Source organism: Phyllostomus discolor, chromosome 6 (assembly GCF_004126475.2).
Source record: "Phyllostomus discolor isolate MPI-MPIP mPhyDis1 chromosome 6, mPhyDis1.pri.v3, whole genome shotgun sequence".
NCBI lineage: Eukaryota > Metazoa > Chordata > Mammalia > Chiroptera > Phyllostomidae > Phyllostomus > Phyllostomus discolor.
Window position 1 is genome coordinate 130,539,877 of NC_040908.2, and position 71,093 is coordinate 130,610,969.

Sequence of the window (71,093 nt, forward strand, 5' to 3'; positions counted from 1 at the left end):
ATGTGCCCTGACTGGGAATCGAACCAGTGACCCTTTGCTTAGCAGGCCAGAGCTCAGTCCACTGAGTCATACCAGCCAGAGCTGATTTTTAACATTGAAGAGAGAACAACTCTATATTTGATATTCAAATTATCACTTGATCCTGAGCATACTATACTTCACACTGCTTTGATTTGACTTCCAGCTCTACCACTTAATCTGTCTGAGCCTCCATTTCTTCATTTATTAAATGGAAATACTCATGAAGTCAATAAAGATTAAATGAGTTAAAATAGATAGACTGCCTGCTACCCAGTTGACCTTAATATATAGTAGCTTTATTATTACAGTCCCTGGAAACCCTACCCTGTTAATGGGACAGAACAGTGCTGGATTAAAGAATCCTCCCAAGAAAAAAGTTATATACACTCCATTTACTCTTTCAGAAGACAGCGAAATGTTGACACTCTTAAGACTGATTCCTGTCCAAAAATGGTTAACATTTCTAAAATATTTTCATGCTAAGAGAGGTGTGTTTTAGTTGTCTGAAAAATTTAGTTACATGGAACAGTTTTCTCTTTTTATGATACAGGTCACTTCTATTTTATTTTTTCTGGCTGAAAGTGTTTTAATATTTACTCGAAGTCAAAGGGAAAAAAAAGAAGTCCAAGAACTACAAAAGAGGAGTTAAAGTGATTTATACTTCATTTCTAAATGCAACATATATGTTTATATATAACTTAAAACTCGAAGAAAGCATGCTTATACAATCATGTGCAAATGTAAAATTTAATAACTCTGGATGCATACACGATGGAAACAGTCCATGACACCTGAAAACATCATTTGTGGAACAGCATACAGTTCAGTGCTCTCAGTGTGGATATTACAACCATATATCACAGAGCCTGGCGTGGTCTGAGCTTCTCCACGTGGTTGATAATGGTCTGCAGTTCCTGGTAAGTGATTTTGCAAATTCATTTATAATCCTAGCCCTACAGTTACCTAAGTACTGTTTCTGGCAAGTTAACTTAAATAGTATGCTCCAATCTCATACCTTCCAAGTTACTAATGTAACTAACTGCCATGGGGGACCGTGTCAATACCACTTGTCACCACTAGGGTGATGGCCACCCCCGACACTGGGGAGAATGCTACTTCTAGGAGAAGTTTGTTCTTAACAGAGATGTGTGAACTGGTTTGACCTTAATGCCAGATGTGCCTCAGAAAAAGAAAAACCCCATTCTTTCTCTTTTTAGGGGGTACTCCTGGTGGCACTGAGGCTGGTGGGGAGCAGTGGGCAAGCCCAACGCGGAGTCACACCTGGGCGAAACACTGCTTGGGTCTTTCCTAGCTGTGTGCCTTGGGCGAGCAACGTGATGTCTCCGAGCCCCTGCGATGCTGACAGTTGGGGAGAACAACGCCCCTTCCCCGGGCTGTGGCAACAGCATGACTTGATCGTGGATGTGAAACTGCGCACCTGTCACAGAGGCAGGAGCTGAGGGACTGCTGAAAAGCTGGACGAATGAACAGCATGATTCACCTGCAGCAGCAGAAGGCACAGCTTACCTGTGCCCATGCGAAGAACTGGGAGAAAAATTCGTTTGTTGCATTTTTGCCAGGTTGATGTTTGCAAACAGGGCACACTACTCCACATATATAAGCAACATTTCCCCAAAACCCGTCACAAGGAAGTTCTGCATCCTCTCCCATCCCCTCCTGGGGGGGATGTAGAACAGAACGTGCCATCTGCCAACCTGCAAAGCGGCCAATAATTTGCACCAGTTTCACATCCCTGCTCTGCCTTCACCCCCACACCGGAAGCGGTGCCTCCCCCAGGCACCAGAACGGCAGTGGTGCGTGGTGTGCCGTCTGGGGGGGCTGGACAAGTGCGCAGCGCCTCGCTGTGTTTCGGGCCAGAGGGAACATGTTCTGGGACGAGGCCATGGGAAAAAGTCTGGTGAGTCAACACCTAACAGACACAGCTGGGGAAATAAATTAGCTACTTCTATTGCACGTCTACCCGGAGAACAAGCCCGGAACTAAATCTCTTCTCCCTCTAGCAGCTCAGAGGTGGCATCAGGCTCCCTGAGAGCCATTTCCATCAACAGGCTCCTCTCCAGGTTCTCCAGCTCCTGGCGCACCTCGTCCATGAAGCCGCCATCTCCATCGGGAACCTCTCTGAGTACCAGGCCCTCGCCGCCCTGGCCGCCCTCCCCATCCTCGCCGTCCTCGCCGTCCTTGCCATGGCTCTCGACGAAGGTCGGCTTGCACACGTACACCAGGCTGTGGCTGGGGAGAGAAGGGGCTGTGGCTCAGCCTCAGGCCCTGTCTCCCCATGGGGGCAAACCTGGGCTCTCAACACGGGAAGCCAGGTGTAAGACTGGGGCTCTACCTGGGGTGGCAGTGGGTGTGTCTCCGGGTCTCACCTTCACAACCCCTCCTCTAACATCTCTCCAACAGTCTTGACCTCCTGTCAACATCTTGCCTTAGCAAGGGTTGCTGAGGGTGGTTCACTTTTGGAGAAGGTAGTTGAGGAGCAGCTCCCCCCACCTCTAGGGGCAGGTCTGTCTTCCTGTGACCGACCCTCTCAGGCTCAGCATCCCCAGGGCTGGCCCCAAGGGCACGGGGTCTGAGAACGACAGCCTGCTGCCCATCGGGCCTCCAGGCAGGAGCAGCCCCAGACAGTAGGACAGGACCTCATTGCCTCATTGCTTGTGCCTATGGGGTGCCTGGGGCCTGTGGGGCAGGGACAGGTACCATCAACCCAGCCGCCCTGGATTCTGCTGGGAGAGAAGGCTGAGGAGTCGCAAAGGGACTGGGAGATGGCCACACAGCCCTGGTGCTTCTTGGTCTCTCGGCAGCTTCCAACCATCACTGGTGCCCTCCAGTGATGGGGGGCCGACATTCCTGGTTTCCCTCCTACCTCTCTGACTGAGCCTTCTCAGCCACCTCTGCCGGCTCCTTCTCCACTTGTCCTTTGTCATAATAGGCTCCCCTCAGCCCTCACCGCTTCTCCCTCCACACCCTCTTCCCAGACGACCCACTCAGGAGGTTTCAACCACCATCTAGACGAGCCTCGCTCTGTGCCCCCGGCCCCACCTTCTCCTCAGCCCACCTTACCAGTCTGACTGCTACTGAACCCCTGCGTCTGGAAAACCCAAGGAAACTTCGAATCAAACTTATCCTAAACTGAATCCACATTTTCCCCCTGCTCCTGCCCCTGAGTCCCCTCTGAGTGGCATCTCATCCCCACTTGGCCCCTGACAAGGATAACAGGTGGGGCCTCACCTATGAGGCTGGCAGAGGAGGCCACTGGCACACGGGCATCGGTCCCAAGCTCCGTCCGGCTCCAGCTCCCAGGTGATGAGGTCCAGGAGCCGGCTGGCAGGGTCATGGCAGCGGTCCCCCTCCACGGGCAGGGGTGTGCACACAGGGAACAACAAGCCTAGAACCGGCCAAAGTCATGCCCGTGCCCCAGCACCAAGGCAGGCACCGGGAGGGGGGAGCAGAGAAACAGGCTGCAGCCTCCCACTTTCCACCCTCAACCCCAATGTGGATGTTCGGATTGAAAAAGTGGAATGAGAGGAAACGAGAATGGCCATGTGGGCTCAAGAAAGAATGAGCTGGGAAGACTGGAGTAGTTAAGGAGGACTGCCTGGAAGAGGCAGGCATGTGCTGGATTTTGAGGCCAAAGGTCTGGAAAAATTAAGAATGGGAGAAAGGTGTTCAAGGCTGGGGCACAGCACCAACAACAGACTGCGGTTGGGCTCAGGCTGGGGCAGTGAGGACCCCAAACAGGCTGAGGAGGAGTGAAGACAGAAGGAGGGCAGGGCAGCTGGAGCTGGCCAAGGCTTGGAAGGTGGACTGGAGAGTCTAACCCAAGTGACAGATCAGGAGTGGCTACAGCCCCCAGAGGAGTGATAGCCAGAAAGCCATCCTTGAGGAAAACTGCAGGAGCAGCAGGTACCAGGTGGACTGGAGTGGGGGAGGTCGGCTAAGGGAGAGGTTTTCAGAAACACTTGTGGGAGGGGAGAGTGCCTGGGCTGACCTCTCCCCGGAGGGGCAGTGAGCATGGGAGATGGGGAGACACAGGGGCCAGCCAGTTCACGGGGAGCAGGACAGGAGCCAGGCTCTACCTCAGGCCTGGGGAGTGAGGTAGAGTGGGAGGGTGGAGCTTGGGACAGGGTTTATGCTGTACCCAAAAGGGAACCACCCACCTCTCTGGAAGGCACAGCACAGCCCAGGGTGGCAGTCCCTCTGGTTGTCACAGATGGTCCCGTTGCTACCTCTGGTGGCTGTTCTGGTGCAGTGACCCCAGACACAGAGCTGGTCTCCACAGCATTCACTGTCCCGGGTGCAGAGCTGGAGGTGAGAAGACACAACAGCCTGTGACTCACAGGCCTGGGAGGGCCTGAAGACACTACGGGTGAGCTAACCCACATCATCCACTGCACAGAGGAGGAAACCGAGGTCCTGGGTCAGGGTGGGGGAGTGGGGGTTGTTGAAGCCATTGGAGCAGGGCTGGTAAGGCAGACATGAAGGGTCAGAACACCAGGAAAATGGCACAGGGTAGAGGGGGTTACATGCATCTGAGTCTTCCTACACAGCTTAAGATTTTGCCTTTAAAAGATGTAGCCTATCTTTGTGGTGCGCCCACAGACTTGTGCCCTGCCCCCTTCATATTGGGTCCCCAGGTGAGGAAGGAAGGTGGCTCAGGGCCCCCAGATGCAGGCAGCAATGTGATTCTTGTAAGCTGATTGCACGAGCCCGGGAAGGCCACGGGAACAGTCAGGCACGTGGGAGTCACATGTGGGGAGTGGCAATTAGAGAGCAAAGAGGGCTCCCCATGGCCGTGCTCAGTGAAGGCCCCCAGCGGGACAGGCTGGGCGGGACAACTGCGGCTCCAAACCATGCACGGGCTGGGTTGGGTAGTAGTAAGAAGCCCTCTATTTTCCAAACATGTGACTGTCTTGATGAAAAAGGCCAAGAAAAGTCTGAGGCCATACGGCTGTTTCCAAACAGCTGCTGTGTGGAGGGAGAGTCTCTGCTCCTCTGGTTCCTGCTTCTCTGAAAGTCCCCGTCACGGAAGTGTCCTGGCTTCTTCCCGGCTCCCCTGCCCTCTCCGATAGGGCAGGTGGGAGGAAGATCTGGCCAGTGGGCTGCCCTCTCCCTGCCCAGGGGCTGCTGTGGTGTCGCTGGCTGTTTCCATGGGATGGGCCTTCCCAGGGGAAGGTGTGGAGCCTCCCCACTGCCAGCCCTGTGGCAGCAGGCTCTGCAGACGGCCTCCTGGTCACTGCAGGAGACAGCCCCATGGGCGGTGGTCACAGACAGTTTCTTCCGAGAGAGTAGGACGAGGTGGGGCTCCATGGGAGGCCTCCAGGAGGCCCGGCTGAGAACGTGGGGCAGGCTGCTGGCCTTCTCCCCCAGGGCTCTTTGCTAGGGCCCCCTGGCCCTGGGGCTGAGCCCCGAGGCCTCTGGACACACTCACCGTCTGCTGGTCCCGGCATGGCTGGCAGGTGTACTGGAAGCTGGCAAACTGGCAGTACCTGCTGGGCCCGCAGTCCTCGTCAATGATGCACTCCTGGGAGCAGGGGAGGGGGCAGCTTCGTCAGGAAAGGCAGGTCAGCAGCCCACCATGCCCCGCAAAAGGGCAGAGCCCCATTTATCCCCCGCCTCCACATCCCCAGGCTCAGGGCTCAGAAAGAGACGCCCTCCCCGCAGCCCTGACTGGTTGGCTCCCCTCACTCCCCAGCATCCACTCCCCCAGGCGGGCAGGGCCTCACCCACACGGTGTGTCTGGGCTTCTGCCCTCTGGGATGCCGCACCCAGTTCACACAATCGCCTCTGTGTGCAGCCTCCCCTCACACGCAGGGTGGAAAGCATGGAGACCCAGGGCCAGTCTCCAGCACAGAGCAGATGGATTTAATAAAAAGAGCTAATGAGTTCCAGACCCTGAGTGGCTACACGGGAGGGGCTGCAGTTCAGTGGGGCCTTGCTGACTGAGAAGGAAAAGGGTGGCCACAGGGAGCGCACCTCAGGGTACTGAGTCTGAGTGACACCCAAAGGCAGCTGCCAGCTTCCAAAAGGGTGGTGGGTGTGGCTGGCATTCCACCAGCCCAGGTGCTTTCTTCTGGATGCTGGCCCCACTTGGCTGGAGAAATGGGAGAGGGAAGGAAGGAAGGGAATCTGTCTACCACCCAAGTCCAGAGAGAGAGGTCACTGAAGGGTCACCGGCAGGAGCAGGGCTACATCAGCTCAGACCTAGGAACTGGCAGCTGCCAGGAAAGAAGGGCAGGAGAGGCGGAGAGGCCGTGACAAGGACCACAGTCCTGATGCCCGGTGACTCTTCCAGCAGGCAGCTGCCGGACTGATTGTTCTCATGCTGCACACCGAAAACGGAGGCTCAGAGAGGCCAACAGGCCCCCCACCCCAGGATAGTGCAGTTAGTTCAGTGTAGGGGGGCTCTTTTCACCGCTGGCCCCTGGGAGAAGGGGCCCAGGGCTCCAGATGCAGCTGTCAGGCTTGCGGATGAGAAAGACTCTCCTGAGGTGGGATTCCAGGGCCCTAGCAAACCTTACAGAAGGTTCTAGAGGGAGGGAGGGACCCACCTCCCGGCTCTGACCAGGGCATGCTCCATCCTGAAAGCAGGTGTGGGGCTGGACCTGGGAAGACCTGCACAGGCAGGCCCTGGCCTGTGGTCCAGACTAGTCCCCACTCTGCTCTGTGAACTGGGGCAGCTGTGCACATGGGGGCAGACAGGGAGACTTCCAACGGAGCCTGCTGGGGCCCCTGGGGGCCAGCACATGTGGGCAGGCTGGGGGTCAGCAGGGAGGCCCTGGCCAGGCAGCTTAGGAGCTCATGAGCTCAGTCATTGGGAAGTGCTAGTGTCCCCGGTCCAGGTCTGGGTATGCTCTGGCCAGCACTACAGGCCTGAGAGGGCAGGCATGTGATCTGGGGTGGCTGCAGGCTTGGCTTCTGTAACACCAGTCCTGGTACCAACCCCCAGCTGGGCACACCTCAGACAAAGGGTCCCACTCTGCTCACCAAGTGTCTGTCCCACTGGACACCAGCTTCCCACAGTCCCCTCTGAAGGATAATGAGAAGAGGCCAGCTTGGAGACAGCGGTACAACCCACCACTCTGCACCAGGGGCTCCAGGAAAAACCGGTGCTGACCCCCAGCATCACTGAAAAGCAATTTAAATCTTTCCTGGAAGTTCTTTTAAAATGTCAAAGGACAGCACGTTGCCTGATGCTCTACAAAACGACCAAAATTGCTTTTCTCTGTGTCTCCCCAGAGTCTGACTCTTATCAGCCCACTGATCACCGTGGCAAGCAGGGTCCTCTCTCTGGAAGGAGTGGTGCTTGTCCCGGTCCCCATGCCAACAGCCCTAAAATGTCCAAATGCCACCATCACTGCTTTCACGTGGGAGAAAACCAAGGCTCAGTGTTGGGGGGCAGGGGTTGGTGCGAGGGCTGGCCGAGTCAGAGGCTGAGCCGGGGGCGGGCCGTGGGGGCCCATGTGGCCTGAATGCGCTGGGCTGTAAGCGAACCACAAGATGAGCTTTGTCTCAGCCGCCACGCTGTCCTAGGCACAGACTCGACTCTGCCAGTTCAGCTGGAAGCGCCCTGGCCTTTCTTCCCAAGCAGAATAGCACCAGAATGGGGTGAGGGGGAGGGAGGGAGGGCCCGGGCCCACAGGCCTCGAGTCTCTTCTCTGAACCCAGTCACGGTCTGAAGCACTGGGACAAAGATGAGAAAGTCCTTGCCCTCAAGGAATTTATAATTTTTTTTAAAGACAACTCAGTAGAAAAGCAGACAGAGGGTATAAACAGACAACTCCCAGGAACAGAAATTGCTTTTCTTCTCCACACAGAAAAAGATGTTTGACCTCACCAATAACCAAGAAAATGCAACTTAAAAGAGCAGCAGCATACTATGTTTTCACTTAAATGAAAACAGTTCGAAAGGTTGGCAATATCTGTGGTAGGCAGAATGCCGCCCCCCGCCCACCCCGCAAATGTCCACTCCTACTCCCTAGAGCCTGCGGACAGGCCGTGCCACACGGCAAACAGACAGAAAGCCACAGATAGACGGAGACTGCTGATCAGCTGACCTGACGATAAGGAGAGGATCCTGGCTTATCCAGGTGTGCCCCATGTAGTCGTAAGGGGCTGTGAAGATAGAACAGGGGCAGAAACAGAGGTGGGGCGACGCCACACGGGAAAGACGCCGCCAGTCACCCAGACTGCACTGGCGGTGCAGTGGAGAGCCACGGCCGGCCGGGGACAGAATCCCCTCCCCTGGAGCCTCCGGAAGGAGCGCAGCTGGGCCGGCACTTTGATTTCCGTCCGGTGAGATTCCCACCGGACTTCTGACTAACAGAGCCGTAAGTTAGTAAGTTTGTGCTATTTTTAAACCGCCAAATGTATGGTAAACTGTCACAGTAGCAATAGGAAGCTAATGTAATGTCCAGTGTTGGTAAGGATTTGAGGAAATGGGCAGAACCAGACACTTTAGGGGCATTAAAAAGGAGCTGGATGTTTTTTGCAGGCGATTCATCAGAATCGACCAAAATGTGAATGCATGTGCACTGTGACCCAGTTTCCCTTCCAGGTGACCATCCTCAGACACGCTTGTCCACATGTACAAATATCTGAGTACAGGGGTGCTTGAGGCTGCATTGTCACATTCCTTCTAATCCAGAAGGAATGGAAATGCCCAGCGAGGGGGGCCGATTAAATTGCTGCACAGTCGTGTCCCGGGGAAATGCCACCAGGAAGACAAGAACAAGAAGGGGGCTGTTCTTCGCATTGTGACGTTCACATTGGTAAATAAAAGCAAGTGGAAAAACCATGAAATCTTGAGTTTGTAAAGCAGAGCAACAGCATGTATGATGCGTGCTGGTGCCCGGCACAGAGCCTGGCACACGGGCGTACACGGCAGGTGTGTGTTGAATGGAGACAATCACTCGAACGTTAGTTACCGTGGCAAACAGGCTAACAAAATGCTGCTGCTCATTTGCTGTGATTCAAGAACCAAAGCAAAAAACACACAGATTCCATTAATTTGATTTCTCATTTCCCAGGAATCCTGTTGACTGAGAATTTTCACTGTATGCTTCCTCTTCCAGATCTTTTTCTTTTTTAAACATTTTATTTATTTATTTATTTATTTATTTATTTCTAGAGAGAGGGGAAGGGAAGGAGAAAGAAAGGGAGAGAAACATCAATGTGTGGTTGCCTCTCACACACCCGCAGCTGGGGATCTGGCCTGAAACCCAGGCATGTGCCCTGAATGGGAATCGAACCAGGGACCCTTTGGTTTGAAGGCTCAATCCATTGAGCCACACCAGCCAGGGCCTCTTCCTGATCTTTAATTTAAAAAAATATGAGCTAAGATTTTCTAGTACCAATCTCTGTGAGACCCTGCTGTTTACAATTCCCCGTAAGAAAAGCACACATTCATCCTTAGGAACATTTTTCTTCCCCTAAACTGGCTCCGACGCATGACAAAGCATTCCCTGCAAAGCCACAGTGAAGCAATTAACTTTTTTCCTAGGTATGGAAAATATTTTGGCATGGAACCACGCTAAAGACGTTTGAAACATGGAAGTACATACACTAATGCTACTGGTTTCGTTTGCTGACAGTTTGCGCTACTACCAGAGGCCTGGCAGGTGAGTTCAGCGTGACCTCCCCTTGAGAAAGTTCGGTGCGTTTGTTCTAACAGTCTGCCAGCTTGGTGACAGTGGATGCGCATTCCCAGCAGCCCCTGCGAAAGGTCTTTAAGAACTGTGACCATACTGGAAATCTTGGAACTCCAAAGCGTGAACCTTAGAGGCTGAAAGAGCCCAAACTTTGAACCCCTGTTTTGCTACTTAATAGCTGCATGACCTAGTCCTCCAGGGAGCACCCCTGCCAGGGGACCAGCTGGGTAGCAGAAAGGCAGGTCCACACAGAGACTAACATTTCCACCAGTGACTCGCCATCTCTTTCCCTGTCAACACTTGGGGCTGTCACATTGAGCCCTGACCCATCTGTGTGCACAGCGCGTCTGGGTGCAGCAGTCTGTGTGCCCATAGGAGTAAAGTTCCTGGGGCAGAGTGGCCTCTCGCTGGATGCTGACCAGGCTTCCCACATGGTAAGGTGGTTAGTTTGGGGTGTCTCCTGAGGACCCCTTACTGGTTGGGGCAGGATCCCACCTGTCCTGGTATCAGGGGCCTGGGAAACAGGTCAGGTCCACCCCCATTAAACTTAATGGGTGGGAGGGGAGAACGTGGGTGGGCTCCCCCTGACCTCACCCCACCCCCAAGCAGAGCCAGGCCCAGAGCTGAGAAATCCAGGATTTTTTTTCTTTTCCATAATTCCGGTTTCTCTTACCTGTGCTTGAGGGTTAAATATGCACACATGGGCCGACATTTTAAAGCAGCCTCAGTAACACTGGGCACAGAGCGTCTGGGGACGTGAGCTACAAAGTGAGGGCTGTGGAGGCCCTGGGTTTGGGGCACCGCTCTGACCATCAGGACTGGAGGAGGGACTCCATGCCACCCCGGAGTGGAACCAGAGCCCTTCACCAGTGCAGAGGGCAGGGGCACCTGGTGCCCGAGAGCAGCAGGGGAGGCAGCTGCCGCACCCTGCCCTGAGAGCAGACAGCAGCACTCCAAGGCCCCCCGACACAGGGTCCTGGTGCCACGGGGCCACCCTTGCCTCCCGCACGTCACAAGTTCTCCTTAACCCCCCATGTGGATTTCCACACGTCACAGGTGTGGACGCCGAGATTTAAGGTGAAGGGCCTGCCCAGAGTCACCCAGCCGAGAGGTGAAGCTGGGAGTCCAGGCCAGCAGTCCGATCCTAAAGTCAGGATGCCTCTCCCTCCCCTCCTGGGAAGATGCTTTCTCTCTCCCCTCAGTACTCATCAGTCCCCTCAGGGACAGAACTTGCCGGAGACAGTGCCCTGAGTCCCACACCTCTCTGCAGATGGAAGGCAGGAACTCGGGGCCAAGGCCAGAGGCCCTGGACGTCTGAGTCTCCATGTCACTCACGACTGGCTTCAGCAGCTCCTCTCCAGTCCCTGTCCTCACAGTCACTTCCTGTCTGTCCCCGTTCCTCCCTCCCCTGCTGGTGGAGAAGCTGGACAAATAGTCAGGACAGAAACCATTCAGAGGATAGCGTCTTTGTTGTCCTGAGGAGACAGCTATATTTAGAAAGCTCTGGCCGGAGCCCCAGGGAGGTGGGGCTGGGGGAACACATGCCACAGATCTGGCAGAACGCGGGGCCTGGCAATGGCCCTCGTGCTTTGACACTATCATGAAACAGTGGGAAATGGCAAAGGGGCTGTTCTGCATCTTTGATTTTCCCACTCAGATTTTATCAGAAGTGAGAAGCTCCAAAGAGGCAGGAACCTAAAGGAAGGGAAGAAAACAGCACGGGACCCCTGAGACATGAGCTGTCCTCACGTCTACACTCAGGGCAGGTGGGGCATGGCTTCTCTGTGGCCTTCCATCTGCCTTGCTTCCCTTCTCACACTGGCCAGGGGCATTTTGCCCACCCTCCTCAGGAATCTCAGACATTCCTACTCTCATGAGGCCCGGTGAAAGAGGAGGCCACGTGGGCAGACCTCTCCAGGGCCGGGCTGTCCACAGCCTCCTCTAGAGCCCAGAGGCCTGGAAAGAACATCTTCAGGGGAAGGAGTGAGGACACATGAAACAGAGGCCTGGGGCACCGCCACCAACTAAAGCCTGTAGGTCCTGAGCTTTGCATGCTGCAGCTGAGGCGGGCAGGGCAGCAGGGCAGGCTCAGAGCACCTGCTGTGTGTGTGCACCTGCTCCGGCTCCGGTTGGCCCCCAGTCCCACAGCGCCCTCTGAGGTCAGCCACCGGCTACGTCTCCCTAGCATGGGCTTGCACATGGCTGCCACCCATGAAAGGAAGAACGAAGGGATGAAGAGATGAACAGATGAACTGTTGGTCAATCTCCACTTTGCAGATAAGGAAATTGAGGCTCAGAGCCCAAGGTCACTGATGGACTTTAAAAAACTAAGATTCAAACCCAAGACTCAGATGCCTAAGCTGAGGCTCCATCTTTCCACTGTACCCTGTTGCCTCCAAAAACACAGTTGAAGGTTGAATTGTGTTCCCCCCAAAGTTATATGCTGAAATCCTACCCTTTGGGACCTCAGAAGGGGACCTTATTGGGAGACGGGGGCCCTGCAGATGTAATTACTTAAGATGGTGAGGTCGTGAGGGTGGGCCCTGCTCCAACACGCTTGGTGTCCTTATAAGATGGGGCACCTTGGACACAGGGACAGACACAAGTGGAAGGAAGACGATGTGAAGACACGGAGAGAAGGTCGCCATCTACAGGTCCCAGAGGGGGCCTGGCACACGTCCTTCCCTCACAGCCCTCAGAGAACCAACCCTGCCGACGCCTTGATTTTGAACTTCCAGCCTCCAGATCTGGGAGACAGCCACTTCTGCTGAGGCACCCAGTCTATGGCACTTTGTCACCACGGTCCTAGGAATCGGACACTGCCCTGCCCCCAACGGCCCCCAGCCCCAGTCGCCTCTGTTTCAGATCCTCCACGCACACCCAGCCTCTGCTCCTGAGTTTCATCATCTCCCTGGGGGAGGTGACGGAAGGGAGGCCGGTGGGGAGGCACTGGAACGTTCTGAAGGATGCTGAACCCAGAAACCAGAACAGAGTTTCCTGACTGAGCCCCCCACCGACCAGGAAGCTCCAGGCTCTGGCACTTGAGTCCCACACTCTGCTTCACTGAGGTTTCGGTGGATGGTCGTTTCTGGCCCCAGGCACGGGGTGGTGGTGGTCCCGGACCCTGAACGCCCCAGGAAGAGCGCCTGGCACAGGCTGTGAGGCAGACGAGTGTCCCTCCCAGATGTAGGGCTGCTCTCTGACCCTGGCCCTTCTGAGCAGAGGTAGTAGCACAGATAAAAGAGGACTGTGGGGACCAATTGTCTTCATTTGACGGGGGTCACCTTGTGAAGGTGTGAAGCTCTGATGCTGCGCTCACCACACGGCTGGGTGACGCCTGTGCTTCCTCCACCGGTCAGGGCTGCGTGGTGCCCAGCGTACCTGGGGCAGCATGAGGCAAGACCAGGGCTTTGAGGCCCGTGCGGGTTTGAAAACAGGTTCGCTTACACGCTGGGTGATCTTGGGCAATTTACTGGGCTTCTCTGTGCCTCAGGCTCCTCATCTTTAAAATGAAGGACCTCGTGAGGTTGTTGCACAGATTAAAAGAGGTAATAGCTGCATGCTTGGAACAGCACCTGGCCCCCAGGACCAAACCCAAGGGCACAGCTCTATCTGCACCACTTAACTCCCAGCAGTTCAACTGGCATCTGTGGGAAGGCTTGAACAACCTTCCACATTTAGGTCTGGGCCCATGGATCTCATTCTAGCGATGAACACCTTTCCCACTGAAAAGGTCCAGCATGTCAGTCCAGTCAGGGCTCTTGATCCATCAGCACAAGACAACCACCTGCTTCACCTGGAAGCCCTGTGCTATCGGGGCAGGGGTGGGGGTGTGGGCAAGGAGGAGGACAGTCACCCAGAACTACAGGGGGCCCAGATTGGCCATTTGGCCAAGGAGGACAAGCAGGCATTGAGGGGCAAGGAAAAAAACCAACACAATTCAATTGCCTCTGGGTGCTCAGCACCTCAGCACCCATCGTCTCATCCTCACTATCTCCCCAGGAGAGCAAGTGAAGCCCCCTTTGTAGACAAGGGAAGCGAGGCAATGAGATGAAGTCACTTACCGAGGTCATAGGTGAGAAGGGGCAGGGCTGGTCCTTGCCAAACCCACCAGTGCTCTATGGAGATCAGGGTTACGCTGGGCGCCGGTGGCTGGGGACCAAGAAGGGGCGAGGAGAGGACAGTGTGAGGTAGGAGGCCTCTGGGGCTGGTGGGAGAGGGGCTGCCCGCTGCCTCTGCAGGAGGGCATGGTCCCCAAGGCTGGGAACTGGCCCCAAGTGTCCAGAGGGCTGGGGGAGGTGCTGAGGAAGAATAGCAGGAAGACTGCCCTTCATTCACAATCTAAGTCAGGTTTTCAGGTTCTTCCAAGTCCTTTCTGACCTGAAGAACAGGCCAGTCACAGGAACCTGTAACATACACATTTGTCTCTCACACAGCGGGGCGCCCCCACCCCCAGACTCTCCTGGAGGCTGCACTAGAAACTTCCTGCCAGCTCAGGGCAGGCTGGGGCCCCAGACTTCACCACAGGTTCTGGCCTAACCCACGATGCAGAGCTTGCCCTATGGAAAAACCCAGGCAGGAGCCAGGAGCCAATGCCAGCTATTATTATCCTGAAGTCCTGCTGTCTGCAAAAGCCTGTGTCTCCTGGGGCTGCTCCAGCCAGTTCATGCTGCCAGTCACACAGCCCTGAAAGGGGAGGACATGCCCTGCAGCCGGGCTGGGCGTCCCAGGTGTGGGGACCGCTCACTCCTGACCCTTCTGTGCCAGGGTCATTCAAGAAAACAGTCCTGCAGTTCTCCCTCTCCTCCTGTTCCCTCCCCCAACATACACAACCCCCAGGCCCCACACTCTGGGAGCCCCCTCTCCTCACCAGCCTCCTGGGGAGACCTTCAGGGATGAAGAGGGGGTGTCCCAGAACAGGGCCTGCTCCCTGCTCCAGGGATGCTGTCCCGCTGCCAGGCCACGCTCACAGGATTCCCCAACGTTTTCCTTTAGTCTGCGTGATGCTGCCCTTGGCAAAGTTGCACCATATTTAGTTTCAAAGGAAACTTCTTCACGTGCCCAAGTCCTCTCCAAGCAAATGAGTCAGCGCCGTGGAGGGAGCCCTCTCTGCCCTCTCCCCCAGCACCGTTTCCTGGGCTTTGGGTCTGCACTGCTCCTGGCCCCCATTCCAAAGGCAGATACGGGGGAGCCACTGGGCCTGGTTCTGACGTCCACCAAACGCACTGAGGACCCAGTGAGCGCGCCACGTGCAGAACAGAACTGCTGGTCAAGTCACCAAGGGCCGGAGGAGAACCTCGAGTTTGAAAGCACCAAACGCATTAGGGCGCCGGTCCTGCGGTGCCTCACAACTGTGGTAGCAGAGGCTGGGCCCCAGCGCCCCCCCACTCTCCCTCTCTACCGGGCTCCTTGCCGCAGCCCAAATTATCTTCCTAAAACACAAACCTGATGACCCGTGTCCCTAATCTTCATTGTTCTGAAGGCTGCTCCAACCGAGGGGCCCGGGAGAGCACAGAGATCAGACTCATTCCATCAGCACCCAATGGGAGGAGACAGGCTGCGCCCCAGAGAACGGCAAGACTGCACCTGTGACACTGGCGTGGTGAAATAAAGTGACAAGGGTGGAGGGACTGAAAAACCAGCTGTGTCCTCCAGTGACCTGGGAGAGGGGGCCTGCGGTTCCACCACTGGGGGCACCTGGGGCCATGACCTGCCCTCAACAGTATCGGCCTCCCAAGGCTTAATTCTCCCTCACTCAGCAACCTTCAGACAACCAACCCGGCTCCCAGCTGTGCATGGCACACAGAGCCCTTCATGGGCAGTCTCCAACCTGCTTTCGGGTGTGACCCCTGCCCCACCCCAAGCCCCAAGCCTGGTCCCTGCTTCTAGAATGCCTCACTGGTCCGTCCTTAAGGGGCAGCACAGATGTCTCCTCGCCAATAAGGCCCTCCCTGACTCTCCGCTGGGCGCCTGTCTCCCTGCTGCCCTCCGATCCCCAGCCCTCAGAATCCTCCCAGTAAAAGGTGAGTAAAATGGGAGTGTGTTTGGGCTCAAAGGACCAACAGGTGCTTGCAAGACTTATCAAGACTCACACTGGGAAAGCCAAGATTCGGGTTGGGCCTTTTTCTCTCAGCAGTCCCAGGCAGTCACTTCGAGTGAGGAGGCCAGCTCCACAGCCCCCTGCTCGGTCACCTCGCAGCTCAGTGGCTGACTCATGAAGCCTTTCATCTCCACTTCGACCCTCTGTGGCCCTGCCCACTCTACGGTCGCTTTGGCCAAGCAGGTTTGATGCGATTGTCCTTGGCTGGACAACTCCCCGCTCACTGTTCAATGGTCCGGCGGGGCTAGCATTCCTATGAATCCAATCACTTTATGATTTTTCATAAAGTGTCAGTCTTTGTTGATGTTGGGTCTCAGGAGGGGTGGTCGCCTGCTGGAGGTGTCCCTGTGGTCCTCTGAGGAGAAGGCCACCGCCCAACCCCAGCCTTGACTACATGGTGCTGGAAGGGAGGCCCATGGGGAGGGTCTTTATGTTTTCTCTCTTTCTTTTAAAATAAACGTTCTGGACAAAGAATGGCAAGCATCAGAAGCATCATATGGGGGAGGGACAGTGGGCCCACCACAGTCTGAGGAGCGAGAGCGCCCCCTGACTGTGATGAGTCAGGGCCTGGGAGGAGATCGGGGAGGAGATCATGGAGAACTGTGGCCAGCCCTCCTGGGGGAGAGGATGGGCCCTCCCAGGGACAGAGGGACCTGGGGTGTCATGGCAACAGGTCTCCTAGGAGACAGCTCCAGGAAGTCACACCTGGAATGTCTATGGGAAGGCAGGTCCTGGCTCTGGTTTCTCATAAGTTTTTGTCACTGGTCCAAAGGGCTTTATCTGCTTTACCTCTTCTGACCTCTTACGCACAAACACAGCCACCTCAGGCAAATCTCTGCCGCCCTCTGCCTCCACCTCCTCCTCCTCCTCCTCCAGATCAGTGCTGAATAGCTGTCTGGCTCACATCTTCATCCGCATTCTGCGTCCTCTGCCTCCAGTTCTGCTGGGCCTTGGACACTTTTCACAATGCATGCAACAAGAAGCAGAGCTCCCCTCAGTGCTGGCATCTGCCCCAGATAAACAGTGTTTGGCCTTGGAGGGCCGCAGAGCCGTTGTCATGACAACAGTGTTCTGGGTCTTTATGCTTCAGGACTAGGCGTCACCATGGCCTGTGCCTTGGCCTCCAGGCCAGGATGATGCTCCCATCTGACTGTGGCAAACAGGGTCCCATCAGGGCCTTGTGGGGTAGCCAACGCTTTGTGCTTCCACCCTCATGAAATCGCCTTACTTCTAACAAAGCACAGAACAGCACTAAACTTAGTCACATTCACATCATTTATCTGCAGCCAACAAACCTGGTATTGTTCACACCATGGGCTGTGAGATTCCTTCAAGGGAAAGAATAATGCAGAAGGTGAAGGGTAGAAATAGGGCAGGTTTCAGGGTTAGGGTGCAAGTGCGTGCTTATGCTTTTCGGTAATTACAAAAAGCCCCCGAGAATGTCCTGCTCAGTTAGATCTGGGTTTATTCAGGACCCTCCCTCCGTCACTGAAGATGGAGTTCCTTAAATTGACTCAGTTGGTTTCTCCTTTACTCTTCTTATGAGTCAGTGAGCTGACTTGGCCTGACCCATGTTTTCTTTTTTTTTTTTTTTGCCTTGGGAAGAGAAAGTAATCAATGTATCATGTCCCTACTTACTCTTAGCACTTAGAGATGGTGCCTCTACAAGACCTAGTTTCTCGGAGTCTGGCATTCTGAGACTCAGTCCCTGGGCACAGGAGCTGGAGAGCACTGTGGAGATGAAGCCGAGATCTTTCTCTGTCCCATGGGCGGGGGCTGGGCTCTTCAGGGGAGCAGGTGATGTCTTCTCTGAGTCAGACAGGCCCTGGGGGTTCGGCATATGAGGCCTCCTGACACATCAAAAACCTCCACCTGGGTGTCTTGTCTGGGTCCTCAACCCAGGCTATTGGTGAAATGGGCCTTGGCGTGAGGAGGTCAGGAGACACCTCGGAAGGCAACTTCACACGTCCAAGCGGCAGCCAAGGCCCCCGGCCTTCCTTTCCCTAACCTCCAATGCCCTCCTAAGCAGCAGGAGTCTACAGTCTTCCCACCTGGGCCACACAGGTGTCAGACAGCAGATCTGAGACCACCTGCGCCCTCCTGCCTCTGAGATGGCCCCTGACCCCAGCATTGCTGGTGACTGGAATTTGTTCAAACTTTAGTTTCCTGCAAGTGGGTTTCAGAGTCCTTAGGATTCAAACCATCGGAATGGAGGCTGGCATTACCTGGGAAAACCGGGGTTCAAGTCCCATCTCCAGTGGTGGGGATTCCACTCCAGGAAATGCAACAGACCGATTTCCTTTAACAACTTCCCCTCTGCCCGAGGGGCACTATCTAAACCCCAACAACCAACAGTGAGCACTGCCCATCCGCCAGGGACTCCTAGGTAACTAGGCAAAGGCTGCACGCCCCTGCTCAGAATAATGCACTTAGATGAATAAAGGAAAATACAAGATTACAGAGAAACATGATTACACTGAAGTACAGTTATCAAATTGAGATGCAGTGTTTTATGGGCTTCTTTACTCACACACTGAACAGTAAGATCTACTGGCAGGTCTGACAATGATCTTCATCTCTGGGGGGTGATGAGTGTAAATGCTACTTAAAGGCATGGTCAGCTGCAGTACGAGATGTGGAGATATCTGTGACTGCGCCTGGAAACAAAGGTACTGCTAGTGATACTGCGGTCCGCTGCCGGTTTTGAAGACTGGAGGAAGTGCGGCTTTAATTTAAAAGTCCGTGAAAACAAGGGTGCATTTCTTCTCCCTGATCCTGCCCAGGTCACAGAAGTGGCTGTGAGGCACATCTGAGGCTAAGAACCACCGCTTGAGTGCCTGCAATCTATCGCCCTCTTTTCAAACTACAGCTCAAAGAATTCCTTCAGCTTTCTTTAAAAAAAAAGTTAAAGAAGAAAGTTTAAATCAACACAAAACAAACACAAAGCTGTTTTTCCCTTTGCAGAAAAAAGTCACCTTCCCAGCCCCCTGCCAGGCCGCTGGGTGGGGGAACCAGCCTGGCGTTCACCCTGGGCCTCGCCTCTTTCCTGCCCTGACTATTGATTCTTTCTCTCCCCCAGCACTGCCCACAAAGTTCCACCACAGTGAGGACTGAAAAGGGGCCTGTGGAATTGTTAAACCTTTCAAGCTGAACCATTTATGTTAATGAGCATGAAAAAAACCTTCATGCGTTTCAGGCCTGGAAAAATGTGCTTTGGCCTCATTTTGCTCCCAAGCAGCCACGTCTTACTTGCTTCACTTTAGTGAGATGACAGGGAGCACCGCAAGCTTCAGCTGCGTGCAGTGGCGTAGGGAAGGTGGTCTGGGCACCCCGAGACACCCCAGATGCCCTGGAGCTGCCCCAGGGCTGCCCAGGGAGGTGCTGGCTCCCACACCACCCAATCTGCTCTGGCTCTCTACACGGAGACCCAGCCACAGGCTACAGAAGGGACCCCATGGTCAGCTCCCCAAGTTTGCTTCCTTCCTCAGCTCTTGTTGCTGGCCAAGCCCGGGTAAGTCATTTATCGTATTTTGCCATGCATTATGTGCACCCACATTTTTGGCCCAAACTTTCAGGAAAAAAATCTTTCATTTTAATTGTTTAATGCAATTTTTAGATACTTGTTTTTTTGAGCTATAAAGGAATTTTAGCATTTAGTTCTGAACATATTATGGTACAAGCAACTTTATGTAACAAATAATGTTACAAAATACAAGAGCAGACACAAAGTATTTCAGGTGCTACCCATGCATAAGGCACATCCTTCTTTTTCCCTCAGAAATGTGGGCAAGAAAGTGTGCATTGGACATGGCAAAATATGGTACTATCGCTGGGCCACAGTTTCCTCACCTGTAAAATAAGAATGAGAAAACCCAACTGATGATGTTACCAGGAAGATTAAGTTAAGGGTGTTAAATGTATCCATGTACCACGGCATTTGATAGACACTCAATGACTGTTGGTGACTTTCCCGTCCAACACTTTTGTAGGTAGTGTTACAGAGCAGGAGTCCAGATTTTGAAGTCAGACAGACTTATTTCCAAATCCCAACTCTGCCACTTTCTAGCTGTGTGGCCTTGGCAGGTCACTCTTTGCTTCCCTTTAGTTAAAGCGGGGGAGTACTGGTGCTTTACCGGAGCACCCGTGCCAGTGCTTTGGTAAGAGTTAAGGAAATACGCTTATATGAAGTGGTTACACAGCACCTGGTACATAGTAGATGCTCAGTGAACATTAATTCTCCTTCATTCCTCCAAATCCTAGCAAAACTGTCAGGGGGAGGGGAGCCGCTCCACCCAAAGTTACCAGGTGTGACCCCTGGCCTCTGGTTTGGCCTTTCTGCTGCAGCGCATGTATGCTCTCTGGGGAAGGAGGTCCCTGCAGACAGGAAAAACAGGGCCCCGGAAGTGCAGTAAAAGCAGAAGAGTGCTGGGTGGGAACCTGTGCATGTGGGCTGAGCCCAGGGCCCGCTGCTTTGGGGCTTGAGGATGGGGCCTGCTGCCTCTGCCCACCTTGAGCCACTGGAGGACGCACTGGCCTGGAATGCAGGTCCTCCCCCCTCATCCAGCCAAAATGTATTCCATCCTGACCACCACTCACGAGGCAATGGCTCTCTCTGCCTTTCATACCTGCTCCCTGTTCAGGGAGGCCCTGAACTATGAGACTATGGAAAACTCAGGCTGTTTCCCTGTGGCTATATTTGCCACATCACATCACTGACATATGTCAGTGGCTGACTTCTCCAGAGAGGAGCACATGCCACCCACTTAAAATACTCCTCCTCAGTGGTTTAGAATGTCCCTGTTGAGTGGCAGCAGGTCTCACTCCCGGTCACTGGTGAGAGCAAAAGTGGGTGACAGATTCCACAGAGTCCTCGCCACCCTCCTCTGATACCCTTTCCCAGGGACCCTCAGGCTCTGCCCTCCCTGGAGGCAATGATCCCTGTGTTTCTTGTTTTTCTTTGGGGCATTTGGGGGTGTTCAATGATGTGATGTAAATGACAGGAACAGGAACAAGTGATGGGAGGTTTGTGATAGCCTCTGCAAAGCCACCTAGAATTATGGCTCTAAACTTCCCTGACTTCTTCTCAGAACTACCTTTCTATTGAAAAGGCCAAAATTTACATCTGGGTTCATACTCCAGTTCTTCTACTCAACATCTACCATGACTTGAACTTCTCTAAACTCCAGTGTCCTCATCCTTTTCCTCAGTATGACAAGGGTTAGAAAACATGTGGAAAAAGCACCTGCACCCAGCGGAGCACATGGTAGATGTTCAGTAATGTAGATCAGCGATTTTTGACAAGTGTACTGCAAGGATTTTTAAAACATGCAATACTTGACTATTTATTCAGGGGTACTGACTTATTTTCTCTTAGATTGTCAAATAAAACAATGACCACAGCAAAACAACAATAGTCATCCAGTGTGAATGCCCTGTCTGGAACCACTAATACATAAGGTGTATAATAGAGTTGCATCTTATTGGTCATGTTGCATAATAAGGTTGTATCTGATTGGTTAATTCTTGGTGCCTAAAATACATATGTGTGTGCGCACACACGTATACCTACACACATGTGTGTATATAAACATGGGAAATACATATATGTGTGCACACATATATATGTATATACACATGCATATGTGTGCACTTCACATATATATGTATATATGTACAGAGTCCAGCACAAATAACACCCCTTTTTTATTATAAAATCTTTTATTACAAAATCATAAGCATGTAATCCTGTAACATACTGATATCACACTCAAGTGTATCGTATGGCATTTTAGGTGAAATATTCTAATTAAAACTATAAATTATTATACCCATATTATTACCCTACCAACCACACTCAAGCAGGTATTACTTCTGCCAGACCCTGTATATAGACACCTGACTTTTAGAAAGTCACTTTGGAGCAAAAAGGTAGGTAATTACTACTATTATTGTATTTGTAAATCAATCAAAATTATACCTACTTTTTTGTCACATCAGTAAAAAGTATATTTTTTGGTGTGCCACAGAATTTTCCTAATTACCTCATGTGTGCCATGAGATGAAAAAGGTTGAAAATTGCCAATGTAGATGAATGAACAAATGAATGAATAAGAGAAAAACACAGAGAAAATCATTTTTCAAACAAATAAAACTCATCCTCATACTTGCAGCTCTTGGCTGAATCTTATCTTCAAGGATTTCCACTTCCGTTTGTATTCCCCAATTCGCTCCTGGGTCATACAGTTTTCATTCATAAATTTGCTCATTTGACTACTGAGTGCCTACCCACGTCAGCACAGAGGCGAATGTGATAATGTCCCTGCTTTCCCGGGGCTCACAGTCCTCCGGACACTTCTCCTGGCCACCACTTTATGAGCTTTTGATTTTGCTCCCTGGGCTTCAGGAGACCCTTCTCTGTTGGCCTTCACCGTCTTTCTCAGCCCTGGGCAGAAGGTCTTCCCTGTTACTAATCCTCTTATGAGCGGTCACAAAAACGGTGGCAGCCAGACCCTGCTTGCTGAACAGGAAACTCCAGGTCCACAGGGTATTGAATACTGAAACGAACTGGACGTGAAGCCCCAACTCCAAGAGCTGCATGATTTGGAGAAAATTATGCACCTTCCCACGTCTGTTTTCTCATTTGTTAAAATGTGAGGTTTGGGGTAAAGCAGGGGTGAGAAACAGATTTCAAATATAATGCTCTTCCCACTAATTACCTGCTTGAAGTACTGTGTCCTCTCAAGTTCTGAGGCTCTATCTGGGCTCACCAGGGAAGAACTGCAATGGATTAGCAATGTCTGCCATAGGCATGGGGGTGGGGGGTGGCAGTGTGGGTGCTGCGTGTTCTTATCCCTGGTCTACGGGAGCTCGGAGAACCTTGTGAATTCTGCCACTTACAATTCTGTGACTCGGTGAAATACTGTTGTACTTTATCTTTGGATGGAGGCCTGTCTTAACACATAGCCTGCTCATGTGTGGTCTAGCACCTTAGCCACCATCACTGGAGAAACTTTCTTAGGCACTATGTTTTCAGTAAGAGCAACCTTGTAAAAAATTAAACACATTACTGCTTCCTGCCCTTGAAGGTCCAGGAATTAGGGCCAGGAAGGAGAATTTACATTTATTGAGCATCCATTAAGTGCCAGATACTTTCCATACATTGTCATTTATTTCTAAAACACTTGCCCTGGGCCAGGCACTAAATTCTCCTTACACAGAGCAGGAACCAGTGCCCAGAGTGGGGGCAGCTGCCCAAGGAGCAGAGATTCCAGCCTGTGGCACTTCGGACTCCAAATCCCACCCCACTGTGCTCCCTAAAGCAACCCCCGAATATCTTGTTTGTTCTTCCTCTTCCAGGATGTAGAGGTGAAAAATGGAACTGACAGCAGGTCTAGACAGAGCGATGAGATCTGGGCAAAAACGTCCATGACTCAGCCCCTATCCGTCACCTCACCGGCAGTCTGCCTGGGATGGGACCAGAGCACACATTCCCACCTGACTTGGAAGACCAGCCCAGCTCATCGGATGAGGGGCAAGGCTGCAAACTCCCTGAGAGCACCAAACATGTCTCTCTGCATCCTGAACTCCCATCCTGATCTAGTTCCCTTCCACTGACCCTGACCTTGACTCTGGAGGTGGAGAGGGAATGACCAAGGCCTCTACTGGCACTGCCCTCTGGCCCTTGTCCCAGGAAACCCTCCCTACCACTGGTGGGAATTTAAAAACCACCACCACCAGCAGCACAAAGCCCTTTCCCTGGAGGCCTGAGCCCCCTACCTGAGCCCCCAGGGGTCTACAGAGCCCTCATAGGGAAGTGGAAGGCCCCCAGAGCATGTGGAGTCTCCTGGGAGACCACAGAGGGGGATCTCATAAAGAAGGGAGTGGAGAGGGGCATAGATTCCTAATGGTCAAAAAAAAATCACATCTTTGGCTGCTAGATATGACTCTCCCAGACGCAGCTGGAGCCTGAGCTCAGGGCAGTTTCCAGCACGTTGGCCAGAGGCTGGGACACCCCTGAGACCGTGACTGCCACCCTGCAGAGGCAGCCCCCGGGACAGTGCTGGAAGGCACTGCCTTGAGCAAGGGCAGCAGAGCCTGGGTGTTATTGTGCAGCCCTTCAGCTCAGACCTGGGTCCCTGAATTACCTTGTTCCTACAGTCATGGAAACCAGAGGTTAAAAAATGTCCCACTTTGTGCCCCATTGATGGGAATGCAAAGTGGTGCTGCCACTGTGAAAAACAGTGTGGCCATTTCTCAAAAATTAAAAATAAAATTTTGATATGATCCATCAATTCCATTTCTGGGTATGTACCTACAAGAATTGAAATCAGAGATATCTATACACCCAGGTTCAGCACAGTATCATTCATAATAGCTGAGAGGGAGAAACAACCCGAGTGTCCATCGATGGGCGCACACACACACACACACACACACACACACACAGGAATACTGTTCAGCCCTATAAAGGAAGGAAATTCTGGCACATGCTACAACATGGATGAACCTCAAGGACAGTGTTCTACATGAAACAAACCGGCCACAAAAAGACAACTCATGTATGACTCCATCACATGAGAGACCTGCAGCAGTCACGTTCACATAGAAAGTAGAGGGTGCTGCCAGGGGCGGGAGGCAGGGGAGCGAGGCAGCGGAGAGTGATTGTGTAATGAGTGCGGCATTTCGGTTCTGCAAGATGAAAACAGGTTGGCCACACAGCGAAGTGGAAGTACTTACTACTGAACCACATGCTTAAACGTGGTTGGGGCGGTAAATTTCACACTATACATATTTTATCACAACTTTTAGAAATGTCCCACTAAGAACATGCGTTTGGAAGCTTCGGCATCACTGAGACCTAAGTGACTTGTTTTGTTTTTCCCTCGTAGCATTGGCACTACCACCCAGCTCTGTGGTGTAACTTCCCGGAGCCTCAGTCCCTTTATCTGTGAAATGGGGTCAAGGGTGCATCTGCCTTGCATGGTTGCCACGCAGATTGTGTGAGGGGAAGCTGGTCAGATCCCAAGCAGGGGGCCTGGCACATAGCACGGGCCCCATAAATGGCAGTTCTTATCTTCATCATCATCTATTATTATTGGTCACTATGATTGTTAATTATGCTGAGCACTTAATCACATCACTGATGGGTTGGCCTGAACTGTTACCAGGACTTACCTGAACATGAGACACAGGCAGCTTTGGAGAAGGGGGTGGTTAATTCCGTTACTTTCTCAGTCATAGTGACTGAGTGAGGGAACACTGTGGTTCTTGACATTATTTTAAAAATAAAACAAAATGAACTCATGAGCTTTGTGCGTTTTTCAGAATGATGCCAAAGATCAATGAAGGGCAGGGCCAGGCATCTTCCAGCCAGATGCCAAAGCCCCATGGGGAACGCTGTCCAGGCAGCTCTGGCAAGTCCCCAGGCTCTGAGGGCAGTGGACAGCCACAGACCGGCCCCAGGGGAGCTCTCCAGCCCCAGGCTGCTCAGACACCACAGACACTGGCTTGTTCTGCAGCCCTCAGCCTAATGAGATTTCAAGTTCAATCCCTGTTCCTTATCTGGCTTGCCTACTGGCACCATATAAAAGCAGAGTGTTCCTCTTCTAACTAAAAGTTTCCAAATTCCAAGTCCTGAAGCCAGCTTTTTGGAGGGCATACAGGACTCAGGCCTCAAGCTCCAGCAGGGTTAAGCAAAACTCTGTCCCCATCAATGAATCTGCCCTCCAAACCACGTCTTCCTGGCTCTTTCCTCTGGGGGCCTCTGGGGACTGCGCAGAGCCTCAGGATGCTGTATGCACACAGTACAGGACACGTTAAAGCATTTCAGACTCTGGTTGTGTTCCTAACTCGGCATGCATTTCTAACTCCTTAGCTGGGCTCTCGAAGCCCTTCCTGATCTAGTTCCTGCCTCTCCCCAGCCTCATCTGCTGCTCCCTCAAGCACACTTCCAGCTCTGGAATTCTAAACTACACACTGTTCCTCAAACATGGTCTTATTTCCACGTGCTTCCCTGACTTTGAACAAAGAAGCCATCTGCAAGGAATGCCCTTCTCCCTCCACAACGGAGAATTCCTAGACATCACTCAAAATATAACTTAACTGCCACCTCTTCCAGGGAGCCTGCCAGAAAGTATGAAGGGTCTGAGAATTTACTTGCAAGGTGACAAGTGAGCCTTCCAGTTTCATGGATGCCAGCAGAAGGCATCAGACTCCTGGGTCAGGGATAAAAGGACTTTCCTGCTGACAGCACAGAAGGAGCAGGAGCCTCATGTTTTCAACAGCTCCGCTGCCTCAATGCCCATGTGACACCACGGAGGGGCCCAGGCAGCTGCTGTGCCTGCAGTGGGGTGCACCCCAGCTGAGGAATGTCCAGCTTGGCGAGCGCAAATTGTTTATAACGGGCTGCAGGCAAAGCTGCCCTCTGCCAAGGAAGGACAGCTGCCTCTGTCTCCAAGGCTGCTTGCTATAGAAACATCTTTGAAAGAATAGTCTGGAACAAAGGGGCAATTAATGCATCTGCCTATAAAATTAGCAGAAACACCAGAGACCATGAAGGATCACTTTCCAGCAAGTCTCCCCGGACTGCCAGATCTGGTGGCTGCGCAATGCTCCTGCCGTGCCCGGTACAGCCTCTGCCTTCGGAAACAGGAACCCATGTCGGAAAAGGCTGGGGGGTTTTTTGGTGCACAGCTAGCCTGGGTACTCTCTGATGTTAGGGACTATCTTTTACATTTATCTGCCCTACATGCAGTAAGTGCCCAGTGAATGTGCAAATAAATGAATGCATTGAGTAACTATACTGGGAATTTTGACAGCCAGGGTTTGAGGTAATCAAATAGTTAAGTGGCCCACACTTACTGACCCCACTCGCTCTGGCATTCTAGGTGCTGTGTGGTGTTTTTTACTCAGATTATCTTACTTTACCCTCATGACAACATACATGGAAGGTACTTTTCCTAACTCCACTGTACATATGAGGAAACTAAGGTTTTAGAGCAGTTAGGGAACTTAGTCACAGTTGCATGGCTCATGAACAACAAAGCTGCACTTTGAATCTACCTGCCTGGGAACTTAGGCACCCTGCAGAGGGCTCCTCCAGCCAGGAGGCACCCAAGCCTGTGTTTGGGGTGTTGGTGGAGGTGAGAGAAGAAGGAAGGAGGAAGTGCCTGTCTTTTTGTGTTTACAGGGGTGAAGGCAGGAGGCTGCACGTCACCATCACCTCCTCCTGGTGTGACTCACAGCCCAGCAGCCACCTCACACGGACCCTGGGCACTCTGACAGCTGCCACTGCAGCGCCACACCTTCCTAATCTGCCCCACACTGGGGCAGATGGGGTCTGGTCTTGGGAACAGCCTGGAATGCAAAACTGACCTTGCCCCCTGCAAAAAGGGAGGGAGGGATGAGATAAACCTGTGGAACATTCCATGTTTGCTGCAGCTTACAGTTGTCAAACAGCTACTCCCCTTGACCTTGCCAGTAATCAGAGAATGTGAAGAAAACAAAACAGATATAAATAATCACCCACTGTAACACCCACTGGAGGTGAGGGTTAGTGAAACACAGCTTCAGAAATTCTGCTAAGAGCAAAATTACTGTAACTTTTCTGGAGGGAAATTCAGCCGTTTTCCTCAAAATTTTAGATATGCACCCTTTGACTTAGCAATTTAATTTCCAGGATCATCACAAGAGAAATACTTGCAAAATCATTAAAAAATATAAGTAGATGTTTATAGCAAAACTATAAATAATTCACAAGCTCTTTTTAAAACATTTAAAAGTATAGAACACGCTAAAGGAAAAGTCTCTGCAAATTTCAGTTCCTCCAGTGATATGTACCGCTAGTGATTTAGTATATACTTTGCCAAAGTTTTTAATGCACTTCTTTCCTAAAAATGAGATTTTTAATATACTGCATATATAAAGCATATATTATATTCTTAGTATAGTACAGATACTGCTCTGCAATTGCTTGTTTTCCACTTAACCTTCTGTTGAAAACATCCTTTTATACCAACTTACATGAAACTCATTTATTAACTTAACAATATTTTAACTTTAGACATGGAATATGTACATTTAATGACTTCCTTCTTGATGGCTAGCTAGGTTGAAGAGAGTATAACTTAATACAACCAGGTTATAACTCACAAAGAAATGCCTGCATCAGCTTTATTAACTTGGAGATTGTTTATCCATCTCTCAGAATGATCCAGAGCTCTGGCATTTTCCCTATAATTTTCCCTATTGGATGCAGGCATGAGGGCCTCATCCTTGGCCAGAAATCACAGATTCAACTCAAAATGTAAGTCCGGAATCACAGAGGTACCCAACTCTCTGGTTACAGGGCAGTGGAAATGTACATTCACACGAGATGAGCGTCTTCGCTCTTAGAACCTCAAGGCTGCTGTTCTCTACAGAAACCAGTGTACATCCTGCCAGCCCGAGGCCTGTCCTGGAGCCTGTCAGCACCTGGCCATCACCCACTCTTCTCGTCACTCATTACGGCCCATCCTTTCTTCCGTCTGTATGCCTAACGCCCAAACCAGACACATCCGACTTGCAAGGGCAGCAGGTGAGTCAACCTTGTGGCTAGGAACACGGAGCCAGGGGAAGTGCATTGCTCAGAGGGTGAGGTGGGGCTCTGCAGAACTTAGCCGCCGGCTGCAAACGTCAGTGGAAAGAGGCCTGTGGAGTCCTTAAACACATCCTCCACTTTGCTGGGCACCAGGGGAGAAACCAATTAGAACCCACTTGTAATTACTTCCCAATAATAATGAGCCTCACACAAAGAGCTTTTATAAACCTTGCCTACCTCGATGCTCACCCAGTTTTGTGAACCGGGGATTATTAGCCCTGTTTGATAAATGAAGAAGCTGATTCATAAAGGACAGAGCTTGGAAGGGTCAGATCAGAGTTTGACCTCCAGGCTGGCCGTCCCAACCTCATGCCCCAAGCAGGACTCTTCAGGGGGCAGGGACTTTTGGGAACTGACTGGGTTTCTCTAACAGGCCTGTGCCTTCCCCCTGAGCATTTCTGTTAAAATAATCCCCCGGTGACTTGCCATCATGGTGCCCTCTGCCCTTCTATCAGGTTGATAACAGCAACTCCAGCATCAGAAATCAGGGCATAAGGAGCAAACAAAGCCAGCATCCCACCTACATTTCCTCAGTGATGAATGGACCAGCTGGGGAGAAGGCTGTCATTCAACACCCTGGCTCCTCCCACACTCCTGTTGGGTCTCCCTGGGCTTTGAGGGGACAGGATGCTTACTGTTCAATGGGAAACCAACAAATGAGTCCCGGGAAGTTCAGCCGCCTTCCCACTTCTCCCCATCTTCAGCACCAATAACAGGCAAGCACCCTCACGACAGAGAAGATGTTTGGTTCACACTTGTAGAGAATTCCACTGTCATCGCCCACCACCCACTGCATCAGGTCAAAAAGACACTGTCACCCTGATCACTCTCCGGGACAAGAAAGTTGCTGGGTCACTCAAATCACTACTATCTACATGATTTTGGCACTGAAATTTGTCTCCCTGGGGCCCCAGAAGTCTTGAGCAAGATTTGGAGTTGGTTGTAATGTAATTAAAGCTATAGATTCAAACAAGTTACGTTTAGCTGGAAAAACAAATGAGTCTACCCTTTCATCTCGTATTCCAATGTAAAAACAGAAAAGAACAAATGCATGATGTGCTGAACTTGGTGGCTGTGAGCTGTGTTTTAATTAGAAGACATGCCCCTTCAAAATGGTGCCTTGGCTAACTAGGCCAGATTCCTCCTATTTGGGGACACCGGGCTATAAATAAATAAAAGCTTCCCATGGATGCATAACGGCTTGTCCGCTCTCTAACTTCCAACACACCGCCTCCCTCCCCACCTCGCCCCGCACAGCAGGAGCGGCACATCAGTCAGCTGCCCGCTGGCCCATGAAGGGAGACAGGCCGAGGGCCCCGCACAGAAGCATCACAGAGAGACGTCGGACCACATCTCCATCCCTGGCGCACTCGGGCGAAATAACAAGCTGCAATGTCCTTTTCCCCTTTCGCGTCTGAATGTAAAAACAGGCCCACGACTCACACATGCTGTGCTAAGTTTTCTAGACAGGCATATAGAGTTACAGTCTGTAACTTTCCACGGGCCTCCTCGGGTTACCATACATATTAATACGCACACCAGCATTTGAAGAAAGGAAAATAGGGGGTGCTTGGGCGATTATTTTTAATTGAATTCATCTGGGAGTTTTAAACCCTGGAAATTTGGCCCCTGTTTACAGTAACTGAACATTGGAACAGCATATAATTTTTGTCCATTTGAATGGCAAATCTCCCTTTTCCACTTAAGAGAAAGTTCTTGAGCGTGTAATGCATTTCAGAGCCAACTGTAAAAAGAATTACATCATAAAACTCTGGAATGGGACAGTGGTGACAATATTCGACCCTTTGCACTCCTTTGGAAGCAATCTAGTCTTGACAGCTTCCCACTCAGGAGGAGGAGCTTCGTGTCTCTGTGAAGATGAGGCGTGAGCCCTGCTCAGTTGCGTTAGGACCGTGGCGACCCAGGAACCAACGAGCAGTTACATGGAAGAATTCTGTGGGCATCTGAAACTACATCTTGCTTCTCTGCCTTTTAGCAAGCTGCTCCGGCAATGAGTGAGGCTCTGCGGTGGGGTACGTATGTCACCATTTCCGAACAGGACATCCCTGTCATTGGTGGCTTGAAAACTCCCCAGCCTGTTCTCTACAGACCCATCCTCCAGAAACTAGCTAGCCAAACGCCAAATGCCCAGGTCTCCCTTCTAACCGATCACATTGGAATTTATTCTCACAGAGAAACTCAGTGAGGTAATACTTCAAGTGCCCGAGCAGAAATCTAGAAAAACATGGTGAGCCTCTACCTTCTGGGTTTCTGGGATCTCTCTTGCCCCATCAGCCTCCTGCATTCTCAGGACCATGTGCACAGGGGGTCCAATCACGTGCTGCACAAAGGTGCTGCAGTACATCCGCATCACACGATGGACGTAGGAGATGGCGTACAGAGGCGTGCAGATTCTGGGCCTCCCTGCTGAGCAGGACGCACAAGGCTGAGAGCTCTCGGGACAGCCAGCACAGACTCACTGGCAGCAGCACACACATGTGCAGGCTCTCTGACCCAAGCATGCCCTTTGCATCTTTGCGATCCTGTCTCTCACCTGCTCACCGTGACCAGAGCCTCGGTTCCCCCATCACAGGGGGAAAATAGCCATCTCCCTTGCGGAGCACAGGGGAGAGCATGGAGGGATTTGAATGCTGCAGGTCACATGTGTACTCAGCCCTCCGGCAGGTGCAGGTGTGCTCACGGCCAAGGCTGCTGCCTTCTGGGCTCCAGGAAGCTCCCTGGAGCAAACCTCCTTTGTCGCGCAATCGTAGGATTTTTTTGTTAACTTGAGGACAATGGATGTTTTTTCTCCCTAATTCACAGCCCTATGAGTTCTGTTTCGCCTGTCCTTTCCATGCCATGGCTTCTGCTCAGGTGCTCCTGACCTCCTAGGGCCCCAAACCGAGACTTAAACCCAGAATACCCTACAGCTTCTCCTTCTGGGCAACATGACCACACCTACAGCTGGTTGTTTCTTGTTTTGCTGCCCTCTCTCTTCCCAACTTCGAAAGCCGGCTTCTCTTTCCTCCTGACCTTAATCAATCCTGTCTTTGTTTCAGAGGCTTCTGTACTTTCAGAGTTGGGGGAAACGGAGAAAATCATTGCCCCACTTGCAGATGGGGATGCTGAGGTGACCCAGCTTGTAAGTGACAAACTCACACTTCTAGCCTCCACTGCTCAAGCTTTTTTCATTTCACCACATGGCTTGCCCCACCCCCGTCCCACGAATGGCGGGTCACTAGCATCACATAGAGCCACCTGGACCCCTCAGCTGGTAGGATGTGTCTGAGCACTGTGCTGGCAACAGGCCCAGAAGAGCCCACTGACTACCAACCATGTCGACGCCCCTCCCCCCCCACACCAACTGCTATGAAGACACAGGCTCTCTCCCGGAGGTCAGGCCAGAAGAGGCAAGGGAAAATCCTTGATCCTTGGAGGGAAAGAACTCACAGTTCAGAAATTTGCAAAAGGCACAGAAAGGCTGGTCTTCGCGGTCTCCACAAAGGAGGCATATTTTTACTGTGGCCATGTGGCGAGGCAGTTGCCTTGTTCAGGCCTCACCACGCATGCACATCTGAAGCCAGCCGCTTCTTTGAGGAGATCGGCTGCTGGTGAGTCACCTTTGACCTGGGAGTCTGGAGACCCGTGAGTCCAATTGGGTCACTGTGCCCAGGCCTTCCTTCTGTGAAATGACACCCCTTCCAACTTGAGGACTCTATAATTCTATTAAAGAAAAAAACCACAACACCTCGCTTTTGGACCAAACAGCAGACACCGAAGTAGCAGGCGTAGTCACGAGGGGGCCAAGCACGAACCTGCAGTGGGAGGGCACCCTTTGCCCTGCAGGCCACTGGGTCCCACTCACAGTTTTCCTGCTCTCACGCTGCCTGCTCAGGGCTGACATCACACAAGGCACGGGCCAGGCCAGAGGCTCTGGGCCATCCCACAGTCGGATGTACCAGGTCTTGGGACCAGGGTCCCTAATCAACATGCCTGGTACTTCCGTGTTCCCCTTTCAAGGCTGAGATGGAGCCATGCAAATGACAACTGAATGCAATTCCTCTGTTACTTCTGATGCAAAGTGCATGAAAGTAGAGCCCGTTACCAGATTGCATCAGCCTAGTCAGGAATTAGACAATCTTGGCACAATGAGGCAGGAAAGGTGCCTGAGAGTCAGCTCCCTCCTGCCCGTGGTCTGAAGCCTGGGTCACCCTTGGCAGGGGGCACAGAGGCGTGTGTGCCTGGGGGTGTGAGCGCAGGGGAGATGACAACTCACGTGGCTCCTTTTGCTCTCTTCATCTCCCACAGACGTAATCACCGTCTCTGAAAAGACTGTTTGTCCAGTCTGGTTGTTGGTGATCTGCAATAGAACAGCATGGTGAATGTGAAATAGAAGGGATGCTGGGAAAATCCTGCAACTCTTTTTTCCTGTTTTCTGAAGCTGGGGCATCCAGCCAAGCAGACAGACTGCCCACTCCCCTCTCTCTCTGAGTTCCAGCAGCAGCCCTCAGACGAACAGGAACAGCTTCCCCTCTGGGCAGTGATAATAGATGTAACAGAGTCTACCTCACAGGGCTGCTATGCAGCGTGAAGAGGTGGTCTGTGTAAAGCACTCCACACAAAGCCAGTCACCTCGCAAATACTCAGTGCTGGCTATTTTTATCATTCTCAGGGTGCCTCACTTGAAACCCAAGGTAAACTTTCTTTTCAACAGCTACAGGTCTGGGGGTCTAACTGAACACCTTTCATGAGAAGCAGGCAGCTTTTAGCTGTAGCTGCCCCACTCCAGATTTGGGTGACTCAAACGTGGCTCAGTGAAGGACACAGATCAACAAAAGCCCCCCTGGGATGACTGAAGGCATCGCTCAGATCAACTAACCCAGAGTCCCTGGGGACAGACCTACGCCTGGCTAGTTCACGAAGCTCCTCAGATGAGTCTAGCGTGTAGGCATGTGTGAGAACTAGATCAAAGTTCTGGCGAGCTCTAAAAACTGCCCAATGTCAATGATAGAAAACCCCTGAGGACTGGGCTGGGGTTGGTTAAATGTTACAGGCTCCCCGGGCAATTCTGAGGCACACTGGGAATTTAAAACCAGTGGTATAATGTATACCTTGCCCCCCTGGGGATTTCAGTCAAGGGAGGGGGGAAAAGGTGACTTATATGTGGAACTGTTGAGAAGTACAAGAAAGTCCATGTCTGAATGTCAAAAAATGAATAAAGGACAAGGAGTGGTAAGAAAATAGAAGTGCTAAATATTTAATGATAAATACAAACAATTTGTATTGTTTAAAAAAGTACTTAAGTAGCAGGAGAGACCTGGCCCACTGTTCCTATCTGTCGTCTGCATCTGGTTCTGAACACATAAGCAGGCACCTCAGAGCTGAGCTTTCGATCCTGATGTGGAGCCCAGGCCGTGCTGGCCCCTGTCAAGGCCACGTCGAATGTTTAGGTTCAGGATGAAGAACAGAAAGATGGCTGACCCCAGAGCTGGGAGATCTGTGATCTCCGAGCCTTGGCTCCGCTGCCAACAACCATCTGCTTTGTAATGGGGACAAGTCATTCCCCTCTCTGATTCACGATTTCCTCATTTCTAGGCGACCTTTAAGGTTCCTGCCAGCTCAGTATCGCAGGAACCTGCAGCCAGAACAAAGTGGGAACTCTCAGCCTAATTTATGGTAGTGGATCAAGTCCCATTTCTAAGGAGTTAAGAATCATGTCTTCATCCACATACTTCAGAATTGTTATCTAAATAGTTCCTCTCCCCAACAAAGACATAATGTCTTCTCCCTGTATTCCAAATTTTAATGGAATTAACCAGTTACATTTTTAAGAAATTCTGCAGTCTTATGCATACAGGTTATAGGATGTCTCAGAGCCTATTATACTAACGTGGATTTTTGCATCTACATGAGGAGAAACTATACAGTGTTTCCACATATGTTCCACCATGCTGAGCCCTCTGTCCTGAAGCACTCATTGCACAGGACAGGGCTCCATGGAACCCACTCGGGGACGACTACACCGTGCTGGTAACATAACTTTACTATAATAACAGCCGTAATAATAAAAACAATTTGCTGTGGCATAGCACTTTACAGTTTACAATGAACTCTCATATACTTTAGGACATTTGACCTTCACGATACCGTAATGCAGCTGCTGATAGTCCTATTTCATAAGTGTGGACACTGAGGGTCAGGACACTTACATAATTTTTCAATATCACAATAGTTACTGGGAAAACTCACACTTAAATAGTCTGACGTCTACAAGGAGCAACTTTAAAAAACAGTTGACCTCATTGACTAATTATTGTCAGAAAGGTTGACTTAATATTGGTTTTGACGAGAATAAAATAATCACCTTTGGAAACATTCCCTGGTCTTTATGTGAGAAATGCTGAACGATTCTGTTCAGCGGGTGACTCCTTCATTTATCTGGGGGAGGGGTACGCCCTGGAGCTGGGCCCATCAATCAGTACGCAGCAGGAGAAGAGCCATACGCAGAAGCTGCTTTACAGTCAAGGCAGTGGCCCATGAAAATCGACCCCTTTGTGCGCTATGGCGCAGCAATGCTATTGTCTCAACCAAGTCATTACCTGAACACTTGAATGAAAGTGAGGCTCTTTTGTGAGCACTGCCATGGCCCTGCATAGAGGAGCTGAAACGGGGTCAGAGGGTCAAGCTCCTTGAATGGCCACAACAGAATGGTGACTCTAAGGCCTCTCCCAGCCATCCTGAATGTCTGCACAGCGGACTCCTCAAGCTAACACAGGCTCGCAGAGCTTTCTCTCAAAGTCCTGTCACAGTCTCCTTGGGGACATCTCACCGCAGGAGTATGCTAACTATGTGCCTCTAGATTTGCAGTGTTTTCTCCCTCAGGTTGGATCTGGAATGAAACTGCTTGCTTTTCTTGCAAGATATTAGACCAGGAGACAGGTGGTATGTTGGAAAAACTCTGCTGTAGAATTTTAAATGCATAACCAGCAAACAAGATGCTTAATCTTGCGGCAACTGAGGCTTTCCCTTCTGGAGACAGAGTAGATCCCATGTGAGTTCCTCCTAAGGAAACAGTAACACGGACTCCGGAACTCTATTTCAATTCTATGGAAACATGGATAAAAACCCACGAGATAAACTCCCCAAGTCCAATACTAGGAAAGTACAGTGTATCTCTGTAGGCCCTTGTTAGTTTGTGTTTTGTTTTTTTTTTCAAGTAACAAGAAATCCCTGAACATTCTTTTGCAATTGGACTGGCAGGAAGCCTGGAGTCACATTTATTGCTTACATGTAAAAGCAACTTGGGTTTTTGATACATCTCTTTCCCCTTTAACAGTTCCTCCACTCCCTCTGGTCTGTAATCTGTGCTGTACCATCCTCATCTGTGTTTTTGGATTGTGTATCAAATATGTAAAGAAAATCTTAGTTCTCGGATGGGACTGGGCACTGTAGAAAGAAGGAAGTGCTGGCCGTGAGTGCCCTCACCTTGTGGATTTCTCGGTGCACGTGGACGGTGTTGTTTCCCACCTTGGCTTCTGTGTTGGTCTCATTGTGATAGCTGGGAGGCAAGTCTGCCAGGCTCACTTCTGACGACGTCTTAGCAGCAGCTTCTTCCGCCTCCATCTATTAAGTCAATAAATTAAATGAGCAAAATTGTTTTCTCTTTACACAAGTCAGAGTCCATTAGGGAAAAAAAACTATGGGGATGTAAGTACAGCATAGGAAATACAGCCAATAATATTGTAGTAACTATGTACGGTGCCAGGTGGGTACTGGAAATACCAGTGGGAACACTTTGTAAAGTATGTGATTGTCTGACCACTATGCTGTACACCTGAAACTACTTCAAAATTATATTGAATATAAACTGTAATCAAAAATATTTCTTTTACTCTTTTCATTGACTTTACTGGGGTTACATTAGTCAATAAAATTATATAGGTTTCAGGAGAATTCTGTAAGACATCATCTGTATTGTATGTCACATTGTGTGTTCACCACCCTAAGTCATGTCTCTTTCCGTGACCATGTATCCCCCCTTTACCTTCTCCTGCCTCCCCTCATGCTCCCAAAATTTTTTTAAAAGAAAAAAAAAGAACTACTTCCTTTTCCTATTTGCAATTACAACTATTAATAATAATGATGGGTACCTTTAATTGAGTACCCACTAGGAAAAGACATTGTATTAAATGTTTTACATATATCACAGCCACAAATCTCACAAGCTCCCTATGAGGTGGGTATTTTATAAACAGGGCACCTGAGGCTCAGGGAGAGTAGACAACTTTCTGAGTCTCTCAGTGAAGAGCAGAGTTGGGATGTGGGCATGTTCCCACTGCATAGTCTTGGCCCCTGCACAAATGCTGTGGGTGCCCTGCCCATCTCCTCATGGCCCATCTGGAGGTCACCTGTATTCAATTCCCTTACATGCCAGCAACCAACTCTGTCCCTCTCTGAGGGTAGTCTCTAGTTGCTGAAGTGTGCTCAGTGTGCACAGACCCCCAGTGCAAGGGAGTTAACAACCAGGAACAATGCTCAACTAGTGCGAGCCGGGTGATGGGGTCAGCACTCAGCTCCCTCGCCTCTCAATCGGATGGTGTCTCTCTGAGGACCCTGGTGGCATCGAGCCCTAGCTGCCCTGAGCAGTAACCTTCTCATCAGCACAGTCTGCATTGCTTTTCTTCTCTTCCATCTCACTTTTCCACTTCTTCCTGGTGTTTCTGGCATCACTTCCAAAATAAATGATTTGCTCCCAAACCCTTGTTGCAAAGATTTGGTGGTGGTGGTGGAGAGGACCCAAACTAAGGCAGCCCCTTACCCCTGCAGGTAGGGCTACAGCTATGTCTCCTTCCCCACTCCACCTCTCGGGTATAAAATGACCCTTTTGCAGAGGGTTGGTTGACTCATCTTCACCTGATTTTTCCTTCCAGATTTATCACCCTGTCCCAGCCCTGATGAGGGGGCACTTGACAACATGACCCATTCACAGCTGATTGGACTCAAAGGGAGGCCACATCATGAAATAGTCGAGCCAATCAGATACTCTCTCTAGGAATCAAAAATAAGAGACACAAAGAGAAGTTCTAGTTGGTAGTTGGCAATTTTCCCACACTGCTATCTTTCACTCTGAGCTATTTTCATTTAAAACTAATGAAAACTGATCCTATTTAAAACTAATCCTCAAAAACATGCCCCCACCTTTTATTTAAAAATCACTGTCCTTTCTCTCCTTATGTACTTACATGAGGCCCCTCTTTTCTCTCCTCTTCCAACCAGATTTGCTGACAGGGTTGGATATTGGACATGAATCTCCCTGTCTCAAAAACACTGAACCAGAAGTGTCAAGAAATTCGGATAGGCACAAAGGCCCAGATAATCCTAAGAGGACTTGGTCAGTGACTGCTGTGTTTGACCCTGAGGTGACTGCTAAGATGTTTAAAGTCGATCACTGGCTTCATCATCATCATCGTCATCGTCATCATCACTATAGCCTCCATGTTTGGACATAAGCTGTGTGTGCGCCATGGCCCCCGATACCTACCATGCCTCCTTGAATATTCACAGAAATCCTATGAGAAAGTTGTTATTTCTCTCATTTTGCAGATGAAGGAAACAAGGTTGAGAGAGGCGAAGGAGACTGCCTTAGGTCATCACACTGTTAGTAAGGGGCAAAGCTCAAACTGGAACTCAGGTCAGTCTGTCTGCAAACTATGTGCTGTCCCAGTACATGATTCTGCCCAAGTGGCTTATGCTTTTACTTGGGAGATAGGAGAGCCCCACACAAGCCAGTCTGAGGAGAATTATGATCGTCTCTCGAAGCAAGTAAGGGGTTCAAAGAAGAGAGGAGAAAGGCTTCCAAGAGCAAGAGGAGGCATGATTGGGTTGGTCTCAAAAATGGGTAGGATTTAGATACAGAGGAACCCAAAGATGGCAAAGCTGTTGCAGCCTGGACAGCAACGGTGTGTGCTGAGAGCTACCGCAGAGGGTCCGTGCTGGACACAGCATAAAGTGGTGGATGACGAAGCAGAGAATGCTCAATAGGCAGATGCAGGAGCAATTCTAAAGCAGAGGTCATTGTCCTGGTTCTCAGCCAGGAGGGTACAGCAGTCATGGCCCAAACTTTCCATATATATGAGTATATATGGATCCCTCACCAGGCTTGTGACATTAGAAATTCTGGGGGTGGGATCTCAGATATCAAGGAGCTTCTCAGATGATTCTGGGGTCCTCCCTGCCTCCCACTTGCTCCCAGGTAAGAACCTCTGCTCCAGGCCATACTGGGGACTTGTAGCAAGTGCCAAAGACTAGTTGGGAAATCATACAGCCAGAGAAAGAAGAGAATACATTCAGAGGGCTGGCTAGAACCAGGTCTGGGGGTAGGAAATTATGGCTGGAGAGGGGACTTCTGGGTGGCAAAGGCTCCAACTATGTCTAGAAGGACAGACCAACCCACTGAGGGCTGGCCACAGGATAAGGCAAAACAAAACAAAACAAAACAAAAAAAAACCCCTGCCACCAGGGTCTTCAGAGGGCAGCACAGTAGAAAGTGCCAGGGTCCTGGAGGCAGGTAAGGTGGGGCCAAGGCCAGGCTCTGCCACAAAGCAGCTGAGTGACTTTGGACAAGATGGCAAATGTTTCCTAAACCTCGGCTTTCTTTTTTATAAAATGGAGGATAATCCTACTCTGCTGAGCAGATGTGAGAATTAAGATCATGAAATCCAAGTGCTTGGTTCAGTATTTGCCAAACAGGAATGGTGTAATAAATAGCTATGGCGAGTACTCTCCCAGTACTGCCCTTTAAGAAAGCAGTTTCAGAAGGTAGCTTGCCAGGGAAGGTTTGGGTAGAAGTGGAAAAAGCAGACTCTCTATCATGCGTTTGAAGAGTTTGCTAACAAATGGAGAAGACGTGGAATGGATTCAAGAAAGGAGACAAAGATGGGCAAGAAAACGACCTCAATTTTTTTTGTAAGCGAGAGAGCCTGGCCTGCTTAAGCAGAGCTGGAGAACAGTAGGAGGCTGCAGGTGCTGATTATCCAGAAGGAGATGGGAATGTCTTCATGTTTTTAACTTTCCCATGGGAATCTGAATCTTCCAGTTTGGTTTTCAAATAATTGACAAGTTACCAAATCTAGAGTTTCTTCCGGGCTGAGCAGATAGTCTTCTCATAAAACCTCCCTCTCAACCAGTGGTTATTTCAACAGAATGAGCTAACAGTTCTTTAGTGGAACCATGAACTGAAAGTACAGTTTGCAATGGAAATTTCAACCACAACTATTATTGCCACTAGCAAGAAAAACGTAAGCAATAGGACTTGTTTCACAGAGGAGGAATGTGAATGTTACTTAAAATGGCATTTGTGGTTGGTTCAATCTGTGTGTCAAAGGAGTACAGTAGGAAAAACTGAAAGATAAATCCTGGCTTGGTATTGGGGTCCTTCCTGGGAATATCCTAAAATATACCAGTTACAGACAAGGCAACGAGTGTATGGGGGGTGGGGGTAAAGTGGTTTTATCCTCAAAATACATTTGTCAGCAACTTACAGAATAAGAGAGGAAACCAGGGGCAGCCTGGACTGTACCATGTGAGGATTAGACTCCCCCAGTAATGATGCCACAAGCAGAGTTACCTTCGTCTCCCCCACTACAGACATCCACAGCGGAGTCAGCTGGAATATTTAAAATGTCAGGAAGTCACTTGAAAGCAGATTCATGATGCAGCTATGTAAACAGCTAATACATCTGGCCCAGTCCTTTTGGTTCTTACCCGGGACAAGAGTAAATAGCAATTGTCTTGTGTTTATGAGATTTAAGGGGCCTTTTGGCAGTCTCTTTTAAAAGACAATTAATAGCAATAGCCACAATCTCTTGAGAATCTATTATATATTAGACTCTGGCGGTTCTTTGTTATTATTCATCCTAGCACTGTTACTATGATGACATCCTAGTACTGTTGATATGATGATAACAATAGCCATTATTTATCAGTAACAATCTCCTTAGCCCGTAAAACAACCCCATTAGATGCTGACTTATCCCAATTAAACTTAACCCCATTTTAGATGGTCAGACGACTTGTTTTACTTGCATCCTTCCATTTAATCCTCCCTTTTACCCTAAGTGTAGACATTTCCTCCATTCCAGAGCCTGGATGCCACCACTAGTAAGTGACACAGCTGGGGTCATGTAAAGGAAGGTTGGTCCCCAGGGCCCATTCTCCTGCCACTTAGGTGTTTAGCCTCTCTCTCAACCTGTCCCCATTGCTAGCGAGGACACTCTTTGGGGAACAGCCACTGAGTGGGGTGGAAGTGGTAGCCAATGTCTACCCTGGTGGCAAACTTCATTTTGCCCGTCTTTGCATGTTAAGCAGAGTCACATTGGGAGAGAGGACAGCTGGGGCCCGGGCAGAGACAATGTGGACAGTTCCCATAGAGCGGGCCCTGCCATTAAGGTCCCGCCGGGCCCCAAACTGCTCTGATCAGTGAAGACCCTGAAGGGTCCCTGCTGCTCCCTCGCCAGGAGCTCCCGTCCAAGGGCCACGTTGCGTGGACCAGCACCCACTGAATAAAAACATGGCGGTGACCTAGTCAGTGTCACTGAGAATCTACGCGTGGGAGGGAAAACTCTGGAATCCAGAGAAGATCGAAGGGATCACAAGTTCAATTTAATCGGAAAGTACAGAATTAAGGGACAGTGGGGGCCTGACTCCCCTCCCTCTTTAATTGTTCCGTGTCATGATTCTTGTGTTTTAACAGGAAACAGAAAGTCCATGGGTTTGGAATCTGGCCCGTGCAGTGAGTGTTCAGGTACAGCTGCCCATGTAACAACAGCCTCCCAGTCCCACGTCCCCCTCACTGAAAACTCTGGGTTGATTGTTACCAGGAAGAGGGGCTATATCCCCAAACTACACAGGGGTAAGGGGATAAAGCAACTTCTGAGAGACCTCAGCCAGCACGGGAGGCTTTGCCCAAATGGATGTGAAGACACCTGACCCATCATCAGCCTGGACAATCTCTTGCTAACTCCTTCTCTCCAAAGACAGGCTGCAGCCAGACCTGGGCCTAACTGTGACTATGCCCCCAGGCTGAGCTCTTCACCCACCCCAGGAACCAGGAACCAGGAACCGGGAACCAGGAACCAGGGTGGGGAGAGTTGGGCCAGCAGCACCTTCCGGCCTGGCAGGCCTGGCAAAATTGTATACCCACCACAAAGGATGCCAACCAGGGTTTGGACCTGGGAGGTGACAGAAGGAAGAAGCCAGGCAGGTTTGCCTCGGTTCCTGGTATCTGATGCTATTGGCTGCTATATGTTATATGCCAGGTGCCCGAGCATATCACAGCATTTGACACAGGAAACAGAGGTACAGGATGTTAAGGGATTTGTCCGATGTCACCTGTGAGTGGCAGAAGAGGACCTTGGGCCCGGGACTGACTCCAAGGCGTTCTTGGGGTGGCGGTGTGATTACTTTTCATATTACCCCTCCTCCTCCCACCCAGCACGTTCTGACCTTTCACACTGCTGGGCTCAGGATTCCGATTTTCTTTTCTGCCCCACATGGCTTTGGGGGAAGTCACAGAGATGACCAGCAAAGCTCAGGGCTCTTGGTCCCCACGTGGCATCTCAGCTGTGCCTTGGGAAGATGGCACAAGCTCAAGCCCAGTGGACAAGCTGGAACGTGAAGTGCCTGCAGGTTCCTTAGCCTCTGCAAAACCACGACGCTGGAATACCAGGGGCCTTACAAACACCTGCTTACAACGCGGGGGCGGGACGGCACACGTGAAGAAAACTGGGTTGTGGCGGGCAGTCTGCAGTCGGATGGTGACCCAGAACTGGCTGCCCGTGGATGGGTCCCGCCAGAGGCTACTCGGTGGACAGGCTCACATCCAGATCTTTTGGCAGCGAGGCAGACGAGGTGGGAGGTGGGATCATCCCGAGCTGCCTCCAGATCACTCCGATTCTGTGGCCCGCCCTCCCCAGCCCCTTTGCAAAACCTAGGACTCTGACTCGCTCGGAACCCTGCCACCTCCCGCTGCCTGGTCTCCCCAGCCCGGAGCCTTGAGCTTCCCAGAGCCCTGCGGCGCACCCACCTCCTCCACCGCGCTGCGCAGTTTGTGCTGCGTATCCTCCATCAGCTCCTCTACCTCGCGGAACATCTCGTTGAGGGTGGCCTCCTCCAGCGGGTAGCTGAGAGCCGGCCCGGGTTCGGCCGGAACCGAAGTCGCCGTCGGAGTCGGCGCGGGGGCCGTGGGCACTGCCGCCGCCAGCAGCAGGCACAGAAGGGTGCTCCCGGGCCGCTGCATCTCCGCTCTGCGCCCTGCGCCGCTGCCTCCGCCTGTGTTCCAGAGCCCGGTCAGAGCGCGCCGACCACCCTCACAAGCCTCACCGCCCCCCTCGGCCTCCCCGGGTACTCCGAGTCCAGGTCCGCCCCCGGCGCCTCTCTGCCCCGCACCCACCCCAAGATGCGGAGAAACCGAGTGCCCCCAGGACGCAGCTCCCTCGGACCGAGAGGCAACGCCGAGATCCAGCCCCGCGCCCTCACGCTCCGTACCCCTCCGTACCCCAACCCCATCCTCATGCAGGGGCTGAGCTCTGCACCCGCGCCTAGTGATGGCCCCCTGCTTCGAGTATCCGAACCCCGGTTCCTTACACTAATAGCCCTCAGCTCACCCCACCTCCTGGGTTCAGCGGTTTCGAGCCCTGCCCTCCCCTCGAACAGGTCAGAGCGTAGCTCCGGTGCCGCTACCCTGCTCCCGCCGCAACCCTACCCCGGCCCCACCTGGGTGGTCGGAGCGCAGGTCCACACACTACCCTCTGGTTCGAGCCCCAATCGAGCGTCTGGCCCCTCACCCACCCAAACGGGACCAAGCAGAGCCACCCCGTCCCCGCCGCCGCCCCTCACCCACCGACCGGACAGAGCTGTGCTCTGGGCTGGACCTGCCGGGCCTCGCGGGTAGGCCGCCGCCGGGCTGCGGAGCCGGAGCTGCGCGGTGGGCGGGCCGCGAGTGCAGGAGCGCGGCGGGGATGCGGCGGCGCTGGTACCCGAGCGAGCCCGAAGTGCGCCCCGCCCGCCCGCCAGCCCGCCCGGCCCCCGCCCCGCGGGACAGGCCGCGCCCAGCCCGCTGCCATTGGCCACCGGCGCCGGCGACCTCACGCCCCAGGCCTGCCTCCTGTGCCTCCGAGATCCAGTCTTACAGGAAGCCGCCCCCTTCTCTTAATCCCCGCATCCCAGCCCATTGCCTCCTCTTCCTAAGATTCTTCCCACAGCGCAGTAAGGGGAACCGGGAAAGGGGTGGGTTCCTGCGTCCCACCTGGCCCTCTCCAAGCCACCCTCCACTCGGCGCGTAGCCCTCCAGGGTGAACTCCCAGCCCCTCAGTTTGGTGTTCAAGGCCCGTCAGACGCTGACCTGTATCTGTCTGCCCCGGCTGACACCGCACTCCAGCCAAGAAAACCCGCTTGAAGCTCCCAGAACAGGCCAGGAGAAGGTCAGAAAGCCTCTCGAGGGCGGATGCCGCGTGGTGAGGGCCAGGCCACCTGGGCGAATCCCAGCTCGGCACTTCGGGACCTCGTCTGGCCAGGTCACCAGCCCCGCCTGCGCGCCCGGGAGCCCGAGTGTAACGTGGAGGTTCTAGTTGCAAGTGCGCCGCACAGTTAACGAGCATAGCGGGCATGGGAAGTGTGCGGCACGCGTGGGCTATGTGTTCATTGTCGAAATGGGAACAGAACCGTCTTGTTCACAGCCTTTTCCCCAGCACTTAGAACAGGTGGCACTGTTTTTTTAAAAAACAATTTTAAAGCCATGTGCGTGCGGAGAACAGAGATTTCTCACATATTTTTTGAATAAGCCAGTGTTTTATGTGTCAAACCTCCTCCTATTTCTTTCTATTGCTCTTTCCGTCTGGACATTGTCCCGGGACCATGAGCTTCCCTACTGCAGCCCTGGCTCGCTGTGATCTACCTGGTCCCTGGCCCGTTTCCCCAGAGACCAGGAGCACCGGGGGAGAGGAGGGGGCAGGGACAGACTTGCTCACTTTTGTGTTACCAGGGCTGGAACCATAATACACACTTGGCCCCTGAGAAATGGATGGGCTGATTAATATAACAATGGCTATCGATACATCGATACAGCAGCACCATCACTGAGCACTCAGCTATGTGCCAGGAACAGGTACAACTCATTTAATTCTTACCTCTGAGGTTGGTCCTGCAACTTCCATCCTCATTTTACAAATGAGGACACTTTCCTGAGGCCACATAGATAGTAAGTGGTTTTGAACCTGGGAGTCTGGCTCCAGAGCCTTCAGCCTTCATGGCCAGCCTCCTCTGCTATAGACCTGGCTGGGACATGTTGCATATAAAGATGTTTGCTGAAGCACTATTTCAACAGCAAAAACATGAAACCCACGTAGTAGAGTTTATGAATAGGAAAATGGATAAACTGGGATTTCTACAAACAATGGACTACAGCAGTTAAAGTAATGAACAATATTTCTAGGCAACAACTGGGATAAATCTCAAAGAAGCATAATGTGCAGTGGAAAAGGCAGTTTGCAGAATGGCATATACAGCATACTATGTGTGCGCGTTTTGAAAACACAAATCAACGGTACATATTGTGTATGGGTGCTACAAGTGCAGTAAGAAAGTGCAGAGACGGGCAGGCTGCCTCCGAGGTGGAGAGCAGAGGAAGAGACGGGGACCATCTACAGTTGTATTTGTAACGCTCTACTTCTCTCTGTGAGAGAGAGCGTACCAGTGTGCGGGAGTGCTGGAGCACCAGTGTCCAAATACTCACGTCTGCTTAATCAACACATGGGTGTATAGTGTGTCTGTTGTATGATTTCTGATTTATTTAATACAGTTGGTGAAACAACTGTATTAAATTTGAAACATTTAGACATTGAAACAAATTTGAGGCATTGAAACAAACAAACAAACAAAGCAAAGGGCAAACTCCCCACTCCCCGCTCACAAAGCAAAACAAAAATCCTCTTATGGCCAAACAGACTTTTCTTAGATCTGTTCTTGACAGAAATACTAGCCTCCTGCAGGCCCAGCAGCAGCCTGCACTGCTGTGAGGTGAGACTGGGATGGGTGTAGGGGGGTCTGCACAAGGCCCAGGTGGAGTGGTGTTTCTCTTCATGAAAGGCCCTCTGTCTGCTGGAACGGTCGGGAGCTTCCCTCCCGGGGTGGGTGCGAGTACCAGGCCGCTGGAGCCAGTTAATGCTCTGGGCAGCGGATAAGGCTTATCAGTTCCCTTCCCTGGGAGGGGACGGTACAGAAACCTCAGATATCCACAATGTACAGACAGCACCGGTGATGGTTACGAACTGATTTTTAACACTTAACCATTCAGAATAATTAATTAAACCAGTGGAAGGTTGATTACACATTTCTCTTTTTCTTTCCTTTCCATCTTGTATAAACTGGACCGAACATAACTTGGGAAAGTGTGGAGTAGGCTCAGAGATAACGTATCTGCATGACTGTTTAGTATCTGTTTCCCTTGCCAGAGTGCAAGCCAAGTGGGATTGCACAGGACGGGAGATGCTGGTCCCTGCCACCGTCTCCAGTCCGCTGGGGCCTGCAGAGCATTAGCATGCAATAAGGAGATGCCGAATGAACGAGGGGCCTGCCAGAGGCAGGGGTCCTGGCCCAAAAGGAATCTATAGGATGTGAAAAAGCAAGGAAGTAAGCAGACAATTCCAGGACAGTAAGATGGAGGAAAACACAGAGAGAAAGTGGCACTAAAGGAAAGAAGTATGAAGAAGTAAAAGTGCCAGTTATAAAAACAGTCATAAGGATGTAAAGCACAGCGTAGAAAATACAGTCAATAATAGTGCAACACCTATGTATGGTGCCAGGTGGGTACTGGACTTAGGGGGAAGATCACCTGGCAAGTCTAACCACTATGATGTACACCTGGAACTGATATTATGTTGTATGTCCATGTAGTTGAAAAATAAATTTTAAAAATAAAATTTTAAAAAGAGAAAATAATAAAAGCTAACTTTCCAGAATGTCTATGGTGTTGTCCATCCCTGGTCCGACTAACTCTAGTGGGAGTCGGGTATCATGTGGTACCCACATGGATAGCTCTCCATCTCCATTTACTGTTTTTAAAGCCTCCCCTGAAAATACGTTTATTGATTTGAGAGAGAGAGAGAGAGAGAAGCACTAATAGGCTGCCTCCTATATGTGCCTCCAGCAGGGTATCCAACCCGAAATGCAGGTACATACCCTAACTGGGGAGAGATCAAACTTGCAACATTTTGGTCTATGGGATGACGCTCCAACCAATGGAGCCACTCCACCAGGGCCTACCTGTACTTTGATTGAACTGGAGATAGGATTCTTTCTTTACTCATCTGATTCTTTCTTAGATCTTGAGACTGGAGACTCCCTTTAGCTGCCTGAAGAGAAAAGCCAATGTGAAAAGAGAAAAAGAGGGGGTAAGGGGGAGGGACATCTAGAGATCCCATGAGCCTGAGGGGGGTGGCGGGTGGGCGGCGGGGAGGAGGAAAGTAGCTGCTTCGCTCCATGATGTCATTCTGGTCGTTGGTTGTAGTCTTTTTATGAATCTGAGGCGCAGCTGCACCATCTGCCCTTGGACGCTGTGAGATGTTTTTGGATTCTTCTCTTTCTGTTTGAGCTAGATTTAGTAATTTTCTGTTACTGGCTACTGAACTGTCTGGGCAATATTTTAACAAGGCAATCCTTTGCAAGGGAGGTTTGCATTAGAAAAGATTACTGCCAGTCTCTAAGACCCGTGGGGTAGAAACACGGGGCCGCCAGGGACATGCCAGCGAAGGCTGTCCTCCCCTTTGTTCCAGGACCCCTGACCCAGTGCCAGCCGCCACTTTTGTCGAGCCTTCCCAGGTCCTGCCTGGAACTCGCGATTGTTCTGATGAAACTGGTGCCAAGATTTTTCTGAATGGAAACTCCATCTGGCTTTGGAAAGAGTTTTCACGTGGATTCAGGGTTTCCATGAGTAACAGCCTCTGAAGATCCAAAACATACATTTACTTTGCCAAGTTTCCGTGGGTGGGTGAACAAAAGCGACCCGGAGGACCATGGTCCTGACCATCACCCTCGGAATGCAGCACAGGAGGGCCGAGCCCCGGGCCTGGCTGTCTCGTTGTCTGATTTAGCAGGTGGATTCTTGCTCTGTACTGTATGTGTGTGTCTCAGGTTGGGGAGGCTGGCTAAGGAGAAAGAGAATTTTGGTAGAGCCTCAGTCAAAAGAGGAAAAGCAAAGAATTAGTGTTGTTAGGCAACTACAGAGGAAGGATGTCTAGAAATGTGTTTCTACAGTCCATTGCTTGGGGACAGAAGTGTGTGTGTATTCCTTCCCTGGAGCAATTTCCAACGCCCAGTACATAGCAGAACCTCCCATGAAGCTTGCTAGTTAATGCAGTTGCCTGAGTGTCCTTGGGGGCTGCTGACTCAGTATCTCCAAAATAAGAGGCAGGGCCCCTTGGGCTGCATTTTGGAATGGTCCTTGCTGGGGATTCTGTTATCATCAGACCTCAACAAAAAAAGCCCTCCTCCCATCCCATCAGCCTCCCATCTGTGGACAGTGTGGTCAGGCCAGCAGGGCTTGCTTTCACACAGATGTGGTTGGAAGCTGCTTGAGTAGTGGAAAGAAGGCTGGATTTGGAGCTGGAGAATCCTAGGTTTAGGTTCTGGCTCTGATCCCAGCTGCCACGACCTGAACATCCCAGGGTTCTCTAGCTTAGGGAAATGTTAGTGCCCAGACCACAGGGCCCCTAGCCCACACCTGCCATCATGAAGAAGGTAATCTGGGGAGTCCCCAAAAGATGGGTTTGTAAATCTGGAGTTCAGCCCTGGTTTCCAGTTACCTTCATTACTACTATCCCCAAGATAGCCTTGCCCTCGTAAAAATAATGAGTTAAGGTTTAACAAGTGGTGTTCTCAACTGCCTGGCAGGGTGTTTCCAGTTAAGCAGGGGCTGCTGCTGTTGGTTTCTGCTGTGTTAAGATCCTTCATGCTCAGCAGTAAGAAGGAACGGGTTACTTATACACATGACAATACAGATGCATCTTGAATGCATTATTCTAAGTGAGAGAAACCAGACTCAAAAGACTGCGTATGGGTTCCATTCATATGATATTCTAGAGAAGGCAAAACTGTAGGGACCACAGACAGATCATTGGTTGCCAGAGACTGGGATGAGGGGGAGAGGTGTGGGAATATCTGTGGGATTCTATACCTTGACCATGGTGGTAGGCAGAGGATGTTGATACAGATTTGTTAAAACTTGCAGAACTATACACTAAAAAGACAATTAGTGAATATAAGTAAATTATACCCAAATTCAAAGACAATGGGGTATAAAAGAGGTGACACAGCTTGCCCATGGTCACAGCTGGCAATCCCAGCAGGGCCGTTGAACCCTTGCACCCACACTTTGAACTGTTCTGCAGTGTGGCTGCCCACAGCCTCCCGCAGTGCCGCAGGTGAGAGCTGCACAGCTCAGGCTCCGTCTGTGGTTGGGGTGTTGGACAAGCAGCCAGAGGTGAGATACCGTGGTGTGGGGAAAGGGACTGTATTCTAGTCACGGCTGTGCCACCTCCTAGATTTCTTGGATAAGTTAATTTATCTCTCTAAACCCTGGTTTTCTCATTTAAAAAAATAATCTTTCCTTATTAAAGGAGAGCAATAAAAGCTGACCTTAAGGAACAAGTCCTTGTTGGGAGGTACTACAGTGTCACTGTCGAGGGCAATGGCCCTGGAGCAAGCAGCCCAGTCCTGTGTTACTGTCCAGCCAGGTGACTGGGACAAGTCTCTCCGCTTCTCTGAGCCCTGCCCCCTTCATCTATAAAAGGCAGACAGGAACTGCATCTGCCTCATGGGACCCTTGTGAGTCTTGTATGAACTAGTTCGGTAAGACCCTTAGCAAAGCGTCTGGCCCGTAGCAACCCCCATTGATGGTTAGCTATTAAGACAATTATCACCCTCAGCACCATCACCAGGCCTGGCCAACAAGGCTCTTGCAAAGCCAGCAGCAAACAGAGCCCCCTTTGTGTGTGCTCAGCTGGGGCTCAAGGGAAGGCCGGGTGAGGGGAGTGTCCACAGTCAGTTTTGCTTAGACCACTGACGGGGAAGGAGTGTCTTGGTGCAGAAAGCTCTTTTCTGTTTTCACAGGCAAAGAAAGCTGTTATCTGTCTTGGTGCATAGTGTTGCCAGAATGGCTGGGTCAGAAGTTCACATGATAAACACGCTCCCAACTCCCGCTGCCGAGGCTCTCACGTTTTAGACTCCTTTTCTTTTCCCGCTCGGGGTCTGCACATTCCTTCCTGCAGTACGATCCCCCCCACCCAGCCCTCTGGTGAAACGTGTCCAAGATTCAAAGGAGGGGACTTGTTTAAAGTCCCACTGGTCCCACGGGAAAGACTTCTATGATTGAAGCAATTTGGGTAGATATTGCTAGAATTGTGTCATATTTTTATTCCTCTGACTGTTCCTTCTTGATCTGAAGCAGACACTTGAAGTGGGTCTATTTGCGTAGTAGATCTCTGCAAAATGATAGCCCCTTGCTAGTTTGATGCTGCTGCTTTGAAAATTCACCCTGGTGGCGCCGAGGCTGACCAGTGCTCTCAGGCAGCGCAGCCAGCGCCCATCACTGCTTCAGCCGGTGGCTCTCAGACAGTGGCAAGCACTGGGATCACCTGGGCATAGGGGCATCAGTGTTAACACACCTACTCCCCTATACTTCGTGTCTCTAACAATTTCCTACATGATGCCAGCCCTATCCATTCAGAAACCAATCTTTAGAACCTCTATTCTTTTTTTAAAGGATTTTACTTATTTTTAGAGAGGGGAAAGGAGGGAGAAAGGGAGGGAGAGAACATCAATGTGTGGTTGCCTCTTGTTCGCCCCCTGCTGGGGACCTGGCCTGCAACCCGGGAATGTGTCCTGACTGGGAATTGAACCAGTGACACTTGGTTCTCAGGCTGGTTCTCAATCTACTGAGCCACACCAGCCAGGGCTAGAGCCTCTATTCTTGATGATTGCAAGAATAGAGCTTCCCTTGTGGTCAAAAGATGGTGAAAGAGGTGCTGGTAGCACCCCAGTCCAAGTGAAAGAGAGATGGAAACTACAGAAAAAATTGAAGGGAAAATTGAAGTGTTTTCCAAATTTTACATTCTACCTCCTGCCAGCAGCTACCATTAAAGATTCTTGATTGAGTTTAAATTATAGAACCAAGAGAAGAGAGACTGGTGAACAACCTGCTCAAGAAAATGGACCACTGCCCTGACCAGTGTGGTCAGTTGGCTGGTCATCGTCCTGCAAAGTGAAAGGCTGCTGGTTCGATTCCCGGTCAGGGCACATGCCTGGGTTGTGGGTTTGGTCCCCGACTGGGGCACACATGGAAGGCAACCAATTGATGTTTCTCTTTCTCTGTTTCTCCTTCTCTTCTCTTTCTAAAAATAAGTAAATTTAAAGAAAGAAAGAAAGAAAGTGGACAGCTGAGGAGAGGCCCCGAAACCAGGTGGTGACAAAGGTGGGTGTTTATAGAATACAGTTGATAGTCACATGACAGAGCTGATCAAAGAAAAGCTGGCTGTCACATCCAAGGTGAGGTGAGGTCAGAAACAGGGAGATGATAAAAGGTGAGCAGATTAGAAACAGGTTTGGATGGGATACCTGGTACAGGTTAGGGCAAGCCGTGCAGCCCCAAACTGTAGAGGGTGCATGGGATCCAGGGAGCAGCCTGCCTCTGTGAGCCGATGGCTGGATAAACCCTGGAGTGGGCAGCTGATGGTTTGGGACCAGACTGGACTGAATGGTGGGACCCCCAAAACGGAATTTATTTATAAAAACTTGTGTATTTATTCTTACATGTTTAAACTTCAGTCACCTTCAAAGTACTCTGTATTTAATGCAATACACCTAACGTTGTTTTCCAAGGCTCAAAACAGTTTTTGAACTCGTCGATTTTGATGCCTTTTAGTGCTTCTGCCTTTTTTTGTTTCACCTCTTCTGCATCAGCAAAATGTTTTTCTTTGAGGGATTTTTTTCATCTGGGGAGACAAATAAAAGTGGTTCAGGGTGAGATGGGGTGAACAGGGAGGGTAGGGCATGCCGTGTTTAGTCAAAAACTGCTGAAAACTCAGCGTGGTGTAGGCAGGTGTGCTTGTAAATCGCCCATCATGAAATGGGCAAATGCATTGAAAGAGTCTTAAAAAAATTCACTGAAGCCAAATGCAGCCTCTCACAACAATGCCAGCGGGTACACTGATACAGATGGGTTCCTAGAACACTTACCTAGCAGAGGAAGCCTTCACTATAAAGGAACTGCCCTCCAGAAGATAATTCTTTTTTGGGGGGTCACACCTCATAATTCCCTTAAAATTTGAGCTAGATGAGCAGAGACATTGTGTTTTAAGAATCACATTTTATGAAACTGCAGTGAGACACTGTTTTACCTATCAAAAGTATGTGGCAGCTCTATTCTCATTCATTCATGCCTCCATCCATTGCCCAAATATTTGGAGGAGGGGGGCTTACATGTGCCAGGCTCTGTTCTGGGAGCTGGGAATAGAAACGAACAAAAGAGCCAAGCCTCTGTTTTCAGAGTTTGCACTTCACAGGCTAGCGATCTCCAAACCTACACACACCTACAGACACAGAGAAATGATGTTTCATATCTATATTTCAGGTGCTAATCAATGGTGAAGAAAATAAAGCAGAAAGCAGACTGAAAGGATACATGGGAGCTGCTATTTACAGTGCTTTTATAAGGTGGCATTGGAACAGACATGAAGAGAGTGAGGAATGGTATCTGATAAGGGCCTAGCATCTAGAATAGGTAAAAAACAAACTGACAAACAAAAACCACCTAGAACTCAACAACAGAAAGGTAAACAACCCAATTTTAAAATGGGCAAAGGACTTGAATAGATATTCTCCCAAGGAGATAAACAAATGACCGACAAACACAGGCAAAGAACTCAACAGCTTACCCCGTACACCTGGAATCATTAGTGACTGAAGAAATGAAAGTCAAAGCTCATCACACCCATTAGAATGGCTATAATGAAAAAATAATAAATAATAAATATTGGTGAGGATTTCGGAGTGTCCTTTCTCTTTGGCAGTGGTGAAAATCGAACGTTGACTTACTCTTATTTCAGAACTGACTTTAAACATGGGGGCGGGAAAGGCAATGGGACGCCAGGCTGGTGGTGGTGGGAGGGGAGGCTTTGGTGCAGACTGCTTTGGCTCCGGAGTAAACCTGGAAACTGGGAGACTGGCTAAGCCTGGCGGGTGTGGGCAGTGGCTTCCACTTGGAAGAAAGAGCCTGGGTCTCAGGGAATGGGGAGGTGTCACAGAGACAAGAAGCCAGGAGTCTGACACCCACCATCTTCCTGGGCACCCGTCTCAAACCTCGTCACCTCGCGGGTGCAGGCCCTCTGCTCCACCCCACTCCCAGGGCCCCCCGTCCAGGCCTGTTCTCGTTACCCGCACACGGGCTTTTCGAAGGGGCCTTCCAGCCTCCACTCTCAACCCCCTTGGGTCCATTCTTCAATCCAGCACCCTCCAGTGCACATGTAATTTTAAATTTCCTAGTAGTCAAATGTAAATAAAAATAAACAGATACAATAAATTTTAACAACATAGTTTATTTAACCCCATGCACCCAAAACACCATCATTCCAATATGTAATCAATACAGGAGTGGGCAAAAATAGGTTTACAGTTCTTTGTATGGAAAAATAATACAATAATTAATTAATAATAATACAAGAATAAACTCTGTGTTCTGCACACTCACAACTATAAACCTAGTTTTGCTCACCCCTGAAGAGAACTCAGCAATGAGGTATTTTACACACTTTTCTTCCTAGTAAGTCTTCAAAGTCTGAGGAGTGTTCCACGCTGTTAGCACATCTCAGTTTGAACTGGCCACACTTCCGGTGCTCAGCAGCCACACGCAGCTGGGGGCTGCCGTGTTGGGCCACACAGGCTTAGCTGGCCACAAAATGATCTTTCAGCAATCCATAACAGATATTTTCATTTTCTGTCTTAAAGCTTATTTCTTTGGGACACAAAAATGTCTGCACACCCTTTGGCGCACTAATTCCAATTTCCAAGAATTTATTCTTCAGGGGACAAAGGTATATGGGTAAGTATGTTCCCTGTAGCTCTGCTCCTCCTGATGGAAGAGTCTGGGTTCTTCCAGGTCAACATGCCTGGATCTGAGTCCTGGCCCTGCCCCTCAGCAGCTGCAGGAGTGAGTTATGACCCCTCATCCTCCGTTACCTCATCTACAACAGAACCCACAACAGCGGGCTGTTTCCAAAGACGAAATGAAGTTATCTGCATGAAATGCTTCTCCTTGTTCCTGGCCCATAGCAGGTGCTCAATAAATCTTAGCTATTGTTATCCCTACCAACAAAGAAACAGTGTGGCAACAGAAATCTCCAGCAATGGGGAAATGACTTGCTGAATTACGGCACCCTCATATGGTTTAAGCTACCTGAGAGCAGGGACCCCGCTTTAGTCTGTGTTATACAACACCCAGCACGGTGCCTGGTGCACGGTGAGCTCCCAGGCAGTGTTTGAAGAATGACTGATGTGGAAAGTCTTTACAGTGAATGAAGCTGCTCACAATGTGTTAATGTAGAAAGATGGTAGACAAATATGTGCAACAAGATTCCATTTCTGGGGCGGGGGGGAAGATGCACTGTGTGTGTTAAGAGGATGTGTTTGGTTATATAACCATGAGTAAAAGGTGGGAAGCATACTGAACAACGAGTGGTTCTCCACGGGAAGGCTGACGATAGCTATTTTTTGCTGTGGATCTCCCCACATCGTATTTGTGAGCTCATCTTGTTCCATCCATCTGGTGAGCTCCGTGGCTTGTCTTACTCATCCCTGCCTCCCCACGTACCCACCACTTGTTCTTGGGCAGGTTAAGGTTTAGTAATCTGTTGCTAGACCGAATTGCTAATGATTGCTTCCCCTGTCCCCACCTACACTATGAGTCAGCACTTACTCAGGATCACATGGCTCCTCTTCAATGTTCTCCTGCTAAATCTAAGTCCTGAAGTATTATGTCGTTAAATATGCTATCTGACTTGTCTATTTTATACCCCTCAGGGCCTAATGCACAGTGACCCTTAGTAAGTGGGTAGAAAATATTAGCTAAATGCGTGATTTGAACAATAAAAATGTGGCAGGAGCCCAGCCCTGTCGGAAGCTGCCTTTTCTCAGAGGAGGCTGGTCGGAGCAACCGGAGAGAAACACAAATCCCTGGGTGTGGTGCGCTTTCCTCCTCTCATCACTTCTCCAAGGCCGCCTGTCTAGGGGATATGGACATGGATTAGTTTGTGCAGAACCTTAATTTCTTGTCTCAGGAGCCAAAAATATCTATGACATGTCTATGTCACATTTATTTAATCATCCAGTGAATAGTTACAAGTTTACAATGTACCGGCCACTAAGCCTGGCCCTGCAAATACGACAACGGGGAAGGCAGGGTCCCGTCCTTAGGCAGCAAAGTCTCTTGTTCTCACTTTTACTTCCTGTCACCCGGAGAACCGACACCTAACAGCCCCCTCCTTTTTAAAAAACTGGATTCCCACCGAGCCTAGAGAAAAAAATTCAGCTGCAGACCCACGTGTAGAGCTGTCTAGGGGGTCCTGGGTGCTAGTCTTTTACTTCATTATTTTTATTGACACTCGTTCACTGTACTCAAGAGCAAGTCAAGCCGCCAGTCTGTGCCGTGGTTTCTCCTCTGATCCCTGGGTTGTCTGCTGCCTTCCTAACTCTCAGGGGCGTCGGGAGGGCCGGGCAGGACAACGGAGGCCCAAGGGCTTGAAATAAACAGAGCTGGTGCAAGTGTCATGCACTGCTGTCATTCTGCCGTGGGTTGTCACCATGACCTGGAGCGAATCTGCGTACAAGTCAGAGAAAATGGAAAGGTTTTATTTTCCAGTAGAAACACCTGCCTTTGGGTCTCAGATTGAAAGCGAAACATTTACAAGTATATGTGTGATTTCGAGCAGGTCCTTTCTCCTTTCGGAGTCTTGGTTCCCCTCCTAGGAAGTAGGCAGTGGGACTAGACCCATGGTTTTCCAGGGTTGCTCCAGAAAACTACTGGGAAGACATTCTTTTATTCTCACATCTGCAACTGAAACCTCCATAATTTTTTTAAAATTCCCCTCATTTTACACATTTGGCTTTAATGTAACATTTTCTTTTCCTTGGAATACAATTCCTGGAACTAAAACAAAAAGGGAAAGAAAACCCCAAGCTAAGTAACCTGTAACATCTTTCTGACTCTGGTGGTCAACTTCACACACACACATACACACATGTGTGGACTGCATGCTATTTGCTTAATGGGTATGTGTTCCTCTTGTGTGTATTACGTGTGCACAAGGGCCTCTGGGCACAGAATTCCTTTGTAGAGGGGAATTGACCATGAGTTTGTAGCCTGCTTGACTTATTTCAAAGGGTGCACTCAGAGATGGCCTGTTTTCATAGCAGAATTCCTGAGTCTGGAGAACCTTCAGCAGCTGAAAGCTGAGAAAGAGATTCAACAGCTGGTCCAGGGAGAACTTCCTCCAAATGCTCAATTACGTTTTTGATGCAGGTGTGACCAGAGGTCACTGGAGAGTGGAGGGGTGTGGAAACAGCACCACCTTGTGGTGGTGTGGTCACTTTCCTCAGCAGGTCCCAGAGCTAAAGGTAAGTCCCTAAAGGAACTCCCTGAACTGGGGATTCTGAATTTGCTGGAAAGGGGCTTTCTGAGACCTCGGCTTGGTTCGAGGCCAGGTTTCCGCCTGGCAGCAGGCCCAGCTGCCTCACTCGGGAGCACTTCTATGAAAGCCACCATCCTGCTGAGGCCGTGATGGCCACCAGGGCAGGTCACTGGTGGAACAGTGTCTGGGTCTGGAAGAGGAGAGCAGAGCTGGAAAGGAAATTGGACATATTTCACAACCGACTTGTTTGAGGCCAAGTGGGGAGACGATTGACCGGGAAGTACGTAGACAGAAGGGCGAGAAGAGGCATCTTCCTGTTCAGAAACTCAGAGCCATGCAAGGACTCTCCCGCTCCCCTTGCCCTCACCTGACCCTGACCAGGGCCTTGAATGAACCCTCCCGCTCTGCACCTCTCTCTCCGCCCTCCCCTCCCCAGCACAGGGTTGCTGGGAGGGTAAAATGAGATGTAAAAAGAGACTTAGTCCCGTGCCTGTCTGGTTCCCAGGCCTCTCCTGACCTTCTCACACTCTGTGGACTAGACATCGGGGTGACAGTAATGAACTTGGCCCCACCAGCATGAGAACCTGGTGCAGTGCCATCTGATACAGAAATAACACAAGCTGCAGCTACGGACCCTTCATTTAATGTTACATTTTCTAGTAGCCACACAAAAAGAAGTAAAAAGAAACAGGAGAAATTACTTTTAATGTCTTTTATGTAACCCAATCTATCCAATACCTTGTCATTTCAACATGAAATTAAAATAAAATTCAGTAATAGGATATTTTATATCCCCTATTTTTCTGTGCTACATCTTTGAAATCCAGTCTTTCACACTTGCCGCATGCCTCCCTCCGAGGAGACCTGGAGAGGCTCCTCTGTCACTCAGCCGCCAGCGAACCTCAAGGCTCCATGCACGCTGTTCCCTAACGTGATCGTGCTGTCCTTTCCTGTGCAATGTGGGGCTGGGCTGCTGACCTCTGCAGTTCTTTCTGGAGGGAAGGTTTACGACCATAAAATGAGGCCGAACCCCTGCCCTGCCCTGCCCTGCCTCCCGCATGGGTTGATAAGAGTTTCAGCTGAGGGCAGCCTGTGAGAACTTGCTGTTACCCAGGAAGTGCTTTTGAATTGGTGTCTGTTGACTGGTGACCTTATCTCCCCCTCCCAGCTTCCTGGGAAGAGCCAGAAGCCATCCTGATTTATTTACCAGAAGATTCCATTGTGGAAGATGTCGCCGATTTTGCAGCTCTCAGAAAAGAATTTTCTGACTCATTCAGGGGTCTCCTCCCTCTTTCCTAGGCTTAGGAACCCCTTGGGAAGAAGGCTAAGGTGAGCCCCTCAGACTTTTGGAGCTAGTCAGCGCTCCAGGCTCCCCCTGTACCCCAGCACCTGACAGAGGCCTCCCCCTGTGCTGTGGGGGAATTGTTGGAGGCTGAAGTCTGAACAGGAGACCCATACATACCCTGTGTGCCTCTGTGGTTTGGCCGGGTGTCTAACTCTCCCTGGGGGTGTCCCCCACCCCCAGCTCTCCCACTGGGAGAACTGGACACTCAGCTTAAGAAGCCCTTTCACAATTTGCATGAACCTGGAACCTGGCTGGACAGCACTTCCCCGACACCCTTCCTGGGCAGGGGGCCATTTCCCAGAGCACAAACATCTCCATACCCCACTCCCTTCCTGCATGTTTGGACAAAGGCTGGTTAGACAGGAGTGGATGGAGACCATCCATCAATACCTGCAGTTTACCCGTGAGGAAACAGACCCGGGGGGAATGTTGCCAGGACATGGAGCCAGTCAGAGTCTGCAGCCTTCATTCTGGGGCTCTCCTTTCGCCTCCCTGCACCCCTCCTCAATACCAGTCCAGGCAGCCCAGGGGCTCTGTGCCCATCTGCTGCATTTGATGGCCATTCCATAGCATGGACAAAACCACTCAAAATCAGAGGCCCCTGGGGGTTTGAACCTGGGGGTCTGCTGGATGGGGTGCAGGCTGCAGAAGACTAGGCTCCAGGTGAGCTGGACTTTGCTGCCCCTCCCTCATAGCAGCCTCACCTCCAGCCCTCCCTTCCCCACGCATCCTCCCCTCCCCAGCACCCTGAGCCACTTCACTTCCCCAGTGGACTCTTTCTCCCATTCAGGGCATAGTCCCCCCAAGCCTCTCTCTCTCCTCTGAAAATGCCTCTTTCCCTTCTTGATGTGTGCCCAGCTCTTCTCATCCTCAGAGGCCGGCGCAGGCGCCACCCTGCTTCCTGCAGTTACCACGAAGTTTGTCTCTGGTTTCTCCCTATGCTCCAGGGCCTGGCAGTTTAATGTTGGAGGTGTGAATGAGATCCTGAATTCTGGAAGGTTCCCATTCTAGACTCATGCAGTGCTCGAGCTGCCTTCCCTCCCGCTTTCCCAACGTTGCTGTCCTCACCCATTTTCCTCCCATCCCTTTCCTTGCCGGAAGGGAGCTGACCCCACTGCTGTGCACCAGTTGGCCCTCGGACTTAGGCAACAGCAGGATGCGGGCGGGGAAGGGTGGGGCGGGCTGGGAAGTTGGATAGCCTCCTTCAGTAACGGATCCACTGGCATTATGCAAACTTCCCAGGAGGTGGCGCCAAAGTGCTACCAAGAAGAAGGCCCGGTGGGAGCCTGGATCCCTCCATCTCTGTGTGTCCGGGCTCTCCTCTCACAGGACCAGAGAGGGCCCTGGACAAAACCTGTTGCTGTGATCAGCGTCCTGCTTTCCAACAAGTCTGGGGCTGCACCGCCAAGAAGGGGCCGTCTATTACTGCTGTTCTGTGCTCAGTGAGACTGGACTCTGAGTCATTCTGTGTTCTCCAACTCTGCCCAGGGCCTGGCACTGACCCTGTGGGGAATGGATGGGCAGGATGCCTCGTAAGGACTGGCAAGACCCTGCACACTTCCTAGGCTGGGATTTTCATAATCACAGTGGTTTCAGTGTGCTGGGCTTGGGGGCTAGAGCTGGCAGGGAAGGTGGCCATCATTAAGAGCTGGTGTGCCCGATTACAAGTTTGTTGTAATATTGACCCCTGGGGTGGCTGAAGTGGTCCAGGAGGGCAGGACCCCTTGGGCCAGGTGCCCCCACTAACAAGCAGCCTCATTCATTGCAGAGCTGCTATTTTCTGTATTTGCTCAGCATGAACATGGGTGGGAAGCAGTTATCCAGGGTTATGCTGTCCAATACAGTAGCCACTAGCCAGGGGTGACTATTTACTTTTAAATTAATTGAAATAAAATGAAATGGAAAATTCATGCCATTAGTTGCACTCACCACATTTCAGGTGGCCACTGCAGTCAGTGGCCACATGTGGCTAGCAGCTGCCATAGTGCACAGCACAGAGTGGGAGATTTTCATCATCGCAGAAGGTTCAGTTGGACAGCACGGATTGAGTGCCACCTTTACCTTCTCCCGGTTGGTGCGCTTTAGAATTTCAGAAAGTTCCTGAGTCTCTAGCACACGGCCGTCCACTGATGTGGTTGTTGAGAGGTAATAGAGAAGTACATGACCTAGGATTAAACCCTGACCTTGCCATTTACCAGCTTTGTGGCCTGGGAGAAGTCACTTAGCCTCTCTCTGCCTCTATTTTCTCATCTACGAAATGGGGATAATACTACCCAGCTCCCCCGGTTACAGAGCATTAAATGAGGTGAGGCAGATGAGTCACTGAACACAGGACCTGGCACGAAGTTTTATGGCCTGACCACCCCCACCCCTGACTCTGTCTTCTTGGATCCACTCACCCACAGCCCTTATCGCTGGTTTACACTGTGTCCGACCTGTGTCAGGTTCCACAGCTTATTCAAGGAGAGCACAGGGCTTGCCTCTCACCCAGAAGGAGATTGCGATCTAGGTGGGAAGGCGAGATATGTGCCATGAAGCAACCTGAAAGCAATTCTTAGGTAATACTCGGGGCAGTGTGTCATCCAGTGATACAGGGCCAACGGATAAGGCGTTTTGTGGGATGGGAGGTTTATCTGAGAAGGCCTCCTGTGGGGAGGGGTAAGAGTAGAACTGGTCTGAAAGGCCCCGGAGGGTGAGGGCTGGCAGAGAAGCAGCTGTGGAGAATGGTGTTGTGGTCAGGGAGCAGCAGGAGTGAGGGCAGGCTCAGGGGGCCTGGCCAGGGAGGGCGGGGCCTGAGTTGATGCACAGTGAGGGGCAGCCCCGCTGAGGCCTGCCTGGAGAGACCAGGCGGGTTTGCTAAGAAAACCACTCAGCTCTCAGAAGCCAGGCGACGTTGACTGAGTTTGGTGAGGCAGGTGGCTGGTTCCCAGGTCTGTGGGTCCTTAAGCTGAGATCCTGAAGTCAAGGCGGCCTCAGCAAGGTGTGAGCTCAAACTGCTGGGCCCCACATGGTAGCCAGAAAGGATCCTCAGTTGGTCTGTACAACAAGTCCACATCCAGTGGGGTCTGGCCGTAGGTGGGCACCACGAGGAAACAGGGTGGGGGAGGTGCATTTAGAGCACATCAAAGTCTGATCCCCAGCACCAGATTCAGCTGAGAAAAAGAACAGGATGAGGGCTGAGACTGAAGTAGCACTGACGAGAGGAGGAAAGTGTCTACAGAGAGGAGAGGGTGTGCAAAATCACAAGGCAGAAACACACACCCTCCCATGGACACATGCCTGTATGCACACATAGACACACAAGTACACATGTATAACCCTCCTAATTTACATACACATGCTGACCATACCCAGAGACTCTGAAGGTAACATGCATGTGCATATTTATGCAAATGCACATGGATGCACACATCAACACACAAGTGTACACACACGTGTTCTCCCCCAGCCCAGCCTGTCCTTCTAGGACTGGTGCTGGGGCTGCGGTTGGGTTTTACAGCAACCAAGCCCGGGAGCATCTGTCCTGTCTGGCCCCTGAGTGTGTTTCTGCTGGAAGCTTCTCCAGGCTTTCCTTGTAAACACTATTTATTTTGGAAAGCAACTTCTCTGTTTTCACATAAAAAGTTGGGACATGTGGAATTGGATTTTCCTGACCTGACATTGACCTAGAAAAATGTACTGGCAGGAACAGAAAGTGCGATGCCCCACTGTGCTGGCAGGCACAGGCAGTTTCACTCTTCTTGGCTTTGATCCCAAAGGTTAAGATGCAAATGAGAGGAGAGGGTGCCACCTCCCTGTCCCGGCATCACTTTCCCCGCAGGGCTGGGGGCAGGCAGAGGCCTGCGTTTGGGAGCTTCCTGCAGGCTTGTGTGCCTGACAAGCAAGTTGGCAGGGGAAACCAGGCAGGGCTGTGAAAAAACAGCCTGTCATAGTGGGGGCAGTGACAGGGACCAGCATGCAGAATGCAAGCAGATCCAGCACTTGCAAAATATGGGTGGGGCCCAGCTAGGAGGGCCCCCAGAGTTACATCAAGGAAGTAGGCAATGCCACTTCAGCTCTGGGTGGGGCCTGAAGCACGCTCCTGTCCCTGGAGGTGGACAGGCTTTCAGAAGGCATGGCTGCCCAGCTCAGCTGTGGGTGAGAGTCATGGTCTGCTATAGGCCTACTGGGGGCCTGGGCACCAGTTGTATAGAGAAGAAGAGCCAGAGAGCAGGGTCTGAGCCAGGAGCCGGACTCATGGTAGGGACATGAACACCCCGTGGTCTCCATGAGGGCTCCGGGTCCTGGTCTGACTGGCCTTGAAGGAGACTCAAGAAGCAACACGCAATCCATTGCCCCAGCCACGGAGCTGCGGAATGCCTCAGAACCCCTTAGCTAAATGCATGATGTAATTCCATGCCCGAGGTCAGAGTTCACACTCCAGCCACCTTCCTCCCGGCATCTCCTGAGGATGAAAGGAGATCAGAAATGTATGTAATCTACCCAGTCAGGGCGGGTGGTACCGTAAGTGCTCAATACATTTGAGATCAGATCCCCCCCTTCCCCACTCACTAGCCATGTAGCCTGGGTAGACAGCTCCTCTGTGCCTTGCTTTCTCCATCTGTAGAATGCGAACAATTACAAAATTAAACCCATAGAACTGATGGGGATGAAATGAGTTAATAATATACATAAAGCACTTTGAACAGTGCCTGGCACTTAGTAAGCACGATTACTGTTTACTATAACACTAAATATTATCCTTAATGGTTTATTCATGTATTCATTCATTTATGTATTCAACAAGTATTTATTGGAGACCTACTATGTGCTAGCCACTGGGAATATAGCAGTGAACAAGACCCCGTAAGTAGATGTTGAGTCCCTACCACCACCACCAAACACGTCCATGTTGTAATCTGCAGAGCCAGCAAATATGCTGTTACGTGGCAGGGGGGCATGAAGACTGCTGACCATCTGACCAGAAGATAGGGAGATGGTGTTGGGTAACCTGGCAGCTCAAGGGCATCACGAGGCTCCTGCTTAGTAGAAGAGGGAGGCAGGAGAGGCAGAGTCAGGGAGGACGTGTGGTGATGAGGCAGGGGTCTGAGTGACGTGAGCGCTGCCTCTGAAGACGGAAGGGAGCCACGGGCCGAGGAATGCGGCCAGGCCTATAGAAGCCAGAAAAGGCAAGGAAAGGGAATCTCCCCTGGAGCCTCCAGAAGGAATGCAGCCCTGCCCTTGACCTTGACCTTAGCCCGGTGAAACTTCTGACCTTCAGGACTATCGGATAATAAACTTGTGTTGTTTTAAGCCACTAAGTTTGTGGGAATTTGTTCTCAGCTGCAAGAAGATACTAAATGTAAGTCTTTCTTCATGGAGCTCACTTTCTCATAGGGGGAGAAAGAAAATAAGGAAATAAATAAAATAGTGGTGTGTGGGATGCAAGGTTGCTCTCTTTTCTGCTGGCGGTGAGCTGGGCTGCTGAGCGCAGATGTAGCAGCATGAAGCAGGGAGCCAGAGAGTCTGGCTGGAGTTTGTCAGTCTGCTGACCCCAAGCCATGGGCACCCCCACTTCTCATGCCCCTCTGGGTACACACAGCTGGAGGGGTGGGGGCTGCTGGGTCCCAGTGCTCCCAGGCTCTGGTCTGATGCACTGTTAAGGCTCACGGCTCCTGGGCTGGGGAGGGGCCGGGTGTGCCAGATCTGGTCCGGGAGGGGTGGGTCCTGCTGCCAGAGACTGGGGCAATTAGCATGTTCCCCAGATGCCTGATGGTGGGGAGAAGCTGAGAACACGTGATTTGTCAGAGCCAGTCAGAAGTGAAAGCCAAGGCCAGGTGGCCTCCTCTGTGAGAATCTCTCTGGGTTTCTGTAATTACAGGCTCTTGATTGAGCATAATAAGGAGCACCAAGAATCCTCCCATCAGGAGGCCATAAAACACCACTTGGGCTTGGCTTTCATCTTTCCTGGCTGCTTACAAAGCCTTCCTCTTTCATCTTCAAGGCCTTTAATTGGCAGGTCTGAGCTCAGAGAACTACCTGATGATGGCTGAGGCCTGGTTGGATTTTGCCTCCCCAGCCCCTCCCTGCTCAAGTCACCAAAATCTCTGCTCCATCCCTGAGCTCAGGGCCCACCTGAGGTCCGAGAAGAAGCCCGCCACTAGGGTACCACCTGGGATGCCGCTGACAGGCCTTGCATATATGATGCCTTGCAGCTCATGTTCAGGAATTCAGGTTGTGTACTGCTCAAAGGTATGTCTAAGGGGCATCGTCCACGTGGTAAAGGCACACTAATTTATGCGAGGGCACAATGGACAGCGGAGACTCTGGGTTTCCAGGTAAGTAGCCGAGAGCCCTTTTTACCTAAATTCACAGTGGCACTCCGGCCTGTGCACAAGCTCTGCATACACGTGTGTCCTGTCCCGCCTGTACTCCAGCTGCCCTTCTTTGATCTTACCTCCTGATGTCCTTCAATGCCTGATTCCCAGGCCCCTGAGACTCTGAAGCTGACATGGTTGCCTCACCTGTGTGTGTGTGGAGGGGTGGGGGCTGGTGGAGGAGGAAGAATGGCGCTCAGAGTGTGTGCCACTGGCTATGAGTGTGCCCCTGTTGTGTGTGCTTATGTGCCTAACCTTTTAGACACACTCTTTAATAATACATCACTTAGTTTGGGTTTCCCCAAAATTAACACTTGAGAGAAAAATGCTGAATGCAGGTAGTTCATTTGCAAGGTGATCCCAGGAAATGCTGGCGGGGAAAGAGGGAAGTGAGAAAGGGAAGGAAAGAAAGCTGGAAAAGGGTGATTTATGCAGTAAATTACCACTGAAGGCAACCGGGGCTTAACGTCACCAGGGCCTCTGGGAAACAGAGTAGCACACACCTCCCCCGAGGGGCCAGGGAGCTGGGGTATTTAACTGCTACCTCCCATCCTCATTGGCTGCAGCTGCTCCTGAGAGGGTGGCTTCCAGCACTTCCTGTCTGTCCTGCAAGAACAGGCAGAACAGGCTCCAGGGGCCAGAGAAAGCCCGGGGTTGTGGGGCAGGGGGTGGGGGGGGTGGTGTTAGGGTTAGAGTCCCAGAGCTGGCAGTGAAGCCAGGCTGGAGTGCATGGAAACAGTAAATGCTGAGGGGACAGGGTGGGGCACTAACAGAGTGGGTTACATTGCATCTCTAGATTTTGTGTGTTTCCTCAGCCTTGTTCTCTAACGACTGAACCCACAGGTGACACACCGATCCAGAGGGTGTTCACCTGAGAATGATTTTCTGTGTGATTGCACATCTCTGTCACAGTTTAATGATCACTACATCAGCGTATCTACATCTCTATTTTCCACGGGGTCTTATAAAGTAGTAAGGACCGAATGCAATGTGCAAGTCAGTGCACAAATAACAACAATGGCCAACACTTACAAACACGTACTCTATGGGCTGGTTTACGCCATCCGCACAGCAGTGCTGCCTGGGGGATATTATTACCATTACTGCCACTTTACAGATAAAGATGGGGAGGCCCAGAGAGGTTAAGTAATTTGCTTGAGGACACACAGCAGAGCAATCTCGCTCCAAAGCGCACGCTCCCACTCAAGCTGGCCAGCATTGCCCATGTGACTTTTAGAAATGGTCTCTCAGCTGACTGATTAGAGCGTGAACATGGCATCTGAAAGGGAGTTGAGGGGTGTCAGTATTAATCTATAAGAATGTGGATTTTTCAAATTTACATATATCAATACCAGTATGTACAAAATAGTTTATGGCTGTAGCAAGTAGAAATTTTGATCTACTAGCTCAGTTGGGCTAGACGCTTATATTGCACAATTTCCTTTGCCTGAAATGAAAGTTATTTTAAGACCCATCTCACTGAATGAGGGAAATTTATCTCAGTCAGCACAGGGGGTGCTGTGACCTTTCTCCAGGGTGTGTAGTGCCAGGGATCCGTGGGGCGTGAGGCAGTGGGAGGGTGCCCACACAGAGGGGGCCTCCTTGCCGACTGGTACTGGGTCGCTTGGCCATGTTGTCGAGGTAAGAAACACCCAAACCTGTAGAGGATTTTTATAAGAGTTTATTTGGGTGCAACGGATGATGTATGCTAGGGAGAAAGATTTCAAATGCTTAGGGAAATAACAGTGTTTAGCTTCTTTTATGCATTAGAACAAGGAAATATACATAAAGGTGTGAGAAAGCAAGGTGGGGATAGGATTACAGGATAGTTAAGATTATTTGCTCTCTTGAGGGTGGTTACTGCTTAGAAGGAGGGGTCTGAAAGTGGCCGTTTCAAAGGTGTGTTAACCCAGGTGCACAGAAACTGACAGGGTTGAATAAGAGAATAGTCCTCCCTTACCCGTGATTCTGCTTTCCGAACTTTCAGTGACTGGTGCTCAACCCAAGTCAACACATATTAAATGAAAAATCCAGAATTAAGCAATCTGTAAGTTTTGAAATATCACACTGTTCTGAGGTGCATGATGAAATCTCGCCTGCTCCTTCTGGCTCTGGACATAAAGATATGCTCCTCCTGTCCGTCACTTTAGTAGCCATCTTGCTTATCAGATCCAGTGCTACACAGGCAGTGCTTGTGCTCAAGTGACTTTTTTAAAAATTATTTATTTATTTACTTATTTTTAGAGAGAGGGGAAGGGAAGGAGAAAGAGAAACATCAATGTGTGGTTGCCTCTCACTCATGCCCCCTACTGGGGACCTGGCTTGCAGCCCAGGCGTGTCCCCTGACTGGGAATTGAACCAGCGACCTTTTGGTTCACAGGCCAGCACTCAATCCACTGAACCACACCAGCGAGGGCTCAAGTAACTTTTATTTAACACTGACCTCAAAGCACAAGAGTAGTGATGCTGGCAACTCATGTATGCCAAAGAGAAGCTGTCAAGTGCTCGTTATGTATTGTCAGAAGGTACATAGTAGCCTAAGGGCTTCGCGATGATGCCTCTGTCATTCATTCACCTCTGGTCCTCTCATCTTGTAACACCGCACCATCTCACAGCGTTGCAAGGAGGAGGCAGAGTACCGTACAATGAGATCTTTTGAGAGAGACCATATCCACATTACTTTTATTACAGTATGTTGTTCTAATTGTTCTATTTTATTATTAGTTATCATTAATCTCTTACCTTGCATAATTTATTAAACTTTATCATAGGTATGTATGTATAGGATACAACATTGTATATACATAGGGTTTGGTGGTATCGGTGGCTTCAGGCAGCCACGGGGGGCGTCTTGGGACATATCCCCTGAGGATAAGGGGGGGCACTGTATTCATATCATGTCAAGTGTAAAAATTAGTTTAAAAATATGTTTACAGTATAATGTTAAAAAATATTACTATATGTAATAATATATTGGGTAGCTATATGCAAAACTATTAGCAGGAGTTTATCTGTAAAAGGTATGATTCTGATGTATTTTGATCTTTATGCTTGTGTGTGTTTTTGATATTCTATAAGATGAATGTGTCACTTTTTGAAGGAAGAGTTTATCATAAAACAACACAGGAGTCCACCGTGCCCTGAATTATTAACCAGTTTGCTCTCTGTACACATAGTGTTGAGCATCTTCCATGTACCGGTTCTGCTCTGGTCCATGGGGCTTCTGCAGGGGAGGAGACAGACAAGGTCTTCCCTGGGCCGTGGGGAGGGCACGGCCCTGCCCATACCTTGAGACTCCTGGCCTCCAGAACTTGAGAGAATAAATTGCTGTTGTTTTCACTACCCAGGTTGTGATAACTTGTTACAACAACCCTGGGGAACTAATACAACCCTTTTATTCCTTGAATTTTATGAACCAGTGATACAGATTTCCACTTTGGAAATAAGCAATCTAATTGTCCCCACTTCACAGATGAGAAACTGAGGCTCTATGAGGACACTTGTCCCAGACGCCACAGAGCATGGCTTTCATAGCTGAACCAGGACTCCAACCCTGGCCTCTCTGTCCCTCCAGGCGGGCTTTCTCTATGGTGCCACAGCTTGGGGAACTGGGTTTCCAGCAGTTTCTATCAAGTCTCATGCATCTGTTTCTAAGGCCATTGCTCCATTTCCTACTTGTCACAGTGCAATGACAAAGAAACCGGCCCCGGGGGCCATTCCATGGTAGGAGCCCCTCCTCCTCTTGGCTAACGAGAGGGAAGTGGGCCTCTGGCGGACTGTGGAGTGCAGCTGGGATGAGTGGGGCTCAGACGGCCGTTTCCAGGTGTGCTCCGGCACTCCCCTGCTGCTGCTGGCACGCTCTCTACCATTCTGTGGAGGCCGGGTGTTCCCGTCACTGAGGAGGCCACAGCCTCCCTCTGACCAGGATGGGAGGGACCCACCATTGCTTTCCTTTCTTCTAACAATTTGTTTTCCCAGATTTAAAAATGAATACGTGTTTTTTGGGAAGGAAAATCAGAAAAGAGAATGAAGGACAGAGAAAAAGACAGAAATTACTAATATAGCCACCAACAGTTTACTACTTATAAATGTCCAGGATGAAAATTAAACAACCTATGTTTATACGTGCATCTGGTTATAATACATATACACACATATTCACCAAATTTAACTAGGTTTAAAAAATGAATATTTATATATAGACTCTTTTTACTTTGGGGGAAATCTAGCCATAAGAACAACTTTGTACTCTATCCTAAGCATTTCTCCAGATCATTAAAAATCCTTTCTCAATATCATTTTTAATGGCTGCATTCTATTCTATCCAGTGTCTGTGTACAATTCTGATTACGCCCTTAGCATGAAATTCCTGGGTCCAAGGTTATGAACATAACTTATTTACAGCTTTGTTGAAGTATAGTTTACATAGCATAAAATTTATCCATTGTAAGTACATAGTTCAGTGATTTTTAATAAGTTTTTATAGTCATGCAACCATTCTCACACCCAGTTTTCATCACCCCAAAACATTTTCTTTTGTTTATCTGCTGTCAAACTCACTCCCAGTCAAGCTCTAGACAACCTCTAGTCTACTTTCTGTCTTATAGGCTTGCCTGTCCTGGCCAATTCATGTGAGCAGAAGAATATACTATGTACTCTCTTCTGTGTGGCTTCTTTCAGCTCGCATACTGTTTTTGTGGTCCAGTGACGTTGTATCGTGCATCAGACTTTGTTCCTTTTTATTGCTGAGTAGTATTTCATTGCATGGATATACCACATTCTGTTTATCCACTCGGTGTCCATGGAAATTTGGATTGTTTCCAGTTTTGCCTGTTAAGAACAATACTACTATGAATATTTGCCTACAAGTCTTTGTGGACATTGTTTTCATTTCTCTAGGAGTAGGTCATATGGTAAATTTGTATTTAATTTTTAAGAAACCACCAGACTGTTTTTCCAAAGTGACTGCATCATTTTTACATTTGCACCAGCAATGAATGAAGTTGCACATTTATTTCACAGCCTCAGCCACACTGATCATTTTGATTATAGCCACTCTGACAGGTATGCTTTGGTATCTCTCTGTGGTTTGAATTCACCTTTTCCTGAAAACTGAGGATGATTATTGTTTCATGTGCTTATTGGCCATTTATGTATCTTCTTTAGAGAAATATGTATTCAAATCTTTTGCTTATTTTTTAGTTGAATTGTTTATCTGCTTACTGTTCTTTATAGATTCTGAAAACAAGTCCTTTATCAGATATGATTTGCAAATCTTCTCTCCCAGTCTAGAGTTTGTCTTTCATATTTTAAAAATGATGTTTGTTGAAGAGCAAAAGTTTCTAATTTTGATAATGTCCAATTTTTTTTTTTTTGGATAACCCTCTGTGATGAGTTGTCTAAGAAAGCTCTGCCTAGCATAAGGCCATAAATATTTTCTCCTTTGTTTTCCTCTAGAAGTTGTTTTGAACATAATTTGGAAATGACATTTATTTGTGTTTTTTTTTCATTTTGAATGTAATCCATAGTAGTATAAAACAACTAACAAATGCAGACAAGCAAAAGGAGGAAAACGCAGATCACTCATCGCCCCGCTGGCCAGGGACAAGCCACCATTAACGCTTTGTTGCATAGATCCGTGTTGGCTATCTCTTTCTGCCTAACAAGTTATCCCCTGAACATGACACACACTTATTATCTCAGAGTTTCTGTGGACCGGGAACCCGGGAACACTTTTCCAGGTGCCTTGTCTTGGGATCGCGCATGCGCTGTAATCGTGGTGTCTGTGGGGCGGCAGTCCCACCAGGGCTGGACCGCGAGACCGCGCGTTTCCCCTGCGTTTCCTGTGGCTGCTGGCAGGCCTCCTGTCCTTGCTGGCTGTTGAGTGGGGGCATCAGTTTCTGGTCATGTTGCATCCGTTGGCAACATGGCAGGTAGCTTCCCTTGGAGCAAAAGGAGAGAGGGGGCCCAAACAGAAGCCACAGTCTTTTTGTACTCTAGTCTGGGAAGTGACGGTTCCGTCATTTTGTGCCTTGGTCTAGTCCTGGAGGTGAGTCACCAGGTTCAGCCCACTCTCGAGCGGAGGGGATTACACAAGGGTGCGGACGCTAGGAGGTGGGGATCATTGGGGGTCAGGTTAGAGGGCTGCCACAAGGTCCTTCATGTTCGCTGTTTTTCCTATGAATTAGGTAGTGACTTTGACCTGTAGAACACACACAGGCAAGGGCCCCTTCCTGGATTCTAGATTCTACCGGGTCATAAACTCCATAGGGGGAGCTACCTGCCTCTGCAAGTCTATTTTTTAAACACTCCACAGGTCACTCTAATGAGAGCCAGAGCTGAGAGTCACCTGGTAAATGTAAATATAAGTGAATATTTCCTCACAGGGTTTGCAACTGTGCCTATTGATTAGAAGTGTAATTTCCCCTCAGATAGTCTCTAACACAAATATGACCTCTGTTCCCAGTGCGGGGCTGCCATTTCTGTCCCTCTGCTCCAACGGGAGACGTGTTTGAGAGTCACATTGCAGGCAGAGCCCCAGCAACCGGGTCTGCCAATCACTGCCTTCACTTCTGGGGCTTTGGAGGAGCCAAGCAGGTGGTGGAGGCTGCAGGCCCCTGTGTTTGGCTCCAGAGCAGCAGCTCTGACATCAACCCATCAGTCAGAGGACACTTTTAGATGCAAGGCTGCTGGTGTTGGGACTTTATGAGAACAGGAATCCCTGGCTGTGAAATTGCTGGCATTTCATGATGTGAGAGAAGATTTACAAGCTCCACGCGGCACTAGGCTCTAAACCCAGGGCCAGCAGTTACACAATCGAGCCTGTGAAGCAGGCGGAACACAAGGAGGTGGCAGGTGGGACATGGGGGAAGCCACCGCCTTGCTGTACCTGGGATCCCTGACCCCATTCATGCACCCACGGGGAGCTTGCTTCAAGGTGTCTTCAGCCACATCCGCCATCTGGGGAGGAGTCACCCAAAAGTCATTAGTGAACGAATTGGCCAATAGTATTATGTGGGACCGTAGACTCAGGGTGGAAGGGATTTCAAAAGCCCCTGATGCTCCCTTAACGCCTTCCTTGCTAAGAGGCTCGATATTCACCCCTACCACCCCATCCAAAGGTGACATCCGGCATGAACTCTGCCATAACCTTATTTAATTTTTTGTAACATAATTCTGTCTCTACTGAACATGTATTTTGTGGGGGGTTTTTTTCTTTTTTTAGGTTCGTGTGT

At 50.3% G+C, this 71,093-nt stretch overlaps 1 protein-coding gene across 5 annotated transcripts; it reads right to left on the bottom strand.

Annotated features, from left to right (window-relative positions):
- Positions 1-660: 660 nt before the first annotated feature.
- On the bottom strand, positions 661-44,134 carry DKK3 (dickkopf WNT signaling pathway inhibitor 3). Of its 5 annotated transcripts, none has more exons than XM_028515585.2 (8): positions 43,827-44,134; positions 42,510-42,754; positions 35,912-36,049; positions 32,703-32,786; positions 5,471-5,563; positions 4,200-4,344; positions 3,271-3,427; positions 661-2,271 (listed from the first exon to the last, which is right to left on the bottom strand). In XM_028515585.2, the coding sequence occupies exons 1-8, from the start codon at positions 44,089-44,091 to the stop codon at positions 2,022-2,024; spliced, it is 1,377 nt and encodes a 458-aa protein (XP_028371386.1). In that variant the 5' UTR covers positions 44,092-44,134; the 3' UTR covers positions 661-2,021. The 5 variants fall into 5 exon arrangements, with proteins under 5 accessions (XP_028371386.1, XP_028371387.1, XP_028371390.1 ...); XM_028515586.2 differs by lacking the exon at positions 43,827-44,134 and adding an exon at positions 43,326-43,435; XM_028515589.2 differs by lacking the exon at positions 43,827-44,134 and adding an exon at positions 43,199-43,254.
- Between the last annotated feature and the right edge of the window lie 26,959 nt (positions 44,135-71,093).

Bases quoted from the DNA above. Each gene is read 5' to 3' on its own strand.
- DKK3 (XM_028515585.2), bottom strand. From the start codon at position 44,091: ATGCCCGCTATGCTCGTTAACTGTGCGGCGCACTTGCAACTAGAACCT. The intron at 36,050-42,509 runs GTGGGTGCGCCG...TTGACTTAATAG, and splicing joins TGCGCAGCGCGGTGGAGGAG to ATGGAGGCGGAAGAAGCTGC. The intron at 5,564-32,702 runs GTGAGTTGTCAT...CCCTGCTCCCAG, and splicing joins AAGAGAGCAAAAGGAGCCAC to GAGTGCATCATTGACGAGGA.